The sequence below is a fragment of the Dryobates pubescens genome, chromosome 20 (genome assembly GCF_014839835.1).
Source record: "Dryobates pubescens isolate bDryPub1 chromosome 20, bDryPub1.pri, whole genome shotgun sequence".
NCBI classification, from domain to species: Eukaryota; Metazoa; Chordata; class Aves; order Piciformes; family Picidae; genus Dryobates; species Dryobates pubescens.
In genome coordinates this window covers 22,508,558-22,576,850 of record NC_071631.1, presented here as the reverse complement: position 1 = coordinate 22,576,850, position 68,293 = coordinate 22,508,558, and the positions used below count along the sequence as shown (strand labels likewise).

Genomic DNA, 68,293 nt, shown 5'->3' with positions numbered 1-68,293 from the left:
GGGGGGAAGGACAAATACAAGGCAGCAGGAGGCTGAACAGCAGAAAACTTTGTCAGAAGCCCTCAGTGGCTCTGTGTGGAAGCACTGGAGCATCAATGTGTGAACAGCAGAACAAGAAAGGAAACACAGCAACAGTGCAGGTGTGGAACTGGAGCTGGCAGAGCTGCCAGGCAGAAGCAGAGAGACTGATCCTGCAGAGCTATGGAACTGAGATGGCAACACAGCAGACTGCTGAGAAAACTCAGCTCTGGGGAGCAGCAGCTGCAGTGCTGTCCAGCTCTGGGGCCCTCAACACAGAAAGGAGATGGAACTGTTGGAGAGGGTCCAGGGAAAGCCACAAAGATGATCAGAGAGCTGGTGGAGAACCTCTGCCATGGTGACAGGTTGGGAGAGCTGGGGCTGTTCACCTGCAGAGGAGAAGGCTCCAGGGAGAGCTTCTGGTGGCCTTGCAGAGCTTCAAGGGCTGAGCAGAGAGCTGGGCACAGACTTTGGAGCAGGGCCTGTGGTGCCAGCAGCAGGGGCAATGGTTTGGAACTCAGAGAGGGAGCTTGAGAGTGGAGAGAAGGAGAAATGTTTGGTGCTGAAGGTGGGGAGAGCCTGGCCCAGGCTGGCCAGAGAGCTGGGAGCTGCCCCATGGCTGGCAGCAGTGCAGGGCAGGTTGTGTGGGGCTGTGAGCAGCCTGCTCTGGCTGGGGCTGTCCCTGCTGGCTTCAGGGGGTGGTTTGGATGAACTTTAATAGTCCCTCCCAACCTCAAGCATTTTGTGATTCTAACCTCCTGGCTGCCAGTCTGTGCCCACTGCCCCTTGTGCTGGCCCTGGGCACCACTCAGCAGAGCCTGGCCCCAGCCTCTTGCCCCCCACAGCTCCTTTAGCTCTTGCTGAGCATTGCTCAGCTGCCCTCTGGGGCTGCTCTCCTGCAGGCTCTCAGCCCCAGGGCTCTCAGCCTTTGCTGCTCCCAGAGCTGCTCCAGGCCCCTCAGCAGCTCTGCAGCCTGCCCTGGACTCTCTCCAGCAGTTCCCTGTCCCTCTGGAGCTGGGGAGCCCAGCACTGGCCCCAGGGCTCCAGCTGTGGTCTCACTGGGGCAGAGCAGAAGGGGAGGAGAGCCTCCCTTGTCCTGCTGGCCACACTCTTCTCTCCATACCCCAGCCAGAGCTGCCTGAATCCATGCCCTGGCTGACAAGAGGCCAAGTGGAATACTAAATGGCTGAGAGCTGCTTCCTCTTCTCTCAGTGGAGACACTCATTTGAATCTCTCTCATCTCAGCTGCCAAGCTTGGGCAGAACTTACAGAATCTCAGTTTCCATTGGTGCTTCTCCTGTCCCTTCAGGAGGAGTTCAGTCTGGCCTCTGGCTCTGGAAGCACTGCAGGAGAGGAAGGGGAGGACTGAAAGGCATTTTTGTGTTGGGTTTTTTTTCCTTGGGAAACCAAACTGAAAGAGATTGATCAGCAAGGTAGCACAGAATGGAGGTCAAGAGGGATGGAGCCCAGGGAGGAGCTGTCAAGTGTCAAAGTCAGTTATGTGTTAAACCAAAGAGAAAAGAACCCTTTGGCTGTGTGAATGAAAGGAGGATGAGGGAAGCATTAGAGAGGCTGCTGTGGTGAGTGGGATGCCAAATGAGAGCCCTGCTCAGGAAGACTCCAAAATAAAAGGAGGACTTGCCTTCCATCCTTAATGATGTGGATGTTGACCAGAATATCAGAGAGGCTGGCAACAGGACAGAGACAGACAAAGGGCCCCAAGCAGAGAGGACCTTCCTGGAGCTCAAGCACAGCTCCATGAGACACCAAACATTTCACTGCAGGTCCTGGCACTGGGGACTGCAGGGATTAAGCAGCTCCCACATCAGCCCAGCTGCTGCTGGCTGTTGGGTCCCTTCCTCATCCCTGGCTCTGAGGTGGATCTCCTCAGGTATTTGGCTTACAGGAGGCTGTCCAGACCAGAAAAACAGCATCCAGAGCATAGAATCAGAGAGTCACAGAACTGATTGGGTTGGAGAAGCCTTCTGAGCTCACCCAGTCCAACACCAACCCAGCCCCACCATGGCCACCAAACCCCAGGAGCCATGGCCACAGCTTGCTGCAACACCTCCTGCCATGGGGACTCCACCACCTCCCTGGGCAGCCTCTGCCACTCCCTGACCACTCCTCCAGCAAAGACATTTTTCCTCCTCTCCAACCTCAGCCTCCCCTGGCACAATCCCAGGGCATTTCCTCTCCTTCTGTCACCTGAGCCTAGGGAGCAGAGCCCAAGCCCCACCTGGCTGCAGCCTCCTCTCAGGGAGCTGCAGAGAGCAATGAGGTCTCCCTCAGCCTCCTCTGCCCCAGACTCAACACCCCCAGCTCCCTCAGCTGCTCCTCCCCAGCCCTGCTCTCCAGACCCTTCCCCAGCTCTGTTGCCCTTCTCTGGCCCTGCTCCAGCCCTCAATGTCCTTCTTGGAGTGAGAGGCCCAAAACTGACCAAGATTTGAGGAGTGGCCTCCCCAGTGCCCAGTCCAGGGGCACCATCTGCCCACCCCATTGCTGCTCCAGGCCAGGCTGCTGGGGGCCTTCTTGGCCCCCTGGGCACTGCTGAGCACAACTAACCCAGGTTTCATTTGAACTGCCACGGGGACATGCAGGCCAGACCTCTTCACTCCAGTGACAATCTGTACAGAGTGCCTCTGAGGGATCCTCCAAGGGACCCTTCCAGTCTCAGGCCTTGGTGCCACAGATGTGCTCTGTGAGCCCATTCCCAGCAGTCAGTCACTGCTACCAACCCCTCAGAAGCTTGCCTCGGATGTACCTCAGCAGCTCTCCCCTGATCCCAAGCCCCACAGAGCAGGAGCACATCCCTCTTGGAGCTGGCCTCGCTGGCAGCAGGTGAGAGCTGCCTGGGGCAAAGGGTCCCACTTGATATGGAGGACCTGGGCGGGGGGAACTTGATTTGGAGCCTGCAAGACTGGGGGAAACCCAGCTTGATGCAAGCCTTGCCCTGGGGTTGGGAGGCAGCAGTGGTGAAAGGGATCGGCAGGAAATGGGTGAGAAGGGAGCCTGGCTCTATCCAGAGGAGACTGTGGCAGCCTAAACAGATATCTTTCTCTGATAAGCTAATGGAGTTTGTAGACAAAGGAACCATGCCAGATACCATCACTGAGAGCTTGCAGGAAGCATTCAGGGCTGTGTCACATGAGGAGCTGATCAGTGAGGCTGCAGAGAAGTGAGGATTCCAGAAGGATGGAAAGAGATAGGAGGAACTGCATGGAAAGAGCAAAGGGCTTGAGGTGAAGGGAGGACTCCAGCTGGAGGGAGGTCACCAGAGCTCCCAAAGGGCAGGGAAGAAGGCATGAAGGTGATCAGAGGCTGCAGAGCTTCTGCTGTGGGGCCAGGCTGGGAGAGCTGGGGCTGTGCAGCCTGCAGAAGAGAAGGCTCCAGGGAGACCTCAGAGCAGCCTCCCAGGACCTGAATGGCTCCAGGAGAGCTGGGGAGGGACTCTGGACAAGGGCTGGGAGTGCCAGGCTGAGGAACAATGGCTTTGAGCTGGGAGAGGGGAGACTGAGAGTGGAGAGGAGGAAGGAATTGTTGGCAGTGAGGGTGGGGAGAGCCTGGCACAGGCTGCCCAGGGAGGCTGTGGCTGTGCCCTGCCTGGAGGTGTTCCAGGCCAGGCTGGATGAGGCCCTGAGCAAGCTGTGCTGGTGGGAGGGGTCCCTGCCCAGGGCAGGGGGTTGGGGCTGGCTGAGCTTTGAGGTCCCTTCCAACCCAACCCATTCTGTGAGTCTATGAACTGAGCACACAGCTGAAGGATCTGCTTCCCATGTCTCCTCCTGCCTGTCAGGGCAGGCAGAGTGGAGCAGCTCAGAGGGAGATGTCTGCATCAGAGGTGTCAAAAGCAGAGTCTGGGAAGTCAGGGTTCCCCAGCCTCCAAGTGTCATCATGCTGAGAGAGCCTGGCTGGGAAAGGTCACTCCCCTGATTCCTCATCCCACTATTATCTTTTCATAGCCATTTGACATCAGCTGTCTGAAAAGCTCTCAGTGCAGCAGGCTCAGTGGTGCCATGGAGGAAGAGCTCCTCTCCCCCCATGCTGTGACCTCTGTGAGGGCTGTGAACAGAACTAATGACAACAAATTACAGAGGTGTTGCTGGGCATTGCCAGGGGAGTGATGAGATGTGATGGCACTTAATAGAGCATGCAGGAGAGACAGGAGGCAACTGCTGCCTACCAAGAGACACCCAAATGCATTAGTGCCTTGCTGCTGCTCAGTGCTGGGGCACTCCCCAGCTGCCTCTGGCTTTTAGCTCTCCTCTCCTCCTAGGGCATCTGAGGGACAGCTCTGTGCTGCTCCTCACCCCAAAGCCTGCTAAAGCACATCTGGGCATGGACACATTGGGTATTAGGAACAATTTCTTGGGCTTCAGCAGTGGTCAGGGCCTGGCAGAGGCTGCCCAGGGAGGTGGTGGAGTCCCCATGCCCGGAGGTGCTGCAGCAAGCTGTGGCCATGGCTCCTGGGGCCATGGTGGGGCTGAGTTGGTGTTGGACTGGCTGAGCTCAGAGGCCTTCTCCAACCCAATCAGTTCTGTGATTCTGTGAGGAAGGCCACATCCTACTCCTCAACAGGAAGAGGAGCTCAGAAGGAGAGGCAAAGAAAGCCCAGCAGGTGCTCCTCTCCCACTGCAAACAGCAGCAGCCCAGGGGCTGGGGCTGCTAATTAAGCAGCATCTCCCATGTGGTGCAGGGGCTGAGGTGACATTTACCTCTCCCAGGCTATAAATACCCAGCCAGAAGCAAACATCTCTAATCAGTGCTTATGGAGGAGATGACTCTCCCTGGTGCTATGATTGTTTGTTTACCCAGAGTTAATGGGCAAGATCCTGCTGGAGGTGGTGGCCGAGGACTGAGCCAGAGCCTGCCCCAGGGCTTTGGCACCGTGCTGAACTGCATCTCCAGGCCTGGGAGGACATCCCAGACCCTCCAGCAGGAGCTGCCTCTGAGCCCTGCAGAGGTTGCTTTCGAGGTGGTTGAGGCAAAGAGCAGAGTGGTGATGGTTCCACTGCAAGGAGCTGCCCATGGCCTCCTTGCTTCAGAAGCTGCTTCCCAAGCCAGGTATCACAGAAACACAGAATGGGTTGGGAAGGGCCTGAAGGATCCCAACCCCCTGCCCTGGGCAGGGACACCTCCCACCAGCACAGGGCTCATCCAGCCTGAGCATTCCCAGGGTTGGACCTTTCAAAACCTCCCTGGGCAGCCTGTGCCAGGCTCTCCCCACCCTCACAGCAGAGAACTTCTTCCTAATGTCCAACCTAAATCTGCCCTGCTCTAGTTTCAATCCATTGTTCCTCATCCTGGCACCCCCAGCCCTTGTCCAGAGTCCCTCCCCAGCTCTCCTGGAGCCCTTTAGGTCCTGGCAGGCTGCTCTGAGGTCTCCCTGGAGCCTTCTCTTCCCCAGGCTGCACAGCCCCAGCTCTCCCAGCCTGTTCTCATAGCAGAGTTTCTCCAGCCCCCTGATCATCTCCGTGGCCTTCTCTGGACCTGCTCTAACAGTTCCATGTCCTCCTTCTGCTGAGGGCTCCAGAGCTGCCCCAGCACTGCAGGGCTGTGAGCAGAGCCCAGCAGAGGGGCAGAATCCTTCCCTGCCCCTGCTGCCCTCACTGCTGGGGCTCAGCCCAGGCTGGGGCTGGGCTGGCAGTGCTCACACTGAGCTTCTCCTCACCCAGCACCACCAAGTCCTTCTCCTCAGCACTGCTCTCTGTCCATTTTCCACCCAGCCTGGCTTTGTGCTTGGGATTGCCCCAAGCAAGGTGCAGAACCTTGCACTTGGCTTCCTGAGGTGCTGATGGAGAGGCTGTGCTCTTGCTGTGGAGCAGGCAGGTGTGGGGCATTGGCTGCTGCTCCAAGCTCATGCTGGGGAAGGCAGCTCTGAAGCACTTGGGAGAAACTGAGCTGGGGCTAACTGCTGACAGACAGGACAGGGGAGACCTTTGCCTACTCCAAGTTCAACCCTGCAGAGTCTGAGACCATCCCAGGGGGGCAAAGCTGCTCTCCTCCTGCTGGCCCCTTGGGGTGCCTCGGTTTGGGCTGTGAAGCCAGCGGGGCCAGCGACTGTGTCTGCACCAGCCCTCAGCCAGGGCCAGAGCCAGCTGGGGAAGCAGGGCAGCTGTGCACTGCACCAAGCTGTTCCACTCCAGCACACACCCCTGGGCTCCACACACCACCCAGCAGCTGTGGAGTGGCACAGGGCAGGGAAATCCAAAGGGTCTGCCCCAGTAAACTCAGAGAGAAGCAGTGGCCAGAGCCTGCAGGGGCTGCAGGCAGGCAGGGAGCTGTGCCTGCTGCAATGGGTTGTGACAGCTCCCAGTTCCTGCAGGCACTGGAGCACAGCAGGCTGTGGGGAGCAAGCTGGGGGGGCTGGGAGTGAGTGCAGCTGGGGGAACTCCTGTGCCAGCAGCAGCTTTCTGTACTGATGCATCTGCATCTTCTGCAGGGTGGGTTTCATCCTGGGACTGAGCAGAGGGCTGCAGAACCTCCCCTGTGGGGCCAGGCTGGGAGAGCTGGGGCTGTGCAGCCTGCAGAAGAGAAGGCTCCAGGGACACCTCAGAGCAGCCTGCCAGGACCTGAAGGGCTCCAGGAGAGCTGGGGAGGGACTCTGGCCAAGGGCTGGGAGTGCCAGGATGAGGAACAATGGCTTTGAGCTGGGAGAGGGGAGACTGAGAGTGGAGAGGAGGAAGAAATTGTTGGCAGTGAGGGTGGGGAGAGCCTGGCACAGGCTGCCCAGGGAGGCTGTGGCTGTGCCCTGCCTGGAGGTGTTCCAGGCCAGGCTGGATGAGGCCCTGAGCAAGCTGTGCTGGTGGGAGGGGTCCCTGCCCAGGGCAGGGGGCTGGGGCTGGATGGTCTTGAAGGTTCCTTCCCTGGAGCTCCCTCCCTTGCAGGTGAATGTGGGGCTGCAGTGAGTGTGAGGAAAGCTCTTCCACCTGCAGTGGTGTTTCCACACAGGACTTTCAGGCTTGCTTCTGTTGCCAGCCATTGTGCTTCTCTTGGAGACCTTTCATCTCACTTCTTTCTTGCAGGTCCCAATGGGGCCTCCAGCCCCATTTAGAAGGTGGCAGGGCATGGAGGGGGCTCCCAGAGTCCAGAATCCTCTAAAACATATCTGCTATAACACATAATAATGTCCTCAGGCTGACAGGAAGGCCAATGGCATCCTGGCCGGCATCAGTGCGAGTGTGGCCAGCAGGTCTGGGGATGGAAATGTCCTCTGCTCAGAACTGCTGAGGCCACACCTTGAATCCTGGCTTCAGTTTGGGCCTCTCACTTCCAAGCAGGACATTGAGGGCTGGAGCAGGGCCAGAGAAGGGCAACAGAGCTGGGGAAGGGTCTGGAGAACAGGGCTGGGGAGGAGCAGCTGAGGGAGCTGGGGGTGCTCAGCCTGGAGCAGAGGAGGCTGAGGGAGACCTCATTGCTCTCTGCAGCTCCTGAGAGGAGGCTGGAGCCAGGGGGGGTTGGGCTCTGCTCACATGCAGCAAGGGACAGGACCAGAGGAAATGGCCTCAAGCCAAGGGGAGGCTCAGGTTGGATGTTAGGAACAATTCCTTCCCAGCAAGGGCTCTCAGGCACTGGCCCAGGCTGCCCAGGGAGGTGGTGGAGTCCCCATCCCTGGAGGGGTCTCAGAGCTGTGTGGCTGTGGTGCTGAGGGCTGTGGTGCTGAGGGCTGTGGTGCAGTGGCAGTGGCTGAGCAGCAGGGGTGGCTTGGTGAGCTCTGGGGGAGGGCTGGGCTGGGTGAGCTCAGAGGTCTTTTCCAACCTCAGCAGTTCTCTGGCTCTGTGGTTCTAACCTATCTGCCTGTGGTTCTAGCTGGGCCTGATTTCAGATGAGCCCTTTTTTATGGTCTCTCTTTTTTTCTTCCCTTCCCTTCCCTTCCCTTCCCTTCCCTTCCCTTCCCTTCCCTTCCCTTCCCTTCCCTTCCCTTCCCTTCCCTTCCCTTCCCTTCCCTTCCCTTCCCTTCCCTTCCCTTCCCTTCCCTTCCCTTCCCTTCCCTTCCCTTCCCTTCCCTTCCCTTCCCTTCCCTTCCCTTCCCTTCCCTTCCCTTCCCTTCCCTTCCCTTCCCTTCCCTTCCCTTCCCTTCCCTTCCCTTCCCTCATGGTGACTTTGTACAAGGCAGAGAGAAATAGCTCTGAGTGTTTGTCCTGCAGCTCCTCAGGCTGTGCTGGGCACTGGCCACAGGAGCTCAGTGTTTCTCTTGCTGCACAGTGAGGTTCCTCAGTGCTTTATTTCCAGAGCCACTTCCCCATCTCCAGAGTTATTTTCCTGCTTCAGTCAGTGTCCAGCAGTGCTGTTGAAGGGGTAATGAGAAGATAAATTGTGTAAGGCAGCTGTAAGGCAGCTGGCAGCAAGAGCATGAAATGATGTCTCTGAGGCTTGCTGTCCTCAGGGAAAAGAGGCTCTGATCCCTGCTGCTGATTGCAAACCCAACTGGGTTGGTGGCAGTGCTGGGATTGTCCTCACAAGACCATTGCTCCACCTCCCACCAGGGCACTCTTGAGGCTGTGGGGAAGTATGGCAGGGACTGAGCCTTCTCCTCTTTGGAAGTGTTGATGAGCAGCTGGGGCTGTTCAGTCTGGACAGGGAAGGCTCAAAGGGAGACCTCAGAGCAGCCTGCCAGGGCCTGAAGGGTTCCAGGGGAGCTGGGGAGGGACTCTGGACAAGGGCTGGGAGTGACAGGATGAGGAACAATGGATTGAAACTAGAGCAGGGCAGATTTAGGTTGGACATTAGGAAGAAGTTCTTTACTGTGTGGGGAGGGCCTGGCACAGGCTGCCCAGGGAGGCTGTGGCTGTGCCCTGCCTGGAGCTGTTCCAGGCCAGGCTGGATGAGGCCCTGAGCAAGCTGTGCTGGTGGGAGGGGTCCCTGCCCAGGGATGACCTTGAAGGTCCCTTCCAAGCCATTGTGTGATTCTGTGAGCTGAGGACATGATGTGAGCAGAGGAGCAGGGGTGCCTGGGGGCTGCCTGGCTTTAGCTGTGGTGCTGCACTCCTACAAAGCAGCTGGGGCTGAGGAGTTGGTCACAGATTGCTCACACAGGACTCTGGGAAGTCCTGAGCAGAGAGCAAGGAAGGATTCTGTTAGACAGCTGAGTTCCTGGAGGAGCCCAAGTGATGTGGCTGGTCCCTGCCTGAGCCCTGCAGAGTCCTGTCTGGCTTCCCTGCTAATGATTCATCTGGCAAGAGGGATTCACAGGAGAGCAGCAGAGAGAGGTCATGGAGAGACTGCATTAGGAGCTCTGAAATATTGATGTCTCTGTGCTCTGCATAAGTGTCCCTCCTCCACCCCCAGAGCAGGGCAGAGTGGCTCTGGGGGTGTTTGTGAGCAGAGCTGCCTCGGCCCCGGGCCTGGCCCTCAGCAGAGGCAGGTCCAGGCTGCAGCCTGCAGAGAGGGATTCAATGCCCCAGTGCCTGGAGGGAGACAGGCAGGGGCAGGCCAAGGCTGGGGCTGACAGATGGGGGCTGTCATGGCTCTGTAACCTGCCCAAGGTCACGGGGGATCTGCTTCTCCAGCCCTGGGTGGTGAGGCAGAGACCACCCAGCTCAGGTGGGGGCAGCTGGCTCCTGGCAGCTCCGGGTGAGGGCTGGGCTGGGCGATCTCAAAGGGCCCTTCCAGCCTTAGCAGCTCGATGGCTCTGTGCCCCTGATCTGCAGGGGCAGACCCTCGTGCATGGAAAGCACCTTGCATGGGGAGGCCAGCACTGAGCCTGCCAGCAGAGGGGCTGGATACAAAAGGTTGTTCTGAGCCCCATGCAGTGTGAGCAGAGTTGGAAGGAGGAGGCACAGGACTGCTCTGATCCTGTGTGACCTGCTCTGGAGAGTCTCCATGCACACCCCTGGCACACAGCTGCCTTGGGCTCCCATCTGCAAGCCTCACCAAGCAGCCCTTGAGCTCCAGTTCAGACAGGCAGGGACAATGAGCTCTGTCAGAAGCTGCATGCTGGCTCAGTTCTGTACTCTGAGGCTGGGGAGGCACTGGAGCAGGCTGCCCAGGGAGGCTGTGGCTGTGCCCTGCCTGGAGGTGTTCCAGGCCAGGCTGGATGAGGCCCTGAGCAAGCTGTGCTGGTGGGAGGGGTCCCTGCCCAGGGCAGGGGGCTGGAGCTGGATGGTCTTTGAGGTCCCTTCCAACCCAACCCATGCTGTGATCCCTTCACAGCAGGAAGCTCCTTTCTGCAGAGGCTTCAGACTAAGGCACATAGCAGCAGAGCTGCTGCTCATCCCCTGCAGGAAGTGGTGGGACCCTCCCCTTGCAGACTGGATCAGGCCCAGAGCCCTTGCTGTGGATGCTCAGCATGTGCTGCAAGGAGCTTTGGGCCATGTCCCAGTCAGAGCAGGCTCAGCTGCAGGGAGAGCTTGCTGCTCTTCAGGAAGCCATCCCCTGAGACCTTCCCTGCCAGCCAGGGCTGCCTCTGTAGAGCAAGCACTCAGCAGAAGCTCTGGGGTGGGCACAGCCATCCTGGAATGTTCCCTGCAGACCAAGAGTGAGAAGGAGAGGCTCCAGGGCTGCCTGGGGTTTCTCTGGCCTTTTGGGAGCTGTTGGCACCCACCTGGGGCAGCTCTTCCATAGCCATTTTCCCTGCAGGTGGCTGCTGCTCTCCAGGGGAAGCTCCAGGTCCTATCCCATCAGTGCTGCCCCTCTGCACTCCTAGGCCACCCCAGAGGGGACCCCAGTGAATGAAGTCCCCTGTGCAGAGCCACCTGCCCAGTGCCTTGGCTGTGCTGCAGCAAAGGTCTGATCTTCCCAGGCACTGCTCTGAGCTCCAAAGGGAGGGTGAGAGAAGGTTCAGGAGGGTGTGCAGGAAGCAGCTGGGGCCAGAAAGCTGTTTGAAGCTCCCTCGGGGCAGGAGGGGACTCGACCTGCACCCAGGGGGTGCTGATGGTGGAGCCTGCCTGCTGCCTCTGCTCCTCATCACTGCTCCCCCAGCAGTGCTGAGCCTGCAGAGGTGCAGCCTTGGCTGTCCCCTGCTGCACTGCAGCAGACTCGATGCCACAGCCCCTGCTGGGGCCCTGTGCCAGAACCCTCCTGGGCTGGTAGCTGCACCCCCCTGGGGCTCCCAGAGTGCTCCCAGGACTGGGCTGTATTCAAGATTCCCTCAAGAGATTCCCTCTGCTGCCAGCTGTCACATCTGCCCTGCTGCAGGAGCTGCCAGAGCCCTGCTGCCCCCCACAAGCCGTTTCTGTGCCTGCTGGCATCTGGGTGGGGGCAGCTGGGCCTGGCAGCTGCAGTGCTCAGCTCCATCAGCTGGGTCAGCACAGCAGGGAGCAGCAGCCCCAAGGGCAGGCTGATGGCACTGGGGGGTGGCCCACGTGGAAGTGTCTGAGCCCACAGGCTGATGCAGCTCCAGCACCCAGGCAGCAGAGCTGGAGCGGGAAGGCAGCAGCTTCTGACCCCACAGCTGGAGTCTGGAGGGCCAGGGGGCAGGTGGGCTCTGAGCAGCGTGGGGAAGGGAGCTCTGGGGCTGGAGGGAAAGCAGTGTCCTCTCCCCAGGTCATTCCCCACTGCTGCTGAGGCTGGCTCAGGGATTTCCCACCTGTCCCCAGGCTGCACAGCCAAGGGCTGCCCAGGACACACTGGCACAGAGAGGCCACCTGGGCTCTCCACTAGGTACAGAGAAACTCAAGTTCAGGGCAACAGGACCCTTGAAGAAGGAGCCACAGCCTCTGTGACCCTCTGAGCTGGAAGGTCTTCAGCAGCCAGTCCAGCATGACCTTGGAGCAGCTGCCAGGACCTGAAGGGCTCCAGGAGAGCTGGGGAGGGACTCTGGCCAAGGGCTGGGAGTGCCAGGCTGAGGAACAATGGCTTTGAGCTGGGAGAGGGGAGACTGAGAGTGGAGAGGAGGAAGGAATTGTTGGCAGTGAGGGTGGGGAGAGCCTGGCACAGGCTGCCCAGGGAGGCTGTGGCTGTGCCCTGCCTGGAGGTGTTCCAGGCCAGGCTGGATGAGGCCCTGAGCAAGCTGTGCTGGTGGGAGGGGTCCCTGCCCAGGGCAGGGGGCTGGGGCTGGAGACTCCACCACCTCTCTGAGCAGCCTGCTCCAGGGCTCCAGCACCCTTCAGTTAAAGAGGTTCCTCCTCACATTCAGGTGGAACTTCTGATGTTCCAATTTATGCTCCTGACCCCTTGGCCTATCCCTGGGCACCACTGACAAGAGTCTGGCCTGTCCCTGGCCCCATCCTCTCTGCCCTCTGCTTCTCACTGCACAGGGCTGGGGAGATGGTGGAGAGGAGAGGATGAGTGCTGGCAGCTGCTGCGCCAGCCCTGATCTCAGCCCGCGCAGTGCTCCTCGGCCTGCGCCTGGCTGCTCTGCTGCCCACGGCCTGCAGGCCCTGGGGGGCTGGCAGAGGAGCTCCTCTGCAGTGCCATGAGAGCAGGCTGGGCAGAGACAGCCCAGGTGAACTCTTGCAGGCCTCCCCCCACAGCCAGCTTATGTTCCTGTCCCCAGCAGACAGACAAACGCTGCTCTCGGTCCGTGCCGCTGCCTCCCAAGGGCCTGGGGAGCTTCTGCCTGTGTAGCCCTCAGCAGTGGTGTGCTGGAGCAGACTGTGCCCGGGGTGGCTGTGACCCTACTCACACACTTTGAGCATGGTCATCCATTGGTGAAGGGCTGCAGCCTGCCCCCAGAGCGGCTGTCTCCGTGCTGCCTGCTCAAGATTGCCAGCAAGACTTCTCCAAGTGTGCTAAAAGCCTTCGTAAGCTGCCAGGTTCACTGCTCCCCAGCTCCCAGCATGCCAGCAGGGCTCAGCAGGGCTCAGCAGGGCTCAGCTGCTGCCCAGGGGTCCCTGCCCTGCTGCAGGGGCAGCCCAGCTCCAGCGCTGCAGGGCTACAGGCAGGGGGGAGCGTCCTGCCCCAGCGCTGCTGCTGCCTCCCCTGCTGCTGCTGCCAGCCCCAGGCTCTGCACTCTGCTCAGCAGCTGATGAATCACCATGCCCTGCTGCTGCTGCAGAATGCACAACAGCCAGGAGCAGAGAGAGGAAAAACCCCAGGTCTTGCTCCAGGCTCTGCCCTCAGCCTGACTCTGGTGAGCAGCACTGAGTGGTGTCAGCATCTGCCCTGTAAGCACTCTGTGTGCCAGGGGATGCTGCCTCTGTGGCAGGCACTGCAGCCTCAAAAGCATGCTCAGGAGGGCACTGGGGCCAGCACAGGTTGCTCTCACAGACAAGTCTCTTTTCACAGAATCCCAGACTGGAGGGGGGTTGGAAGGGACCCCTGGAGATCACCCCTGGAGATCCAAGCACCTACCAGAGCAGGGTCACCCAGGGCAGGTCACCCAGGAACACAATGCCCATGGGGGTTGGAAGCTCTCCACACCAGGAGACTCCACAGCCTCTCTGGGCAGCCTGCTCCAGGCCTCCAGCACCCTCCCAACAAACAACTTTCTCCTCCTGCTCAGATCCAACCTCCTGGCTGCCAGTCTGTGCCCACTGCCCCTTGTGCTGGCCCTGGGCACCACTCAGCAGAGCCTGGCCCCAGCCTCTTGCCCCCCACAGCTCCTTTAGCTCTTGCTGAGCATTGCTCAGCTGCCCTCTGGGGCTGCTCTTCTGCAGGCTCTCAGCCCCAGGGCTCTCAGCCTTTGCTGCTCCCAGAGCTGCTCCAGGCCCCTCAGCAGCTCTGCAGCCTGCCCTGGACTCTCTCCAGCAGTTCCCTGTCCCTCTGGAGCTGGGGAGCCCAGAACTGGCCCCAGGGCTCCAGCTGTGGCCTCACTGTGACAGAGTAGAGGCAGAGGAGAGCCTCCCTTGCCCTGCTGGCCACACTCTTCTTCATGCCTCCCAGGACCCCTTCCTGGCCACCAGGGCACATTGCTGGCCCATGGGGAACTTGCTGCCCCCCAGCACTCCCAGCTCCTTCTCCACAGAGCTCTTCCCTGCAGGTCTCCCCTCAGCTGTCCTGGAGCAGGAGGTTGTTCCTCCCCAGGGGCAGGACCCTACCCTTGCCCTTGCTGAGGTTGCTCTGCCCAGCTCTCAGCCTGGCCAGGTCTGGCTGGGTGGCAGCACAGCCTGAGGGGTGCCAGCCCCTGCTCCCAGTTTGGTACCATCAGTACAAACCCTCACACAGGTCAGGTGTTCTGGCAGAGAGGTGTTGCCTTGCCAAGGGGATGCTGGCAAAGGGATGTTCTCCCAGTCCCTGTCTTCTCCTCCCTCCTGCCTCAGTGCTTGGTGGGCAGCAGGAAAGCACTGGCAAAGCTGAGAGCAGCAGCAGGAGCAGGGGTGGTGACAGTAGTGCTCCTCATTAGCTGGCTGTGCAGGGGGGGGCAATGGCAGGAGAGATTCCCAGCTCCCAGTGAGTCTCTGCCAGAGCCCTTTGGAGCCAAAAAGCCTGAGCAAAATATCCTCCTGCAAGCAAAGCCAGAGGCATTTCAAGCAGGAAGAACTGGAAGCCACAAAGTGTCTGGCTGCAGAGGGTAGTCTGTGAGCCCCTACTCTTACCTTCATAGAATCATGGAAGGGTAGAGGTTGGAAGGGCCTCCAGAGATCACCAAGCCCCCTGCCAGAGCAGGAGCAGCCAGGGCAGGTCCCACAGGAACACATCCAGATGGGGCTTGAAACTCCCCAGAGGAGACTCCACAGCCTCTCTGGGCTCCAGGTCTCCAGCACCCTCATACCTGTCAGCTTCTCCTCATGCTGAGGTGGAACCTCCTGGGCTCCAGTTTGTGCCCACTGCCCCTTGTCCTATCACAGGGGACCACTGAGAAGAGCCTGGCCCCTTCAGTTGTTCATAGACATGGCTAGGATCCCCTCTTGGGCTGCTCTTCTCCAGGCTGTCTCAGAATCTCTCCTTGCAGCCTCTGCAAGGCAGCAGCAGTGCAGGAGCAGCCTGCAGGTCCCCAGGCTAAACCTGCACCTTGACAGAGCAAGTCAGGGGGGTCCAGGACCACTGTGGGGAAACCACCATGGGAACCACCCTGGAAACCATGTTCCAGAATCACCAGTGTGCAGCCTGACCTCTTTGGTCTGGCCACCAGCTCCAGGCAGAAGCTTCCCCCCACTCCTGCCACAGAGTGCTCAAGGGCCTGGTGCTCAGGCTGTGAGCAGGGGCTGTGCAGAGCCTCTCTGGGTGGGGCTTGATGTGGAGGCACCTCACGATGCTTGGGGCTCCTGACCCTGGGTGTCAGAGCTGCAGATGCCCCTCCTGGGAAAGGGCTGGGAGGAGGAGGGAGGGATGAGGTCAGACTTCCCATGAACTTTCCCTGGTGGGCAGGCAAGGCAGCCACAGGAGCCCTTTGGAATTGTCCTGCTGCTCTCCAGCACTCAGGGACTCCTCTCCCCAGTGCAGATGGAAGCACTGCCTGGTGCCTTCCCTGGGGGGGTTTCAGTGTGGTTGAAGGTGGTGAGGAAAGAGCTGTCCTCAGAGTCTCCTCTCCAGCTTTCTGCAGCCTGGCAGAGCGTCCTCTTGGCTTTGGGGGTCCAGCAGATAACCCAGTGTGGAGCTGCTCTTCTTGGAGAGCAGCTGGGCAACAGTTGTGCTCAGGGCCCTGCAGTGCTGGGACCCACCAGAGATGTGCCACTGGGCTTCTGACCCTGTGCTGAGCTCAGGTGACAGCTGGTTTGCTTTGCAAAGCCCTCTGGGCTCTGTGGGGATGGATCTGAAGATCACTGAGATGGTCCCTGAGATGCCAAGGCAGGATCACCGAGGGCAGGGATGTCCCAGCAGAGGTAGCCCAGGCCAGGAGTGCGCTGAAGGTGCCAAAGGCTTTGCTCTGGATGTCAGATGCCCCAGGCAGGACATGTCACCTGCAGGGGGTGGGCAGGGCTGCTGGCAGTGGCAGCAGGGAGCCCTTGCTGAGTAGAGCTGGCAGGACCTGGAGCAGCCCAGGGGGTTGCAGGGAAGCTGCTCTCAGCCATCAGAGCTCGGCTGAAAGCCTGCAGCAGAAGTGAGCAGGGGAGCTGAGAGCAGATGGGGAGAGCACAGCCCCTGCTCTGCAGCAGCTGCTGGCTGGGGTCTGGGGCAGCTCCTTGCCTTCAGAGAGGCTGATTTGCCATCTCTGGGGCAGCTCCTTGCCTTCAGAGAGGCTGATTTGCCATCTCTGGGCAGCTCCTTGCCTTCAGAGAGGCTGATTTGCCATCTCTGGGCAGCTCCTTGCCTTCAGAGAGGCTGATTTGCCATCTCTGGGGCAGCTCCTTGCCTTCAGAGAGGCTGATTTGCCATCTCTGGGGCAGCTCCTTGCCTTCAGAGAGGCTGATTTGCCATCTCTGGGGCAGCTCCTTGCCTTCAGAGAGGCTGATTTGCCATCTCTGGGCAGCTCCTTGCCTTCAGAGAGGCTGATCTGCCATCTCTGGGGCAGCTCCTTGCCTTCAGAGAGGCTGATTTGCCATCTCTGGGCAGCTCCTTGCCTTCAGAGAGGCTGATTTGCCATCTCTGGGCAGCTCCTTGCCTTCAGAGAGGCTGATTTGCCATCTCTGGGCAGCTCCTTGCCTTCAGAGAGGCTGATTTGCCATCTCTGGGGCAGCTCCTTGCCTTCAGAGAGGCTGATTTGCCATCTCTGGGCAGCTCCTTGCCTTCAGAGAGGCTGATTTGCCATCTCTGGGGCAGCTCCTTGCCTTCAGAGAGGCTGATTTGCCGTCTCTGGGGCAGCTCCTTGCCTTCAGAGAGGCTGATTTGCCGTCTCTGGGCAGCTCCTTGCCTTCAGAGAGGCTGATCTGCCATCTCTGGGCAGCTCCTTGCCTTCAGAGAGGCTGATCTGCCATCTCTGGGGCAGCTCCTTGCCTTCAGAGAGGCTGATCTGCCATCTCTGGGCAGCTCCTTGCCTTCAGAGAGGCTGATTTGCCATCTCTGGGCAGCTCCTTGCCTTCAGAGAGGCTGATCTGCCATCTCTGGGCAGCTCCTTGCCTTCAGAGAGGCTGATCTGCCATCTCTGGGCAGCTCCTTGCCTTCAGAGAGGCTGATTTGCCATCTCTGGGGCAGCTCCTTGCCTTCAGAGAGGCTGATTTGCCATCTCTGGGCAGCTCCTTGCCTTCAGAGAGGCTGATCTGCCATCTCTGGGGCAGCTCCTTGCCTTCAGAGAGGCTGATTTGCCATCTCTGGGCAGCTCCTTGCCTTCAGAGAGGCTGATTTGCCATCTCTGGGCAGCTCCTTGCCTTCAGAGAGGCTGATTTGCCATCTCTGTGCTCAGCTGCAGCAGAAGCCTTGGACGTGTGCAGGGGCTGCCGTGCCACACCTACTGCCTGGCCCTGCCAGCCTGCTCTCCCCTGGCACAAGCCCTAGGGCAGGCAGATGGGCACAGACACATGGCTGCAGCTCAGCACAGGGCAGGGAGGAGCTTGGCATCTCATGGACACCTCTCTGCTGTGCATCTGCAGCTGGGCCAGGGCTGCTCTACACTGCGAACCAGACCTCAGCCATGCCGAGACCCTGGCCCAGGAGCCCCAGGACAGGACCACAGCTGAGATGTTTGTGATGGTTATGGAATCACAGAACCACAGAATCATTTGGGTTGGCAAAGCCCTCTGAGCTCACCCAGTCCAGCACCAACCCAGCCCCACCATGGCCACCAAACCCTGGCCCCAGGAGCCATGGCCACAGCTTGCTGCAACACCTCCAGGCATGGGGACTCCACCACCTCCCTGGGCAGCCTCTGCCAGGCCCTGACCACTCTGGCAGCAAAGAAATTTTCCCTCCTCTCCAACCTCAGCCTCCCCTGGCACAATTTCAGGCCATTTCCTCTCCTCTCACCTGAGCCTAGGGAGCAGAGCCCAAGCCCCACCTGGCTGCAGCCTCCTCTCAGGGAGCTGCAGAGAGCAATGAGGTCTCCCTCAGCCTCCTCTGCTCCAGGCTGCACACCCCCAGCTCCCTCAGCTGCTCCTCCCCAGCCCTGCTCTCCAGACCCTTCCCCAGCTCTGTTGCCCTTCTCTGGCCCTGCTCCAGCCCTCAATGTCCTTCTTGGAGTGAGAGGATTAAAAATGAACCCAGGATTCAGGTAGGAAGAAGTTCTTACCAGAGAGGCCTTGGAGCAGGCTGCCCAGAGGGGTTGTGAAGTCTCCTCTGGAGAGATTCCAAACCCTCCTGGACATTGCAACCCTGGCAAGCTGCTGTGGGTGCCCTGCTTTAGCAGGTGGGGGTGGACTGGATGCTCTCTAGAGGTCCCTTCCAACCCCCACCTTTCTGTGTCTGGCAGGCACTCAACACCTTGCTGGGCTCAGGTACAAACCACTTTCAGCATCTGATTGGTGTCACAACCCACAAGGTGTGAGGCAGTCAGGGTCTCCTCAGGTGAGGAGACAGCAGCCACCAGCACTCTGAATTCCACATGGTCTGCAGAAGGAAAGAAGCTGGAGAGAGCTGCTGGGACAGCACAGGCTCTGCCAGCTCTGAGACAGTGCTGGCCCATGGGAACTGAGGGGATCCTGCAGGAAGGCTGCAGAGAGACTCTTGCTGAGGGTGTCTGAGGCAGGCCAAGGGAATGGTTTGGAGCTGAGGCAGAGCAGGGTTAGAGTGGAGCTGAGGAAGAAGTTCTGCAGCAGGAGGGTGGTGAGGCTCTGGCACAGGCTGCCCAGGGAGGCTGTGGCTGTCCCCTGCCTGGGGGTGTCCAAGGCCAGGCTGGATGAGGCCTTGAGCAGCTGTGTCTAGCTGAGAGGTGTCCCTGCCCATGGCAGAGAGGTTGGAGGAGATGAGCTCTGAGGTCCCTTCCAACCTGAGCCAACCTATGGGTCTGTGATTTAGGGGATGGGAGAAGGGTCTCAGAGGGACTTGACAGTAGGTGTGCTGGACCTATGGCTCCATCATGAGTTGTGTCAGTGCCCTGCTGAGACCTCCCTCAGCAAGCAGATCATGGACAGGAGTGCTGAGGAGAGGCCAGGGTCACCCTGGCTGTGCTGGAGCACTCCACAGGTGCTGTGTGGTACATGGGATGGCATCAAGGAGCTGTCCTCTCCTGCTGCTTCCACTGAGCACCTCATGCCTTCCCCAGGAGTCAAGGGCTTCACACCCTCCTGGCTCCCATGGCCTGCAGGTCTTTGACACAGTGCTGGGGTGGCCACAGGGTTTGAATTGTTTCCAGGTGGTTGGAGATGCTGTGCAGGGATTTTAGCTCTCAGCACCCCCTGCTCCTCCCTGGCTGCCCAGGAGTGAGGTCTTCTCTTCCAGAAGTGCCTCCTCAGTAAATTTTGCAGCTCACCTCATGGTGCTGAGGGAGTCACCTTCCCCAGGGGACCTGCTCTGCATCTGGACTGCATAGACTGCAGTGTGTCAGCACCATCTGGACAGGAGCTTTACACAGCACTGAAGGGGCAGAGCAGATGGAGAGTAAACCAGGGAGAAGGGAAAAGACCTTCCCTGCATTAGGAATGTGGCCTGCAAGAACCACTTTGCTATTCAGAGAACCTCTCACCTTCCTTCTCCCAGTTTCTTGGGTTGAAAAGCAGGTGGGGGCTTGCCCCAAGCTGTGGAGGCCTTCTAGGGGCAGGAGGGAGAAAGAGAGAGGTCCTTGTGCCTGCAGCTTGACCTGCTGACCTGCTCTGGATCTCAGGTCACAGAATCTGAATTGCTGCAGCTGGAAAAGGCCTCTGAGATCAACCAGTCCAAGCCTCAGCCCAACCCCCATGGCCCCAGGTGCCATGGCCAGGGATGGGGACTGCACCACCTCCCTGGGCAGCCTCTGCCAGTCCCTGGCCAATCTTTCCTGGCACACCATGGCTGACTCCATCTGGAGTGCAGATTTCTTTGTCTTCTCTCTCACACCTTGGCTGTCCTCTCTCTGCAGGGGAGGCTCAGGCCAGCAGCAGTGTAGGTGGGTCAGAGGGACACTTGCCCCACAGGCTACAAACAGGACTGCTGGCCTCCTGCAGAAGGATGCTCTTAGACTGCTTTGGTCCACCTGGGCATGGATTGTCCTCCAGTTACAGGCTGGTCCTCGAGCAGCTGCTGACCCAGAGGCTTTTGCAGGCTTTAAGAGAACAGGATTGGAAAGCTGGAGGAAACTGCTCAGCCTGGACAAACCTCCTGCTGCTCACTGCAGCCAGAGAATATGGCTTGAGGTGGAAGGGACCTCAAAGCTCAGCCAGCCCCAGCCCCCTGCCATGGGACAGGACACCTCCCACCAGCACAGCTTGCTCAGGGCCTCATCCAGCCTGGCCTGGAACACCTCCAGGGAGAGGGCAGCCACAGCCTCCCTGGGCAGCCTGTGCCAGGCTCTCCCCAGCCTTGTGGAGGAGAACTTCCTAAACGTCCAAACTAAATCTGCCCTGATCTAATTTCAAAGCCATTGTTCCTCATCCTGGCACTCCCAGCCCTTGGCCAGAGTCCCTCCCCAGCTCTTCTGGAGCCCTTCAGCTACTGGGAGGCTGCTCTGAGGTCTCCCTGGAGAATTCTCTTCTGCAGGCTGCACAGCCCCAGCTCTCCCAGCCTGGCCCCACAGGGGAGGTTCTGCAGCCTCTGCTCATCTTGGTGGCCTCCTCTGGAGCCTCTCCAGCAGCTCCAGGTCCTTCTTGTGTTGAGGGCCCCACAGCTGGTGAGGCTGCAGGTGAGGTCTGCCCAGAGCAGAGCAGAGGGGCAGGATCCTCTCTCTCCAGCTCTGGCCACACTGCTTTGGCTGCAGCCCAGGCTGCCCTTGGCCTCCTGTGCTGCCAGTGCCCATTGCTGGCTCCTGCCCAGCTCCTGCCCCCCAGCACCCCCAAGGCCTTTCCCTCAAGGCTGCTCTCAGTCTCCTCACCCAGCCTGGATTTGTTCTTGGGGTTGCTCCAACCCAGCTGCAGGACCTTGCACTTTGTCCTGCTGAACTTCTCGAGTCCAGCACGGGCTCAGCTCTCCACTATGTCCTCTGGATGGCATCTAGAGGGCCCCTGCCAGGCTGCAGATGTGGAGTTGTGGTCATTACTCCAAAGACACAGGCCAGGAGCTCAGGGAAATTCGTTCCTGCAGCAGCTTCACCTGTGGGTCAGAATCCCAGCAGCTGGGTCCCTTCCAGCTGACAGACATCACTCACCTCTGCAAGAGGCAGCTGCAGCCTTGCTCTATCTCCCTCTGCTCACCCAGCCTCTCATCTCTGCCAAGTATGAGCCAGCAGTGCGCTCAGGTGGGCAAGAAGGCCAATGGCATCCTGGCTGGCATCAGGATTAGTGTGGCCAGCAGGTCTGGGAAACTGATTGTTCCTCTCAGCACTCCTGAGGCTGCACTTCCAGCACTGGCTTCAGTTTTGGGCTTCTCCCTACAAGGACCCTGAGGGACTGCAGCAGGTCCAGAGAAGGGCAACAGAGCTGGGGAAGGGTCTGCAGAACAGGGCTGGGGAGGAGCAGCTGAGGGAGCTGGGGGTGTGCAGCCTGGAGCAGAGGAGGCTGAGGGAGACCTCATTGCTCTCTGCAGCTCCCTGAGAGGAGGCTGGAGCCAGGGGGGGGCTGGGCTGTTCTCACATGCAACAAGAGACAGGACCAGAGGAGATGGCCTCAAGCTGTGCCAGGGGAGGCTCAGGTTGGATGTTAGGAACAATTCCTTCCCAGCAAGGGCTCTCAGGCACGGGCCCAGGCTGCCCAGGGAGGTGGTGGAGTCCCCAGCCCTGGAGGGGTCTCAGAGCTGTGTGGCTGTGGTGCTAAGGGCTGTGGTGCTGAGGGCTGTGGTGCAGTGGCAGTGGCTCAGCAGCAGGGCTGGCTTGGTGAGCTCTGGGGCTGGATGAGCTCAGAAGGCTCTTCCCAGCTCAGCAGTGCTGTGATTCCATGGCTCAACAGGGCAGGTACAAGAAAGGCAGAGGAGTCTCATGGCTGAGGAGGGAGCAAGGCATCACCACTTCCATCCAGCTCTAGTGGCCCCAGAACTGCTTTGCTTGGCCCTGGTGAGCCTGCTGCAGAAAGAGTTTGGGGTTTGTTTGGGGTTTTTCTAAAGCCAAGGAAGAAAAGGCAATTTCCCATCAAGTTCTGCTGAGCACCACCTTTGCTAAGCCAAGCATTGCCAAGGAAGGCAGGGAGTGAGTAAATAAATAGCAGCTGCTTTTACCTCCAGGGCAGCAGCTCATCCTGCTATAAATGTTGTCCCCCTGCCATACTGCCAGGCTTCCATACAGCAAATATTGCATCAGTTACCAGGGGAGCTCCAAAATTGCCAACCCCACGTGGTGCAGAAGCCACAAATGAGACCTGAAAGCGAATCTGAGGTTGGATGAAAGCCCACAGCTTCAAAATGCAGAAATGTCGATGCCTTCTCTTTGCCTTTTGCCCTCAGGGCCTGAGGGTGCAAAGTGCTGCTGCTGCTGCTGCTGCTTCACACAAAAGGAGGCAGGGGTCTGCCTTTCATCAAGAGACAGGAGAAATTCCTCCCCACTCAAAGGGGTCAGGAAGCTGGGGCTGTAAAGACTGAGGATCACATCCTGCACTGCTGCTAAAACTGGGGAAGCAGAAAGGTTTCATTGGCCAGGGAGGAGCCCCCAGGAGGCTCCAGCTTGTGGCACTGCTTTTATTGGTGCAGGATTGCCCAACACGTGGCCATGGCACCCGAGGCCATGGTTCAGTCTCCATGGTGGGGTTGGGCTGATGGTTGGGCTGGATGGTCTTTGGTCTTTGGTCTTTTCCACCCCAAACAACTGCAGGTTTCTATGATTCTGTGGCAAACCAACAGCTGTTTGAGCACACTATGGCTGTGACACATCATGGCACCATGACATGGCCTGGGTTGGAAGGGACCTTCAAAAGCATCCAGTTCCAAGCCCCTGCCCTGGGCAGGGACCCCTCCCACCAGCACAGCTTGCTCAGGGCCTCATCCAGCCTGGCCTGGAACACCTCCAGGCAGGGCACAGCCACAGCCTCCCTGGGCAGCCTGTGCCAGGCTCTGCCCAGCTCTCCTGGAGCCCTTTCAGGTGCTGGAAGGCTGCAGAGGTTCTGCAGCCTCTGCTCATCTCTGTGGCCTCCTCTGGAGCCTCTCCAGCAGCTCCAGGTCCTTCTTGTGCTGGGGGCCCAGAGCTGGAGGCAGTGCTGCAGGTGGGGGCTGAGCAGAGCAGAGCAGAGGGGCAGAATCCCCTCCCTGTGCTGCTCTCTCCCTGCTCTGGCTGCAGCTCAGCACTCAGCTGGCTCTGGGCTGCCAGGGACCACTGCTGGCTCCTGGGGAGTTTGTCACCCCCTGACACCCCCAAGGCCTTCTCCTGCAGGCTGCTCTCAGCCACTCCTCACCCAGCCTGGCCCTGTGCTTGGGATTGCCCTGCCCCAGCTGCAGGACCTTGCCCTTGGCCTTGTTGAACCTCCTGAGGTTGGCTTGGGCCCAGCCCTGCAGCCTGTCCTGTACAGTCAGTACAGAGAGGAGCACAGGATCAGGTCTCTGGAGCCCATTCAGGGAGCCAAGCAATTTGGTGACTGAAATGAAGGAAGGGTTTATTGGAGTCTGAAGCCTGTGTAGAGTTCACAGCAGACAGAGCTCACACTCAGCCTCTGCTTGTGTCGACCTGCACCCAGGATTCTCCGAAAGGAAAAGCTCCTGAGCACATCCAGGCTTTCTCACTTTAAATGGTTTTCTTTTCTCCTTTAGCAGTAATCCAATTTCCAGCACCTGAGTTGCCTTGAGACTCACAAACAGCCCAGGAAAGAGAAAAGCATTAAAAACCACTAGCAGTTTATCATTTCAGATGGCTCTGAACTGGCCAGGCAGAAAATTCCCAATTGCAATTATCTGCCAAAGGACTCTTAAAAGTAATTTAGTTTGAGTTGAATTCCTTTTTTTTAAGTTAAAATAATAACCATGGGTATGACACCCACAGGCCTGTGTCCTGGGTGGGGAACAGTGTACTGCTGCTGGTCACCAGCAGCCTTGCTCATAGATACAGAGAGCCACAGCATGGGCTGGGTTGGAAGGGACCTCAAAGCTCAGCCAGCTCCAGCCCCCTGCCCTGGGCAGGGACCCCTCCCACCAGCACAGCTTGCTCAGGGCCTCATCCAGCCTGGCCTGGAACACCTCCAGGCAGGGCACAGCCACAGCCTCCCTGGGCAGCCTGTGCCAGGCTCTCCCCACCCTCACTGCCAACAATCTCTTCCTCCTCTCCACTCTCAGTCTCCCCTCTCCCAGCTCAAAGCCATTGTTCCTCAGCCTGGCACTCCCAGCCCTTGGCCAGAGTCCCTCCCCAGCTCCTTCAGGTACTGCTCAGGCCCACAAAAATGATGCAGGAGTGAAACATCTTCCTTATGAGAAGAGGCTGAGGGAGCTGAGGAGCCTGAGGGTGACCTCACTGCTGTTGCTAAAGCTGTGCAGGGTGATGCCCAGAGGCTGGAGCCAGGCTCTGCTGGGGGATGCCCAGTGCCAGCACAAGGGGCAGTGCTGGAAGCTGAGGCAGAGGAAGTGCCATGGGAACAGGAGGGAAAGATTTTTCCCTGTGAGGGTGACAGAGCCCTGGAGCAGGCTGCCCAGGGGGGTTGTGGAGTCTCCCTCTCTGGAGAGATTCAACACCCACCTGGAGGTGTTCCTGTGTGACATGACACAGATGGCCCTGCTCTGGCAGGGGGTTGGACTGGATGATCTCCAGAGGTCCCCTCCAGCCCCTAACAGTCTGTGAGTCTGTGATACTGGAGGCCTCCTTCAGGTCCAACCTTGTTGGAGGCCAGGAAAGGTAATGACTATTGAACAAGTGGATTCTGCCCCTGTCCTGTTCAGGTATCCCTGCAGCAGTGCTTGTTTGAAAGCCACTGTTGAAGGTGGCTTCAGCTGGACTTAAGCAGATGCTGAAGTCAGCCATCTGCTTAACTGCTGGTAGGATTAGGGATGGATGTACTCAGAGGGCTTAATTCTTCCTTTCCATGGCAAGGAACAGGCTGCCCAGGGAAGTGGTGGGTCCCCATCCCTGGAGGTGCTCTAGCCCTGTGCAGACTTGGCACCTGGGACATGGTTTGGTGGGTTGGTTTACTCTGCCCTGCTGAGTCCTCCTCTGCAGAACTGGGCCCAGTTCTGGGCTCCCCAGCTCAAGAGGGACAGGGAACTGCTGGAGAGGTACAGCAAAGGCCTACGAAGATGCTGAGGGGGTTGGGACATCTCTCTTATGGGGAAGGCTGAGGGACTTGGGGTTTAGCCTAGAGAAGACCTCAGTCTCTCAAGGGCATCAATACTTATCAATATTAAAGGGTGGGTGTCAGCAGGATGGGGACAGTCTTTCCTCAGTGGTGCCTGCTGACAGGAGAAGAGGTGATTTGAACATCTAAACACGAGGAGAAACCTCTTTACTTCGAGGGAGGTGGAGCCCAGCAGCAGGCTGCCCAGAGGTGGTGGAGTCTCCTTCTCTGGAGTCATTCAAAACCCACCCTGCTGCTGCCTCTGCAGCCTGCCCTGCGTGACCCTGCTCTGGCACAGGGCTGGACTGGATGGTCCTGGGAGGTCCCTTTCGAACCCTACCTTGCTGAGACTCAGTGAGTGGTGGTGCTGGGTTGACATTTGGTCTCCATGATCTTAGAGGTCTTTTCCAGGCACAGTGGTTTGGTGATTCTGGGACAGTGCCACTTCCTTTTTGCCCTGCTCTGGGCCTTGTGGCCATGGTCCAGTTTAAGTGCTTGGTTAGTGCTGGTGCCTTCACTTACAAGCTGAGAGTGCAGAGCATGGTCAGGGCTACATTGCCTCTGGACCTTCAGTCCATGGACTTTGGGGCACCAGCCCAAAGCCACCTGTAGGAGTTGCAAGCATGCAAATGAGTCCTGCATCTAGGAACAGAAAATGCTTGAAAGCAGCAAAGGGATAAAAATAAACTTCACAGAATGAATCACTTTGGAAGGGACCTTCAGGGGCATCCTGTCCAACCCCTGCAGGCAGCAGGGAGAGCTCCAGCCAGAGCAGGCTGCACAGGGACACAGCCAGGCTGAGCTTGGATGGCTCCAGGGCTGGGGCTCCACCACCTCCCTGGGCAGCCTGTGCCAGTGTCTCCCCAGCCTCCCCGTGCAGAACTTCCTCCTGAGCTCCAACCTAACTCTGCCCTGCTCCAGTCCCAAACCATTGCCCCTGGGCCTATCCCCACAGCCCTTCTGCACTGTTCCTGCCCAGCTGCCTGCAGCTCCCCTGCAGATACTGAAAGGTTGCCCTGGAGCCTTCTCTTCTCCAGGCTGCACAGACCAAACTCCTTCAGCCTGGCTTCAACCAATTGTAGGTCAGATGCTCCTGCTCCTGGCCCCTAGCAGGGAGCTTGTTTCTCTGTCCAGCTGCCTTGAGGCAAGCCATGTCTTGCTGGCAGACTAAGAGCCAGTGATTTCTGTGACTTGAGAGTGATTTAAAATCAGTTCACAAGTTCAGAGTCTGTTTATCTTGATCATCATGTTGGTTATGATGTGGCACATTCATCACTCCCAAGGCAGAGCACAGGCTGGAAAAGCCCTGCTGGCCTCTGGGCTGCTCCATGCAAGCCAGCAGCTCCCTGTGGTCTCTGAGCATCCTCCTGCAATCACAGAATGGTAGGGGTTGGAAGGGACCTCCAGAGGCCATCCAGTCCAACCCCCCTGCCAGAGCAGGGTCCCAGAGGAGACTCCAGAGCCTCTCTGGGCAGCCTGCCCCAGGCCCCCACCACCCTCACACCAAAGAAGTTTCTCCTCCTGCTCAGATCCAACCTCCTGGCTTCCAGCCTGTACCTCTATCACTGGGCACCACCACTAAGAGCCTGGCAGCTTCATCTTGTCCTACCCCTCAGGTATTTACAGACATTGTTCAGGGCCCTTCTCAGCCTTCTCTGCTGCAGGCTGAACAGCCCCAGGGCTCTCAGCCTTTCCTCACAGAAGGGAAGGATTTGTGTGGCAGGGGCTGCTGGCTCCTCTTCAGTCCCTTTCCCTGGCCTGTTGGCTGTGGCTTTCAGAGCAGTTCCCAGGCTTGAATGAGCATTGTAGGACTCCTGCAGATGCTGGTGTGGCTGCCAGTGCTGCCATGCCTTAAAGCACCCTTGCTTTGCAGTCTTCCTGAGGAGCTTGAATAGGCAAAGCAGGCTGGAGAACACGGGAGTCTGGGTGCACAAGCTCACAAGTGCATCCCACCACAGGCTCCTCTCTCCCAGCTCAGCACTTCCATTTCCAGAGCAGTGGAAGCACAGAGCCTGGACCCTTCTTCTTGACACCCACCCCTCAGATATTGGTAGAGGTTGAGCAGATCTCTTCTCAGCCTTCTCTTCTCCTGACTCAGCAGCTCCAGGTCTCTCAGTAAAGCCCTGGGTGACCTGACAGCCACCAGTCCTGAGCCATTTGGTTCCATGGGGCTCCAAACAGGATGTTGGGGGTTTTGTTATTATATCCTGTGAGTAATGCTTTGAGTGTAGCAATCACAGAATGGGGTGGGTTGGAAGGGCTCTTTAAAGGTCATCTGGCCAAGCAAGGAGACTTCTGCTTTCAGCTTTCTGCTAATCCTGTGTCTAAAAAGAGAATGCTGGGACAGCCAGCCAGCCTTGGCTCTTTCTTCTGGTCTCCTGGTGGGAGGCTAGAACAGGCTGCCCAGGGAGGCTGTGGCTGTCCCCTGCCTGCAAGTGCTCAAGGCCAGGCTGGATGAGGCCCTGAGCAAGCTGTGCTGGTGGGAGGTGTCCCTGCCCAGGGCAGGGGGCTGGAGCTGGATGGTCTTTGAGGTCACTTCAACTCAAGCCATGCTGTGAATCATTCTGCAGCACTTGTGCTCTCCAAGTGGAAGCACAGCACAGCCCCACTGGAGGTTGTGGAGTCTCCCTCTCTGGAGACTTCCCAGACCCAGCTGGCTGTGCTCCTGCGTGACCTGCCCTGGGTGCTCCTGCTCTGCCAGTGGGGCTGGACTTGAAGATCTGCAGAGGTCCCTTCCAACCCTTCCCATCCTGTGATCCTGTGACTCACTTGCTGTGATTTCATCCTTTTATTTTGTTTCTCTCCCTGCTTCATGAAGGAGGCAGAAGCAAGAGGAGGACTTTGTGTTCCCTTGCCTTCCCCTTCCTGCCAACACCATGGGGTTAAACCTCACCATGTGTTCCTTCCAAAGGTATTAGCATAATTATCTCTTCCACTCTGAATGTGCACTGGCTGGCTGTGTTCCACCCAAGACTGCTTTTAATCCTGCTTTAGCAGCCCCACACTATTTATATTTGCTGAAATCAACTTCATCTTCAGCAGTGCCCTTTAAAGGACACACACACTCTGTTCTGCCTGGCCATATGTTTGCCCGGTGAGCTGCTGAGCTCTGCCTTCCCAGCGTGCTTCCAAAGGGTGGCACCCAGGCCTGCTGCCCCAGCTGCAGCCTGTGCTCTGCTCTCTGACATCAGTCATGCAGCCTGCTCAGCTGCTTGGGGCTGGAGCAGAGCAGCCCCTCCTCAGCTAATTGCTGGCTGTGTGGGAAGGCAGTGGGAAGTGCTCAGACACAGAGGGGATCCCAGGCACTGACTGCCAGCACCAGTCTGTCCTGCTGGATTTGCCACCAGCTGTGCACAGCTTTTGCTCCCAGAAAGTTCTTCTTCTTTCTCTTGACTTCAGCTGGAGAGGAGAATGCTGTGGGGAGACCTGCACACCACAGACAGAATCCTGTGGGATGCAACCTTCTGTGCTGGCCTCACTAAGCAAACTCAGTTCCTGCAGCAGGCACCCTGAAGCCCTTAGCTCTCTGCACCTGGGGCTGTGCAGCCTGGGGAAGAGAAGGCTCCAGGCAGACCTCAGAGCTGCCTGCCAGGACCTGAAGGGCTCCAGGAGAGCTGGGGAGGGACTCTGGACAAGGACTGGGAGTGCCAGGATGAGGAACAATGGCTTCAGACTGGAAGAAACTGGATTTGGATTGGACATGAGGAAGAAATTCTTCCCTGTGAGGGTGGTGAGGCACAGGAACAGGTTGCTCAGAGAAGTTGTGGAGGTTCCAACCCCAGAATTGTTCAAGGCCAGGCTGGATGAGGCCTTGAGCAAGCTGGGCTGCTGGGAAGTGTCCCTGCCCATGGCAGAGAGGTTGGAACTAGGTGATTCCTAAGGTCCCTTCCAACCCAAACCATTCTCTGACTACTTCTGCTCATTTCACCACTCCTGGGTTGTGCTGGAACACGTGAGCAAGGGCAGCACCAGGGAGCCAGAGAGGATCAGAGCAAAGAATCTGAAACTCCTTGGAGAGATTTTGATCTGCAGCTCACAAAGGGATTCAATTGTCCCCATCTGAGGGGGTGGAGGTCCTTGGAGCACTCCCAGGTCCTCCTCCACAGAGCTGTTTTCCCCCTCAGCAGTCCTGCTGTTCCTCCCCAGGCACAGGATCCTACACTTGGCCTTATTGACCTTCAGGAGGTTTCCTTTCTCAGGGCTCACTAAAAGCAGATCACTGAAAAATGCCCAGGCAGGAGATGTCTCTTTTCCAGAGCATCCCAGTGGTGAGTCCTGCAAGGCTCTGCTGACTGCTGCCCTTCTGCTGCCTAATGCTCTGCATGGAGGTAAAACATTCCTTCACCAAGAGCCCTTCCAAAGATGCTGCCGACTCTGTCAGCTCCCTCGGGGAGAGCAGCAGCTCTGTGCAGCCTGTATCTCCCCTGCAGTGCTGCTCCTTTCACAGAGCTTTTGAGCCAGGCTTGGGGAACATTTTTCTCCTGGTTTTGGCTTTCTGTCAGTGCACTTTTTAGCTGCAGTTGCTTTGCAAAAGTTGCATTTCCCTCATACTAAGCTTCCCAGGCAGTTTGCTTTTGCTTTTCCTGAAAGTCACAGAACCACAGAATTGCTGAGGTTGGAAGAGCCTTTAGGGAAGATCAAGTCCCACCCCTCCCCCAGAGCTCACAATCCCTCCACTGCTGCTGAAAGGGTCCCACCAGAGCAGCCCCTCAGCACCACAGCCTTTGACATACCCTGGAGTCTTTGAAACCCCTCCAGGGATGGGGACTCCACCACCCCCTGGGCATCCTGGGACAGTGCCTGAGAGCCCTTGCTGGGAAGGAATTGTTCCTAACATCCAACCTGAGCCTCCCCTGGCACAGCTTGAGGCCATTTCCTCTGGTCCTGTCCCTTGCTGCATGTGAGAAGAGCCCAACCTCCACCTGGCTCCAGCCTCCTCTGCTCCAGGCTGCACACCCCCAGCTCCCTCAGCTGCTCCTCCCCAGCCCTCTTCTCCAGACCCTTCCCCAGCTCTGTTGCTCTTCTCTGGACCTGCTCCAGCCTCTTCTTGGAGTGAAAGGCCCAAAACTGAACCCAGGATTTGAGGTGTGACCTCCCCAGTGCCCAGTCCAGGGGCAGAGTCCCATCCCTGGCCTCTCTCAGTGAGGTTAGGGGGTTCAGGAGTGGACAAGGTTGACATGGTGCTGGTGCCATTACTGGATATGAGGTGAGGGGTGGTGAGGAAGAGAATCCACAGGGAATGAGGGTGTGAGCCTGGGCAGGGTTTCAGCAGAGCAGAAACAGCTTTGTGACTGAACCTGAAGTGTGGTCATGCACAGAGGTCCTCCCCCTGCCACCCATTTTTACTCAGAGGTCTGGGGGAGAAGGATTATTTTCCACCTTGTGCTTTGCATGACTCAGAGAGCCACTGGCTTCCTCAGGTGCTCACAGGTAACCTCCAGAGCTGTGGAGCCCATTGCAGCTGAGGCCTCTCCACCTGCAGCTGTACAGTCACCTCCTGCTTGACTCCTTACTCTTCATTTAAGCTTCCATCTCCTATAGCCTTACAACAACACAGAAAGAGACTTCTGGGGATCATTCAGTCCAACTCCCTACCAGAGCAGGGTCACCTAGGGCAGGTCACACAGGAACACAATGCCCATGGGGGTTGGAAGCTCTCCACACCAGGAGACTCCACAACCTCTCTGGGCAGCCTGCTCCAGGCCTCCAGCACCCTCCCAACAAACAACTTTCTCCTCCTGCTCAGATCCAACCTCCTGGCTGCCAGTCTGTGCCCACTGCCCCTTGTGCTGGCCCTGGGCACCACTCAGCAGAGCCTGGCCCCAGCCTCTTGCCCCCACAGCTCCTTTAGCTCTTGCTGAGCATTGCTCAGCTGCCCTCTGGGGCTGCTCTTCTGCAGGCTCTCAGCCCCAGGGCTCTCAGCCTTTGCTGCTCCCAGAGCTGCTCCAGGCCCCTCAGCAGCTTTGCAGCCTGCCCTGGGCTCTCTCCAGCAGTTCCCTGTCCCTCTGGAGCTGGGGAGCCAGAACTGGCCCCAGGGCTCCAGATGTGGCCTCACTGTGACAGAGTAGAGGCAGAGGAGAGCCTCCCTTGCCCTGCTGGCCACACTCTTCTTCATGCCTCCCAGGACCCCATTGCCCTCCCTGGCCACCAGGGCACATTTCTGGCTCATGGGGAACTTGCTGCCCCCCAGCACTCCCAGCTCCTTCTCCACAGAGCTCTTCCCTGCAGCTCCCCCCTCAGCTGTCCTGGAGCAGGAGGTTGTTCCTCCCCAGGGGCAGGACCCTACCCTTGCCCTGGTTGACCTTCCTGAGGTTCCCCTCCGCATGACCAATAGCCACTGCTGTGCAGCAGTGACAGCTGCCCTGCCCACACCTACCTGTTGCAGAGTCACAAAGATAAAGACAGGACAGGATGCCTGCCCCATTCTCCTGCCAGGAGGAGCAGGTGGTACCCACAAGGCCACATCAGCATCCTGGTGCACACAGCATGTGCCCTACTGTGCTCCCTGCCTGTGGGTGTGCAGACACAGCCCCATAGAGGAATCCTCTGATAACAGCCACTGCCTGGAGCAAGGCCACATTAAAATCACAGTTCTCCATCAGAAAAACTTCATTCAGGGAAGGCTTCTGCTAGTTCCTTCTGTTTCTGGGTAGAATAAGCTATGGACAGAATAAACCCTGCCTGTAAGGATGAGCCAGCACTGTCCTCTTGGAAAGACTTCCATGGCACTGTAAAAACCAGAGGTCAAAAAAAAGTAGCAAATGACTGAGTTGGAGGTTCCTGGGAACTGTTAACTCATCCAGTTTAGAGCTTCCTGCTGGAAGGTCTCCAAGTGAAAGATCTGCCTTGAGCACCACTTGGCCAGAGGAGCTCTGGGCATGACTCACTGCTCTGTGGTGCTGGAGGCAGTCCCACGATGTGAGAAGCATGCAGCAGCAAATGGCAGCTCCAGGAGGTGGGCAGGAAAAGCACTCGAAGGCTGTCCAGGTGAGCCAGGATCTTCTCTTGCCACTGCCAGGGAGTTCCACAATGCAAATCCTGCTGAGCAATTTGCAGTGTCCCCAGGTGGGAGAAGCATCAGGCTCCTGCCTGAGCTTGCCATGAGAGCAAAGCAGAGCATCCCCACAACTGTGCTGGTGCTGACAGCTTTGGCTGCCCTCAGGGATGCTGCTCAGGAGGATGGGCAGGAGAAGATCTTCCAGGGAAGGATGCTGAGGCGCTCCTGGGAGGCTCTGCTGATGTGGGTGAGACAGCAGGGAGGAAAGGTCTGGCCCTGCTGTCACTGTCCACATTTAGCCCATATCTGGGGCTAAACTCCAGCAGTTGCTCCATCAGCCAGTGCCCCTCCCCAGCAGAGAAGAGGGATGAGGAAAGGAGGACAAGGCCCATGGGTTAAAATGGAAATGGGTTTAACGAAGCAGCCAGCCCAATACCAGTAAAGAGGCACTGCCCAGCAAAGGTATGGCAGGCACAACTGAAGGGAAACCAATCCTCAAGATAAGGAAGAGGAGCAGGGTCAGGAGAAGCTCAAACAAGAGCAGAAACCAAAGCAAGAAGGCCTCTGGTGCTCAGCAAACTTCCCCCTCTGTACTGAGCAGGACATCTCTGGGCTGGCACTCCCTGGAGCCAGCTCAGCTCTCCTGGCTGACTGCAGACTGCTGCTGGCCTGGGATTGTCCCAGCACACCCACACAGGCACTTTGCTTTCTCCTCCCTTAACTTTCCAACACCTTTGTGCCCATTGTGCCCAGGTGGCCCAGAAGGGCACCAGCACCCTGGCCTGGATCAGCAATGCTGTGGCCAGCAGGAGCAGGGCAGGGACTGTCCCCTGGGCTGAGCACTGGGGAGGCTGCCCCTCGAGTCCTGGGTTTGGTTTGGGCCTCTCACTCTCAGAAGGACATTGAGGAGCTGGAGCAGGTCCAGAGAAAGGCTGGGGAAGGGTCTGGAGAAGAGGGCTGGGGAGGAGCAGCTGAGGGAGCTGGGGGTGTTCAGTGTGGAGGAGGCTGAGGGAGACCTCATTGCTCTCTGCAGCTCCCTGAGAGGAGGCTGGAGCCAGGTGGGGGCTGGGCTCTGCTCCCTCATCTCAGGTGATCTCTGGAGGTGTTCCAGTAATGTGTGGCCATGGCACCTGGGGCCATGGGTTGGTGGCCATGGTGGTGGGGGGGGGGTTGCTGGTTGCACTCAGTCTCAGAGGGGTTTTCCAGGCAAAACGATTCTCTGAGTCTGTAAATCATTTGCAGGGGTGTTGAGCTCCAGTGAGCTGCCACAGCCCTGCTCAGGCAGGGTGAGCTGTGGCTGGCAGGGCTGCGATGGAGTAACAACCCCGGGACTGAGCTGGGGGCAGAGTTTCCAGCCCTCCTCCTGCTACCGTGTGGCCGCAGGGAAGCGACTGCAGCTGCCTGCATCCCCACTCCTAAGCCAGGAACAGCTGCACCTGCTCTGCCTTCCCCACACAAGGGCTATGATTAATTAGCATCTGATTTATGCTCGCAAAATCCTATTACGGATGCCCTGTGGGATCTGCAGCTTCTGTCCCGAGCGTTCCGCGGCTGTTCCTCAAGAGCGGCAGAGCCTGGCCGGCGCCGGCAGCGCAGCGCAGCGGCAGCCCGGGGCCGGCGGCCCCCAGCCCGCCTGCAGCGGGAGCCGGGAAGCTGCTGGTGTGAGGCAGAGATGGGCTGCAGGCAGAGCCCGCGTGGAAAATCACAGTTCTGTGAGCAGAGCAGGGCTTGGCTGGCGTGGGATCCCGCAGAACAGGGCCATTCACCGCTTAATGAGGATTAAAATAACTCCTGAATAGCTGCCTTATTCCCCGAGCATCCTGCTCAATGGATGAGTCACAGGATTACAGCTGAGAAATAGGGCTGGAACAAACCCCTGACATCAGGAGAGCAGAGGAAGGCTTGTGGGGGGGCAGCCTTTCGGCTGCCGTTTCCAGCCCTTGCCATGTCTGACCTCCTGACTCGGAGCTTCACCTGGGTGGCTTTGCCTTGGGCGCCCCCCGGCACTGCCCCTTGCCGGGGGATCGCTGGGCAGGTGCAGAGCACTCTGCGAGCTGGAAATGCACAGCACAGAGTGGAAAGCAATTAGTGATTGGCTAAAGCACACCCAGGACAGCTGGGATGTAGCCACCTATTAGGCTAATTACTCAGATGCTCATCACCTCTGATAAGCAATGGCAGAGCCCTGCCTGGCTGGGCAGGCCGTGGGGAGCTGAGTCTCCCCACTGCTACCCCATCCCCCTCCACCCCGGGATGGCCTCCAGTGCTGGGAGCTGTCTGCCACCATCTGTCTCATGCGAGCTGATGCCAAAGGCTTTGGCTAGCAGAGGTTTGATTCCTGCTTCGCTCACCCAGGCAGCCTGCTCAGCTTTGCTTGACCAGCACAGCAGCAGTTAAAGGAGGTTTTGCTCAAGGGTTCTCCTCTGGACTGCAAATTGTGACCAGGAAATGCCAGCGAGGGGCAGGCAGATGACAAATGAGTAGCTTTATGCCAAAAGTATTTACATCCTCATCCTCAATTCTGGGTCTGCTTTCCTCCTTGCCTTCGGGGGCTGCATTGCTCTCAGTTCCTGAAGCCAGAAGTCTTTTGTTGTACTTAAGGACTGTGGGAGATTAGCCTTGAAAGGGATTGGGTTCTTTGTTCTCTCTCTCTCTTCATTAGTGCAGATGCCAAACTCTTATCTTGTCATCAGAAAAATAAACTGCTGCTTACCTCCTCCTCTGGAGAGCTCAGCTGGGGAGCAAGGCTGAAGCAAATGCTGAGGCTGCTGCAAAGACCAGGGGGCAGAACCATGGAATGGTAGGGGTTGGAAGGGACCTCCAGAGGCCATCCAGTCCAACCCCCCTGCCAGAGCAGGGTCCCAGAGGAGACTCCAGAGCCTCTCTGGGCAGCCTGCCCCAGGCCCCCACCACCCTCACACCAAAGAAGTTTCTCCTCCTGCTCAGATCCAACCTCCTGGCTTCCAGCCTGTACCTCTATCACTGGGCACCACCACTAAGAGCCTGGCAGCTTCATCTTGTCCTACCCCTCAGGTATTTACAGACATTGTTCAGGGCCCTTCTCAGCCTTCTCTGCTGCAGGCTGAACAGCCCCAGGGCTCTCAGCCTTTCCTCACAGAAGGGAAGGATTTGTGTGGCAGGGGCTGCTGGCTCCTCTTCAGTCCCTTTCCCTGGCCTGTTGGCTATGGCTTTCAGAGCAGTGCCCAGGCTTGAATGAGCATTGTAGGACTCCTGCAGATGCTGGTGTGGCTGCCAGTGCTGCCATGCCTTAAAGCACCCTTGCTTTGCAGTCTTCCTGAGGAGCTTGAATAGGCAAAGCAGGCTGGAGAACACGGGAGTCTGGGTGCACAAGCTCACAAGTGCATCCCACCACAGGCTCCTCTCTCTCAGCTCAGCACTTCCATTTCCAGAGCAGTGGATCCTGGGTCCACCTGCACACCACAGACAGAATCTTGTGGTATGCAACCTCTTGTCCTGTCCTCACTAAGCAAACTCATTTCCTGCAGCAAGCACCCTGAAGCTCTTAGAACAGCTCTCTGTCCATAAGCAGTCCCTGGGGTTGTTCAGCCTGGAGAAGAGAAGGCTCCAGGGAGACCTCAGAGCAGCTTCCAGTGCCTGAAGTGGCTCCAGGAGAGCTGGGGAGGGACTTGGGACAAGGGCTGGGAGTGCCAGGCTGAGGAACAATGGCTTTGAGCTGGGAGAGGAGAGACTGAGAGTGGAGAGGAGGAAGAAATTGTTGGCAGTGAGGGTGGGGAGAGCCTGGCACAGGCTGCCCAGGCAGGCTGTGGCTGTGCCCTGCCTGGAGGTGTTCCAGGCCAGGCTGGATGAGGCCTTGAGCAGCCTGGGCTGGGGGAGGTGTCCCTGCCCAGGGCAGGGGGCTGGGGCTGGGTGGTGTTGAAGGTCCCTTCCAGCCCAACCCATGCTGTGATTCCCCAGCTGGCAGAGGGCCTGGCAGCAGTGGTTTCCCTTCTTCCTGTGAGGTGCCTGATGCTTTCTGCTGGTTCTGGTGTCTGACCCCTCCTCCAGCTCTGCTCCATAGTCCTGACTCGGGGTCTGGCAATTCCAAGCACTGGGAGTCCTTTCTTTGCCTGCTGGAGCTTCCTAGGCAATGGCTCCAAGCTCAGCCCCTGGCCTGCAGCACAGCCACTGCTGCCTGCCCGGCAGGTAACAGCCACAGCTCCTGGAACTGGAGAGGTGCAGGAGGCTCAGCCACCAGCTCAGAGCATTCCCCTTGCTGGGGAGGGGGCTGCAGGGGCTGCAGCCCTGGAAGGTGGAGCCCAGAGCTGTGTTTGGCTGCAGGATCAGCTCAGGCATGGGGAATGGTTCAGTGCTGGACTGGTTTGGATGCTGCTTCTAAAACATTTGGGAGTGTCAGAGGGAAGGGTTAGGGAAAGGATAAAAGGCAAAAGGGGAAAAAAGGGAAAGGAAAGGAAGAGGAAGAGGAAGGAGGAGGAGGGGAAGAGAGAGGGGGAAGGAGAAGGGAAGAGGAAGGAGGGGGGAAGAGAGAGAGAAGGAGAAGGGGAGAGGAAGGAGAGGGGAAGGGTAAGGGAAAGAGGAGAGGGGAAAGGAAAGGGAAAAGGGGAAAAAAGGAAAGAAAGGGAAAGGAAAGGGGAAAGGGGAAAAAAGGAAAGAAAGGGAAAGGGAAGGAAAAAGAAAGGGGAAATAAGAACCATTTGAGGTGAGATGGGAAGCTGATCAGGACCAGCAGACACTTGTGATCCTCTTCAGGTGCAATTGTGCTCAGAGGAGACAAGGGCAGCGCAGAGGCAGGCTGCGAGGCAGCGGCTGGAGCAGCGCTTTCAGGAGGCAGAACGCTCTGTCGTTAGCCCTCGGGACCAATTAAGGTGCTTGAGCTCCGTGGCCGCTGTTAAACGCTTTCCTCTCTGGCCGGCGAGCGTCTCCCTGTAACCTTTCCTCTGTCAGCTCCTGCCGCCCCTGAGCAGCCTTAGCTGAGGAGAGGACAAACAGTTTCGATCTGTGGATGTTTTCTGTGATCTGATTTGTAAATGAGCTTTGTGGCTGCAGCTCCTCGCTGTCCATCCCTACCTTGTGTGCCTGCAGCAGGCTGAAGCCCAGCGGCAGAGGAAGCAGAGGCTCCCTGCAAGGCGGGGGGAAGGTTGGAGACCTCCCGGGGCAAGATCTCCCTCGCTGGGGCTCACAGGAGAGAAGTAGCCGTGGAGCAATTCAGTGATGCTCAGCTGCAAACGGCAAGGAGAGGTCATGGGCAAGCAGAGGAGGCTCATTACTCACAGCCTAGTTTGCAAGTGGCAAACCCAGATTTAATTGCTTATAAATAAGGTAATAAATGGTGGGGAAAGCAGCAGTGGGACAGGCGCCGACACCAAGTGCAACACGAGCCAGCAATGCGCCCTGGCGGCAGGGAAGGCCTCCAGCAGCCTGGGCTGCTCTGGGAGCAGTGTTGCCAGCAAGTCAAGGCAGCTGAGCCTCCTCCCCTGGCACTGCTGAGAAACACAGAACCAGAGAATGAGAGAAGAGTTTGGGTTGGAAAAGGCCTCTGAGCTCATCCAGTCCCACACCAAACCAACCCCATCATGGCCACCAAACCCTGGCCCCAGGAGCCATGGCCACAGCTTGCTGCAACACCTTCCACACCTCTCTTCAACACCTGGTGCTGGAACCCAGTACAGGAGAGACCTGGAGAAACTGCAGTGGGTCCAGCAAAGGATCAGGAGGATGCTTAAGGGAGAGGAGCATCTGTTGCAATGGGAGAAGCTGAGACCTGGGTCTGCTCAGCCTGGGGAGGAGAGGGCTTGGGGGGATCTCAGCAATGCATGGAAGTAACTGGTGAGTGAGTAGAGAAGGCTGAGCCAGGCTCTTCTGGAGAGGAGGAGGCTGAGGGAGACCTCATTGCTCTCTGCAGCTCCCTGAGAGGAGGCTGGAGCCAGGTGGGGCTTGGGCTCTGCTCCCTAGGCTCAGGTGAGAGAAGGAGAGGAACTGGCCTGAAATTGTGCCAGGGGAGGCTGAGGTTGGAGAGGAGGAAAAATTGCTTTGCTGCCAGAGTGGTCAGGGAGTGGCAGAGGCTGCCCAGGGAGGTGGTGGAGTCCCCATGGCTGGAGGTGTTGCAGCAAGCTGTGGCCATGGTGGGGCTGGGTTGGTGTTGGGCTGGGTGCTCTCAGTGGGCTTCTCCTACCAGAGCTGTGGTTCCATGCTGGTAACCAGGCTGATGGCATAGGCTCAGAGAATGGTGGGGTTGGGAAGGGACCTCTGGAGGACATCCACACCAGCCCCCTGCCAGAGCAGGAGCACCCAGGGCAGGTCACACAAGGACACAGCCAGGTGGGGCTGGAAAGGCTCCAGAGAAGGAGGCTCCACAGCCTCTCTGGGCAGCTGCTCCAGGCCTCCAGCACCTCCAGGTTCTTCCTCATGCTGGGGTGGAACTTCCTGGGTTCCAGTGTGTCCATTGCCCCTTGTCCTTTCACAGGACACCACTGGCCCCTCCTTCTTGCCCCCCACCCTTCAGATACCTATAAACATTGATCAAATCCCCTCTCAGTCTTCTCTTCTCCAGGCTCAACAGCCCCAGGTCTCAGCCTTTCCTCCTCACACTGATGTTCCAGGCTCTTCATCATCCTCAGAGCTTCCACTGGACTCTCCCCAGTAGTTCCCTGTGCCTCTTGGACTGGAGGGCACACCCCTGGACCCAGGACTCCAGATATGGTCTCACCAGGAGAGAACAGAGTGGGAGGAGAACTTGCCCTGCCCTGCTGGCAGTCACACTGCTGTGAGGGCAGCCCAGGAGACCGCTGGCTGCCTTGGCCGCGAGGGCACATTGCTGCCCCACGGACAGTGTCTGCTCTGTGGCACAGCTGTGTGCACAACGAGTCCCTGGCTCCTGGCTGCAGCAGTGGACAGGGGGAGGTGTCCCTGCAGTCGTGATCCAAACCAGTAACCTCTGCTCTTGCTCCTGGCTGCACACAGCCAGCAGGCTCTGCAGGGAGATGAGCTTCCAGGGGGGGGAGCAGAGCCAGCGTGGGCTTCTCAGCAGATCACAGCCAGCTCCCCTTGGGTCTGTTTTACACTGGAGAAACAGCTTCTGCTGAGGATCATGGCCTTGCAGCAGTTCCTGAAGAGCTGATGGGAGGCTGATGGGAGACTGATGGGAGAGCCATGTTCCTAGTGAGCCCCCCTGGGGAGGTGCCATGACCACAGAAGGGAGCTACAAGTCAGTAGGAGGATGAGCTCTGTGTTTGGTTTGGGTGGTAGTGGTGGGGAGAGAGAGCTGCTTGTTAGCTTTGCAGGTGAAGCTTGGGTGACCAGGGGGCTGCCAGGGGTTGGGTGACCAGGGGGCTGCCAGGGGTGGGTGACCAGGGGGCTGCCAGGGGTGGGTGACCAGGGGGCTGCCAGGGGTGGGTGACCAGCAGGCTGCCAGGGGTTGGGTGATCAGGAGGCTGCCAGGGGTTGGGTGACCAGGGGGCTGCCAGGGGTGGGTGACCAGGGGGCTGCCAGGGCCAGGGGGCTGCCAGGGGTGGGTGACCAGGAGGCTGCCAGGACCAGGGGGCTGCCAGGGCTGGGTGACCAGGGGGCTGCCAGGGGTGGGTGACCAGGAGGCTGCCAGGACCAGGGGGCTGCCAGGGCTGGGTGACCAGGAGGCTGCCAGGACCAGGGGGCTGCCAGGGGTGGGTGACCAGGGGGCTGCCAGGGCCAGGGGGCTGCCAGGGCTGGGTGACCAGGGGGCTGCCAGGGGTGGGTGACCAGGAGGCTGCCAGGACCAGGGGGCTGCCAGGGCTGGGTGACCAGGGGGCTGCCAGGGCTGGGTGACCAGCAGGCTGCCAGGGGTTGGGTGATCAGGAGGCTGCCAGGGGTTGGGTGACCAGGGGGCTGCCAGGGCCAGGATGCTGCCAGGGGTTGGGTGACCAGGGGGCTGCCAGGGCCAGGATGCTGCCAGGGAGTGGCATTAGAATTTAAAATGGTTCTGGACAAATTTGAGAAATAGGCTGAGGAGAAATTGCTGAACTGGAGAAAAGTGCTGTGCCTTGGGCTGAGCCAGGGACGTGAGCACCCCTCCTGCAGGGGCAAGGACAGCTGACCAGGCAGCAGCTCTCTGGAAGAGCTGTCAGGGGAGCAGAAAGGAGCAGAACATTGCCATGAACCAGGGAAAGAGCAGACCATGGGAGCTGGAGCTGACAGCAGTAGATGACTTGAGTAAAGCCTGTGGTTTCCTAGGGCATGCTGCTGCAGGCACTGGCTGCTCAGGGCTTGCCTGGGGGCCTGGGTTACAAGTGGCAGGGCCCACAGAGGGCTGGGGAATGGAGGCAAGTCCAGCTGGCAGCCAGCCACGAGCAGCAGTCCCCAGGGCTGGGGCCACTTCTCTTTGTGAATTTTATCAGTGATCTGGATGAGGGAATTGAGGGCACCCTCGGGAAGTTTGCAGGTGACACTGAACTGGGTGGCAGTGCTAATCTGCTTGAGAGAAGGAAGGCTCTGCAGAGGGACCTGGAGAGGCTGGATCCATGGCTGAGCTCACTTGGGTGAGGTTTAAGAAAACCAAGTGCTGGGTCACTGCAACCCCAGGCAGTGCTACAGGCTGGGGACAGAGTGGCTGGAAGGCTGCCTGGCAGAAAAGGATCTGGGGGTGCTGACTGGCAGCAGCTGAACATGAGCCAGCAGTGTGCCCAGGTGGCCAAGGCCAATGGCATCCTGGCCTGGATCAGGAACAGTGTGGCCAGCAGCAGTGGAGAAGTGATGGTGCCCCTGGACTGGGCACTGGTGGATACTGTGTTCAGTTTTGAGTTGCTGGAACAGGTCCAGAGAAGGGCAACAGAGCTGGGGAAGGGTCAGGAGAATTCTTAGAAGGAGCAGCTGAGGGAGCTGGGATTGTTCAGCCTGGAGCAGAGGAGGCTGAGGGAGACCTCATTGCTCTCTGCAGCTCCCTGAGAGGAGGCTGCAGCCAGGGGGGGACTGAGCCCTTCACAGTCTCACAGCCTCACAGTATCACCAAGGTTGGAAGAGACCCCAAGGATCATCAAGTCCAGCCTGTCTCCACAGACCTCATGACCAGACCATGGCACCAAGTGCCACATCCAATCCCCTCTGGAACACCTCCAGGGCTGGGGACTCCACCACCTCCCTGGGCAGCACATCCCAATGCCGAACGACTCGCTCAGTGAAGAACTTTCTCCTCACCTCCAGCCTAAACCTCCCCTGGCACAACTTGAGACTGTGTCCTCTTGTTCTGCTGCTGGTTGCCTGGGAGAAGAGACCAACCCCCACCTGGCTACAACCACCTTTCAGGTAGTTGTAGAGGGCAATGAGGTCAGCCCTGAGCCTCCTCTTCTCCAGGCTAAGCAACCCCAGCTCCCTCAGCCTCTCCTCACAGGGCTGTGCTCAAGGCCTCTCCCCAGCCTTGTTGCCCTTCTCTGGACACCTTCAAGTCTCTCAATGTCCTTCTTGAGCTGAGGGGCCCAGAACTGGACACAGGACTCAAGGTGTGGCCTAACCAGTGCAGAGTCCAGGGGCACAATGACCTCCCTGCTCCTGCTGGCCACACTGCTCCTGATGCAGGCCAGGATGCCATTGGCCCTCTTGGCCCCCTGGGCACACTGCTGGCTCATGTTCAGGCAGCTGTCAATCAGCACCCCCAGGTCCCTCTCTGTTTGGCAGCTCTCAGCCACTCTGCCCCCAGCCTGTAGCTCTGCATGGGGTTGCTGTGGCCAAAGTGGACTTGTTGAATGCCATCCTGTTGGCCTCTGCCCATCTGTCCAGTCGGTCGAGGTCCCTCTGCAGAGCCCTTCTGGCCTCTAACTGACCAACATCTGCTCCCAGCTTGGTGTCATCTGCAAACCTGCTGCTGACTGACTCAATGCCCTCATCCATATCATCAATGAAGATGTTAAAGAGGACAGGGCCCAGCACTGATCCCTGGGGGGGCATCCTTCTCTTCTCCCTAGGTGATAGGACAAGAGGAAATGGCAGGGAATTGATCCAGGGCAAGGTGAGATTGGGATATTAGGAAAAATTTCTTCACTCTCAGAGTGGTCAGGGCCTGGCAGAGGCTGCCCAGGGAGGTGGTGGAGTCCCCATGGCTGGAGGTGTTGCAGCAAGCTGCGGCCATGGCTCCTGGAGCCATGGTTTGGGGCCATGCTGGGGTTGGGTTGGTGTTGGACTGGATGAGCTCAGAGGGCTTTGCCAACCCAAACAACTCCATGATTCTATGAGACTATGATTCAGTGACTGGGAAGTGTACTTCCACTTCACTCTGTATTAGAATCAGAGAGTCACTGGGGTTGGAAAAGACCTCTAAGATCATCCAGTCCAACCATCAACCCAACTGCCATCACCAGTAAGCTGTGTTGTGAAGCACCACATCTTGCACACCTCCAGGCAGGGGACTCCACCACCTCCCTGGGCAGCCTCTGCCTCTGGCCACTCTGGCAGCAAGAGATTTTTCCTCATCTCCAACCTGAGCCCCCCAGGGGCACAGCTGAATCCTGGCCTCTTCTCAGCCATGCCCCAGTCTGTATGCCAGGCTTGAGAAGGACTTAGGTCAGCTGGAGAGAGCACAGGATGCCAGAAGGACAATTAGCAAAGGCAAAGCAAGTTTCGTAGAGGAGCAGAAAGGAAATGGCTTTGATTAACTTGAATAAAGGGAACACAGTCATAGCTTTGTCAGAAAGAGCCACTGCAGACAGAAGGGGAATGGTCTCTGTGTCCCTGGTAGACAGGAGAGAAGCAATTAACCTAACAAAGCAGCAAGGAGGACCTGATGAAACAATCTGCTGGGGGGAAAGTGCCATATCACAGGCAGGTCTCTAAGACCAGCAGAGCAGACCTCAGGCCAGGCCATGCTGCCCCAGGAGGGCACTAGAGCTTGAACAGGAGCCACTTGAACACAGGCATGAGGAGTTCTGCAATGAGCAGCTGAGGGAGCTGGGGGTGTAGAGCCTGCAGCAGAGGAGGCTGAGGGAGACCTCATTGCTCTCTGCAGCTCCTGAGAGGAGGCTGCAGCCAGGTGGGGGTTGGGCTCTGCTCACATGCAGCAAGTGACAGGACCAGAGGAAATGGCCTCAGGTTGTGCCAGGGGAGGCTCAGGTTGGATGTTAGGAACAATTCCTTCCCAGCAAGGGCTCTCAGGCACTGTCCCAGGCTGCCCAGGGAGGTGGTGGAGTCCCCATCCCTGGAGGGGTCTGAGGGCTGTGGTGCTGAGGGCTGTGGTGCAGTGGCAGTGGCTCAGCAGCAGGGCTGGCTTGGTGGGCTCTAGGGGAGGGCTGGGCTGCATGAGCTCAGAGGGCTCTCCCAGCCTCAGCAGTTGAACTGTTCTGTGACTCTGTGATGTTGTTGTTGTGGCTCTGGTCAGAGTGGCAGAGTCTGTTGTGTGGTTTGGGCTGAAGCCTCCCCACTGCTTGGCGATGGATCAGTGGGGCAGGGGCTGTGGGGTTCCAGCAGCTCCCAAGGACCCCCCCCCCCGGTGCTGAAACACCAGCTGTGGTTTGCTCCTGCCTGGACCTGCTTCATTTGCAGCTTCATTTGCAGGCTCAGCAGAGGGGCAGCCCTTTCCCGTTCCGGAGTCCTTGCACCTGGAGCCGCAGTGGACGAGCAGCATCTCCTGCTCTCGGCGGCGCCCTCCTGTGCTTTGCTGGCTCAGCTGAGCTCGCCCGGGAGTGCTGGGAGCTGTGATGAGCACTGCAGGGCCGGGGGCTGCTGAGCTCTTTCTCACAGCTTTCTTTTGTTGTTGTTTGTTTGTTTCTGTGAATTGCAGATGACCAGGAACAAAATTATAACCACCTGATACTAGACAGTGCCACCCAGACACCTACACATGGTAAGAGACCCCGAATGACACACTGCTGTAACTTCCCTCTGCCAGCCAGTGCCCGCTGCTGGCCTGCAGGCGAGCTCAGTGCTGAGAGGGAGGCTGTGCTGGTGGGGGGCAGGAGGCATGGCCTGCACTAGCACTGAGCATGGAGCAGGGGTGTGCACAGAGCAGTGTGCCTCCCCTCACCATCTGACCTCCCAGCCCTCTGTGTCCCCGTGTCTGGCTGTCCCTCTCTCCCCTCCGTGCCAGCAAAGTGCTCTCAGCTTTAACCAGCTGGGGGTGGCCCTGCTGGCTGCAGGGGGCTGGGCTCTGCTGACCTCCCAGGGTCCCTTCCAACCCAGCCTGTGGGGCTGTGAAAACACAGCAAATGATGGCCAAAGACAAGTCCATCACAGCACCACAGAAGGGGTTGGAAGGGACCTTAAAGATCATCCAGTTTCACCCCCTGGCCATGGGCCTTGAGCCCCTCCAGGGAGGGCACATCCACAGCCTCCCTGGACGCCCTCGTGTCAGCCAGTGCTGCCTGTGTGTGTCTCTGAGCCAGGCTGGAAGGACAATGGGCATCAGGCTCCTGAGCTCTGTGGCCAGAGCTGCAGCTCACAGCTCAGCCCAAGCTGTCCAGCCGTACTTGTGTGGTCTGGCTGGGGTAGGCTGCTGCTGTCCCTCACCCACTGCATGATGTCTCTCTGGCTTCCGTAGTGCAGCACAGGCAAAGCCCTTGCAGAGATTCAGGCCTCCCCCTGCCCCCCTTCATAAACAGAGCTTCCTCTTCCCCAAGCACTCCCAGGGGCTGCTTTCACACCTGCCAAACCCTCTTTAACCTGTTGTGGAACCAGGCCATTGTCTGTGGGCCCAGGAACTTCAGAAACCCAGAGCACCTTCTGGGGTCTGTGGCCTGTGCCATGGACTAGCACTGACCTGCCCCAGTGGCCTCAGGAGATGTCTGGGGCAGCCTACCCCCACCTGGCCATGCCTCTAAAGGGTCAGGGCAGCCCTTCCAGAGCTCCTCCAAAGCTTCCCTTGGTTTGGTCTTTGTCCCCAAAGAGCTTCCTCTGTGTTCATGCCTCTCTGACAGGGCTCCAGCAAGCTCTGAGAGCCTGGATGGCCATTGCTCCCAGCCCTGCAGGTGGCTCAGCACATTTATTGTCACCTCTGACCCTCATAACCCTGGGGATGCCTCATGGCATCCTTTAGCCAGTTCTTGCTATTCAAAGGCACTCCTTTGGTTTCCCCTTCCTTTCCACCATCTCATCCCAGCCTGGAGATGTTTCTTCACTTCTTCCCTGGCCAGAAACCCTGCCCCTCTCTGCTCAGCCCTTCTGCCTCCTCTGGCTTAGCTCCCCCCTCCTCTTGATCTTCCTTGGCCCAGGCCAGCAGCTGAGTGGGCACACATCCCTCCCTGCACCTCAGCCAAATCAGCTGCAGCTTGCTGGTTGCACCCAAAAGCAGAGCACTCACTGCTGCCCAGGGCAGTGCTTCCCCCTGGCTGTGCCACCAACCAAACCTCAGCCCCAGCTCCTCTCTGCTTCCTTCCCTCTTCTGCTGCTACCTTGTCTTGGCCTTGTCGTTGTTCTCCCCTCCACCCTTTGCCTGTGATGAGCTCCTCCAGCATCTGCAGCTGGAACCTCCCTTCTGCTGGGGAGCCACAAGTGTTGGGGCAGTCTCACCCCTCCCACACTCCCTGCAGCCCTGGATCTGTCACCCTTTTGGTTCAGCCTTCTGTTTGTAATGCAGAAACTTCATCTTGATAACTACCCTGGACCTGGTTTATGGTGAGTTTTGTCTTCCAGTACAGAATTGGCCAAGCTGCTTTCCTGCAACAAAATGGCTTGGAGGACAAAGGCCTTGGGGAGGCTGGGGGGCAGGAGCTGGGCAGGAGCCAGCAATGGGCACTGGCAGCACAGGAGGCCAAGGGCAGCCTGGGCTGCAGCCAAAGCAGTGTGGCCAGAGCTGGAGAGAGAGGATCCTGCCCCTCTGCTCTGCTCTGGGCAGACCTCACCTGCAGGGCTGGGGCCAGCTGTGGGGCACCCAGCACAGGAGAGACCTGGAGCTGCTGGAGAGGCTCCAGAGGAGGGCACAGAGATGAGCAGAGGCTGCAGAGCCTCCCCTGTGGGGCCAGGCTGGGAGAGCTGGGGCTGTGCAGCCTGCAGAAGAGAAGGCTCCAGGGAGACCTCAGAGCAGCTGCCAGGACCTGAAGGGCTCCAGGAGAGCTGGGGAGGGACTCTGGCCAAGGGCTGGGAGTGCCAGGCTGAGGAACAATGGCTTTGAGCTGGGAGAGGAGAGGAGGAACAAATTCTTTACTGGACACAGCTGGCTCTGGGCTGCCAGGGCCCAGTGCTGGCTCCCTGGAACTTTGTCACCCACTGCCACCCCCATGGCCTTCTCCTCCAGGCTGTCCTTGAGCCACTCCTCACCCAGCCTGCATTTGTGCCTGGGACTGCCCTGGCCCAGGTGCAGGACCTTGTACTTTGACATGCAAAGGCACAAATGAAACAGGATGAGCAGAGGCTGTGCTGCAGGGGGCAGGAAGCCAGGGAAAGCCAGGCTGGGCCTTGGCTCTCTGGGCTGTTCAGCTTCCACTTCAGGTTCCTAGAGTAAAAAAACCAGACCCTGGCTTGGTGGTTGCCTGTCTTGTGTGGCCATGAGATCACTGATGTGATTACACTGAACTCCTCTGATGCAGGAAGGAATAGCTGCTAATTAGTGCTGGGATCTCATGTAATCTGTGCTGTCAGGCTGCTGGAACCTAATTAGCACAGAGCTGCTCACAGCACAGCTAACTGAGGGAGAAGAAAAGCTCCCTTTGCTCCCTGCCTGGTAGCACAGAGGGTTTGTGGAGGGGTAAACCTTGGAACCCCAGCATGGTGGGGCTGGAAGGGACCTCTGAAGGTCATCCAGTCCAACCCCCTGCTCAAGCACACAGCAGCTTGCCCAGGATCACAATGCCCAGGATCAGCTCTTCTGCAGGCTCTCAGCCCCAGGGCTCTCAGCCTTTGCTGCTCCCAGAGCTGCTCCAGGCCCCTCAGCAGCTCTGCAGCCTGCCCTGGACTCTCTCCAGCAGTTCCCTGTGCCTCTGGAGCTGGGGAGCCAGCACTGAAATGTTTTCCTGTTCTGTGTTTGGAAAACCTGGCATGTTGGGCAGAGGTCAAGAGGAGGCCACAAAGCTGGTTCAAGGACACCTCTGCTATGAGGGTGTTCAGCCTGGAGAAGTCTCCAGGGGGACCCTAGAGCTGCCTCCCAGGAAGGCTGCAGAGAGACTTCCTGAGGGTGTCTGGAGACAGGACAAGGGGAATCATAGACTCATAGGAAGGGAGCTCAAGGCTCATCCAGTCCCAGCCCCCTGCCATGGGCAGGGACACCTCACACCACAGCAGGTTGCTCACAGCCACCTCCAGCCTGGCTGCAAACACCTCCAGGCAGGAGGCTTCCACCACCTCCCTGGGCAGCCTGTGCCAGGCTCTCACCACCCTCCTGGGCAACAACTTCTTCCTCACAGCCAATCTCAATCTCCCCACTTCTAGTTTTGCTCCATCCCCCCCAGTCCTATCCCTCCCTGACACCCTCCAAAGTCCCTCCTCAGCTTGCCTGCAGCCCCCTGCAGATCCTGGAAGGCCACCAGAAGGTCTCCTGGGAGCCTTCTCCTCTCCAGCCTGCACAACCCCAACTCCCTCAGGCTGTGCTCACAGCAGAGCAGCTCCAGCCCTCTGCTCCTCCTCTGTCCTCCTCTGGACACCTTCCAGCCCCTCCAGATCCTTCCTGGCACAGAGGCTCCAGAGCTGGCCCCAGAGCTCCAGCTGTGGTCTCAGCAGAGTGGAGCAGAGGGGCAGAATCCCCTCCCTGCCCTGCTGGCCACACTTCTCTTGCTGCAGCCCAGGCTCTGCTTGGCTCTCTGGGCTGCAAGTGCTCCCTGCTGGCTCCTGCTGAGCTTCTCCTCCCCCAGCACCCCCAAGGCCTTTTCTTCAGGGCTGCTCTGCAGCCAGTCCCTGCCCAGCCTGGATCAGTGCCTGGGATTGCCCTGATTGTTTTGGAGCTGAGGCAGAGCAGGGTTAGAGTGGAGCTGAGGAAGAAGTTCCTCAGTAGGAGGCTGGTGAGGCTCTGGCACAGGCTGCCCAGGGAGGCTGTGGCTGCCTCCCACCTGGGGGTGTCCAAGGCCAGGCTGGATGAGGCCTTGAGCAACCTGAGCTAGCTGAGAGGTGTCCCTGCCCATGGCAGAGAGGTTGGAGGAGATGAGCTCTGAGGTCCCTTCCAGCCTAAACCCTTCTCCAAGTCGATGATTTTGTGTGGGAAAGGTGGAGCTGAGTGCTCTGGTGCTGGTTTCTAAATACAGCTCAGTTCTGCCAGTGAATTTCAGCTCAGCCCTTCAATGCCTGGCTGTATCCTGCTCAGCTCTCCAGTCTTTGTGCACACCAGGCACATGCAATTATTTTCCTATAAAACCATTCCAATGTGACTCAAAAGAAGGAGCTGGAGGCAGCGTGGCAGCAGCTGTAACTGAAATGTAGATTGACTGCCTGGGCTCAGAGGCTGTAAAGCTTAACACTTGATTTTGTCACTGCTGCTGCAATCTAATCTCATTCTATTTAGTGCATATTTAATTATGCTCCCCCAAAGAGTCAGGTAGAGCAGTTGTTACATCCACCCAGACAGGAAGCACAGCGCTGAAGGATGGAGCGAGCAGGGAGCGCTCAGCATCGCGTTCCTGGCAGCTCACAGCAGCTGCAGATCAGCTCTGAAAGCACAGCCCCTGGAAAACCACCAGGAGCAAGGAGTGGCTTCAGGAGCTTCATCTGGCCAAGTGCTTTTCCAGAGGAGATGGCAGGGTCTGCCCTGATGGAGGCAGACTCCATTTTAGAGCTGCAGTTGTGAACCTGAAACAGATTCCTATGGATGAGTTTGTGTTTACCCTCTCCGAACCTCTCCTCTCCGAACCTCTCCCAACCTCACCTCTCCTCTCCTCTCCTCTCCCAACCTCTCCTCTCCTCTCCCAACCTCTCCTCTCCTCTCCCAACCTCTCCTTTCCTCTCCTCTCCCAACCTCTCCTCTCCTCTCCTCTCCCAACCTCTCCTCTCCTCTCCTCTCCGAACCTCTCCCAACCTCTCCTCTCCTCTCCTCTCCTCTCCTCTCCTCTCCTCTCCTCTCCTCTCCTCTCCTCTCCTCTCCTCTCCTCTCCTCTCCTCTCCTCTCCTCTCCTCTCCTCTCCTCTCCTCTCCTCTCCTCTCCTCTCCTCTCCTCTCCTCTCCTCTCCTCTCCTCTCCTCTCCTCTCCTCTCCTCTCCTCTCCTCTCCTCTCCTCTCCTCTCCTCTCCTCTCCTCTCCTCTCCTCTCCTCTCCTCTCCTCTCCTCTCCTCTCCTCTCCTCTCCTCTCCTCTCCTCTCCTCTCCTCTCCTCTCCTCTCCTCTCCTCTCCTCTCCTCTCCTCTCCTCTCCTCTCCTCTCCCAACCTCTCCTCTCCTCTCCTCTCCCAACCTCTCCTCTCCTCTCCTCTCCCAACCTCTCCTCTCCTCTCCTCTCCTCTCCTCTCCTCTCCCAACCTCTCCCAACCTCTCCTCTCCCAACCTCTCCCAACCTCTCCTCTCCCAACCTCTCCCAACCTCTCCTCTCCCAACCTCTCCCAACCTCTCCTCTCCCAACCTCACCTCTCCTCTCCCAACCTCTCCTCTCCTCTCCTCTCCTCTCCCAACCTCTCCCAACCTCTCCTCTCCTCTCCCAACCTCTCCTCTCCCAACCTCTCCTCTCCCAACCTCTCCTCTCCTCTCCTCTCCTCTCCCAACCTCTCCTCTCCTCTCCTCTCTGAACCTCTCCTCTCTGAACCTCTCCTCTCTGAACCTCTCCTCTCCCCTCCTCTCCCAACCTCTCCTTCTTTCCCATATTGTTTCCACCTCCTCCCTTTCTCCTTCCCACCTCCTTTCCATCCTCCTCCCATCTCCTTCCCTGCTCCCCTCAGTTCTCAATCCAGGCCATCTCGCTTCCCACTCACTAACAAGGCTTTGGGGGATAAATTGCTGAAGTAATTCTCACATCAATTTTCTCACATCAGCCCAGAAGCTTCAGCTTGGGAGGATCCCAGCAGACATGGAAATGATTCCCCCTCCTGTCACATCTCCTCCAGCAATTTGTTGAGGGTTTTGTGCCTATTGTGTTTAAGATGCTGTTTACAAAATCATAACAATTAAGGGCTGTTGAAATGAGATTGATCCCCAGTAGAAATAGCTGTGAGGCAATGAGAAGGTAATCAGATCTCTAGAAGTGAACCTGCAGACCCAACAGCCAGATGTGAGCTGCTCTCCCTGCCGAGCAGCAGGGCTTCCAGGGAGGGGTGAGAGGGAGGCAGCAGCTGGCCTGACAGCGCTGGGCAAGGACAGGGCCAAAGCAAATTGCCTCGGGTTGCACCGTGGGATGCTGAGGTTGGGTATTAGGAAGCATTTCTTCCCCAACAGGATCATCAGGCAGAGAAAAAGGCTGCCCAGGGAGGTGGTGGAGTCCCCGTCCCTGGAGGGGTTTGGATGAGCTGGTTAGGAACGTCACAGATTGCAGCAGGCTGGAAGGGGCTCTCCAAGGTCATTTTGCTCAACCCCCCTGCAGCCAGCAGGGACTCCTCCAGCTAGAGCAGGCTGCTCAGGCCCCCACTCAACCACCTCCCTGGGCAGCCTGTGCCAGTGTCTCCCCAGCCTCCCTGTGCAGAACTCCCTCCTGAGCTCCAACCTGACTCTGCCCTGCTCCAGTTCCAAGCCATTGCCCCTGGGCCTATCCCCACAGCCCTTCTGCACAGTCCCTGCCCAGCTGCCTGCAGCTCCCCTGCAGGTCCTGGAAGGCTGCTCTGAGGTCTCCCTGGAGCCTTCTCTTCTCCAGGCTGAGCAGCCCCAACTCTCCCAGCCTGTCCCCACAGCAGAAGTCCTCCAGCCCTCTGATCATCCAGAGAGACCTTAGGGCAGCCTTCCAGTATCTGAAGGGGACCTAGAGAAAGGCTGGGGAGGGACTGCTCAGAAGGGCTGTGGGGATAGGACCAGAGGCAATGGTTTGGAACTGGAGCAGGGCAGAGTTAGGTTGGATCTCAGGGAGGGAGTTCTGCAGAGGGAGGCTGGGGAGACACTGGCACAGGCTGCCCAGGGAGGTGGTGGAGGCTCCATCCCTGCAGACATTGAAGCTCAGCCTGGCTGTGTCCCTGGGCAGCCTGCTCTGGCTGGAGCTGTCCCTGCTGCCTGCAGGGGGTAGGACAGGATATCCTTGGAGGGTCCCTTCCCAGCTGATGTCTGTGCTGTGTGATTCTCTGCAGCACTGAAGGACATCTTCTTGCCATGTGCTGCTGCACCTCCTGCTTTTGGCATCTTACCCCTTCAGATTGCTGCTCAGATCTCAGCCCTGCCAGCCCTAATCCTAGCACCATCCTGATGCACAGAGGCCTTTAATCACTGACTGAATTTGCAGTCCCACATCTCCAGCTCCTCTAAATGAGGGCAGCTATTCACTGGAGAGCTGCTGGTTTACACCACGGAGAATCTGACCTGGAAATGTAGAAACCTCTTTGAGATTCTTCCTGAGAGCTGCAAAGGACTATTAATAACAGTGTTTGTAGCAGGAGACAGAAGGGGTGTGAAAACACAGAGCCCTCCCTGCAAACACTGAGGAGCTGTGCTAGGATCTGAAACTCCAGGCTGTGAACATCAGTCCTGTGCCTGCTCTAACAGGATGTCAGCTCCAGCATGGCTCAGGAGGTGCTGAGCCTTGGCACAGCAGCCACTACCAGAGGAACGTGGGAAGGTCCTTTGGAAGAGCCTGCAGCAGAGCTGGGGAAGGCTTTGCTGTCAGAGCCTTCAAGTGGCTGAGCAGAAGGCAGTGCTGGGGGAGCTTTCTGCTTTGACAGAGGGCCCAAGCTCTGCTGAGCTGAAGCTGAGCAGCAGAAGGCTTGGTTGTAGCAGCTCCTCCTAGGTGACATTGTTTGCTTTCCCTGGGTGAATGCTTTAAAAGGCATCTGCTGAAATGTCTTGCAAAATTCACACAACATATGTGCAGGCTCAGAGCAAATATGGAGCACATCCCTGCTGCCTCCTGGGCTCCCTGCAAAACTTGCCCAGAAAGTCACTTCTGATTGTCTTGGCTGTCAGCTGCTGCTGTCCCTGCACATGAAGGGCTCTGCACCTTCTGTAAACAGACTTTGAAACACAAACTGCCTTCCAAGAACAGGGGCAGAGCAACACTGCAAGAAGGCCTCAGGTCTGATCCCCACACCACAAATCCCCAGTGTTAGACATCCTGAAGCAGCTTCTGAGCCCTGTGCCTGCAGGAAGCACCATGAGGCTCTCCTGCAGCCTCGAGGGACTCCTTCCCTTCCTAGGCTACCAAGCAGCTGGGCACAAGCATAAAGCAGAGGCTGAATCCATGTCCTGTCCACTCACACCAGCTGTAGCTGCAGAGAGGGAACCTAAGCACCCTCTGGGTGCCATAGCAAACACTGCCCTTAGCCTCTCCAGCACACAGGATGCAGCAGCACAAATGTTCCTCTGTGCCAAGGGCCAGGGCTGGGCTGGCCACCAGAGCAGTGCCAGAGGCTCTCCATGAAGCCTCTGCTTGCCAAAGGGAAGAGAAAGGGAAGCAGGGAGAGAGCCTGAGGGGGTGGGAAAGGAACTGACCCAGCTGGGGTGGAGAGAAGAACAATGCCAGGGGACAGAGACACAGAGACACAAAGCAGTGTGGAACCCAAGCCCTGAAGGCACCACTGGCACCACTGCTGCTGGGGGCAGGCACTGGGCAAGTCCCAGCCTGGACTCAGCAGCAGATGGGAACCAGATCCAGGAGCTGGGTTCTGGCAGTGGATTGAGGATCCCAGGGATGGGGATGGAAGGCAGAAGGGACAGAGTCCTGCTGGGCCAGCAGCCAGGGAAGAAGAGGCTTGGCCCTGGGGATCCCTCAGCTTGCTCCTGAGGATGCCATCCATGGGCTGCACTCCCCTGGGGGGCAGCTGAGGGTGCCCTGTGCTGTCTGCTCCTCCCCACAGGAGCCACCTCTGCCTTCCTGCCCCCAAGGTGTGGTACCAGCTGTGGCAGTGCCCTTGGTGTGCAGAGCTCTCTGCCAGTCTGCCCCTGGGCAGCACTTTCTCTTCTTTCTGTGCAAGAGCCAGGTCCAAGGGGAGCAGGGGAGCCTTGCTGAGCCTGCCCCATGTGTCCTTTGGCTTTCCCAGAAGCACCACAGGGTCTGAACTCACCCAGCAGTTCTGGGCCACCAAGCAGAAGAAATGCTGAGTGCTGCTCAGTGTCCAAGAGGGACAGAGCTGCAAAGGGAGAGCTTCCCCACAGAGCTGCCTGCTCCCTTCCTGCTCTCTGTGCCAGCTCCCTGCAGCCCAGGGAGTCTCTGGTGATGCCCTGCCATGGTGCCAGCCCTGCCAGTGGCTGGAGCAGCACAGCTCTCTGGTCAGAGCACTGAGCCCACAGATCTCAGTAGATGAGGCAATGCTGCAGAGCTGAGACCTCTCCTGCTGAATTCATCAGAGGCACACTGGCAGAATTTTAAGCTGCTTTAGGATCTGTGGCTGCTTTGAGGCTGCAGCACAGAGAATTTGTAACCCAAGAGAGATGCCACTGCTGGGCAATGTCCCCACTCTGCTGGGTGTGCTCTGAGCTGGGGGGCTTGGCTCCCTCCAGGTTCCCCTGCAAATCACTTTGCAGGTTGTGCCCAGAGTGCACAATGTGTCTGAGAGCTATCAGATGGAGTGGCTGCAGGGTGGTGCTGAGGGACATGGGGATGCATTCTGACTTTCAAAGGTAACCCCAGGGCACGTGATCCATCTTCCAGGGTCAGCTCCCACTGCTGCACTGGGATGAGTGGGAGTGCTGGGGAACAGAGCAGCAGACAAGCTCCAGCTCTGGGGTCCCCAATATAGGAAGGACCTGAAACTGTTGGAGCAGGTCCAGAGGAGGCCACCAAGATGAGCAGAGGCTGCAGAACCTTCCCTGTGGGGCCAGGCTGGGAGAGCTGGGGCTGTGCAGCCTGCAGAAGAGAAGCTCCAGGGAGACCTCAGAGCAGCTGCCAGGACCTGAAGGGCTCCAGGAGAGCTGGGGAGGGACTCTGGACAAGGGCTGGGAGTGCCAGGCTGAGGAACAATGGCTTTGAGCTGGGAGAGGGGAGACTGAGAGTGGAGAGGAGGAAGGAATTGTTGGCAGTGAGGGTGGGGAGAGCCTGGCACAGGCTGCCCAGGCAGGCTGTGGCTGTGCCCTGCCTGGAGGTGTTCCAGGCCAGGCTGGATGAGGCCCTGAGCAAGCTGTGCTGGTGGGAGGGGTCCCTGCCCAGGGCAGGGGGCTGGAGCTGGCTGAGCTTGGAGGTCCCTTCCAGCCCAAGCCCTCTATGACTCTGTGCTGTAGGAGTGAAGACCACTAAGCAAACTCTGCTGAGCTGGTCCCAGCACATCAGTCACAGGAGCTGCTTCTCCTTACCGGAGCCTCCCATCCTCTGCTCCTGCCCTCAAACTCCATTATGCAAAAGACATCTGGGATTAGCTTTGGTCCTTTCACCTGATCCCTGAGTGTGCTGAAGGCTGGGCAGTGGATTTCAAGGTGACTTCTCATTTGCCAGAATCATGACAGTGTGTGGCTGAGTGACTGGAAGGGCAAAGCAGGAGAGGAGATGTCCTCATTCTGCCCAAGCCCCTCAGCTAAGCGTGTGGCACTTAATTTCACACACCTCATGCAAGCAGACAACTAATGCTCCTCCCTGGCACTGAACACAGATCCCAGCCTTATGCCTGGGCTGCTTTCAGCATGTCCAAGCCTCCATGCAAATGGAGATTAGACACAGGTTGTGGCTGGGAGATCTGCAAAGAGACATTGCCCCAGGGCCCTGCCGCACGCAGGGAGCTGGGAGTGGGGACAGAGTTTCACTGCTGATAGAGTCTCTGTTTGCTGGATAACATCTAATCAATTGTTTCCAGTGCCCTGATGGGTGTGATGCAGTTCCTAATCCTGCAGTCAGTCTATTAGACATGGATGGAAGTCATCAGCAAGAAAATGATGTTCTCAGAGAGATGACACATTGGCTGTATGCTCACTTGGGGCTATGTTCTTTTCACCAGGCAATAACCTCACTCCAGGAGTGCAGAGATGAACATCAGCAACAGGGAAGAGCAGTTTATTAACCAAGATGGTTATTGCACTGTGCAGAGGAAATCTGCTCCACTGCTAAGTTTCTATAGGGAACTGATTTGTAATGTCCCAGAAGTGGGAGCAAAGTGGTGCTCTGGCAGGGAGCTGGAAGCTCCTTACCTGTGGGGTGGAGTTTTGGTTGCTGAACACAGAGGACAGGCTGGGAGAGCTGGGGCTGTGCAGCCTGCAGAAGAGAAGGCTCCAGGGACACCTCAGAGCAGCTGCCAGGACCTGAAGGGCTCCAGGAGAGCTGGGGAGGGACTCTGGACAAGGGCTGGGAGTGCCAGGATGAGGAACAATGGCTTTGAGCTGGGAGAGGGGAGACTGAGAGTGGAGAGGAGGAAGAAATTGTTGGCAGTGAGGGTGGGGAGAGCCTGGCACAGGCTGCCCAGGGAGGCTGTGGCTGTGCCCTGCCTGGAGGTGTTCCAGGCCAGGCTGGATGAGGCCCTGAGCAAGCTGTGCTGGTGGGAGGGGTCCCTGCCCAGGGCAGGGGCTGGGGCTGGCTGATCTCTGAGGTCCCTTTCAGCCCAACCCATTCTATGTTTCTGTACTTGTACAGAGTAAGCCCCAGAGCCTCTCTGCCCTGTCCCTGGGGGTGGGGAGAGCACAGCTTGCAGGGCTGAGGGCGCTGATGCTGCCTGAGCTCGGGCAGGCCGCTGTGGGGTCACTGCACAGCACCATGCCGCAGCTCTCCACAGCAGTGAGGGGACTGACAGCCCCCCAGCCCCACTGCCTGCTGTGAGCAGAGCTGGCTGCTGCAGCTGCTTTCCAGGCAGCAGTTTGCTTCTCTCCACAGTCGCTGTGGACAAGGAGCCAAAGCCACAGGGTCCCTTCCTCGCCGCTCTGCCGCCGCCAGCTTGAACCACCTCCAACAGCCTGCCCCAGCAGCCGGCTCAGCACCTGCTGGAGCCCGGCCCCGGCTCTCAGCTGGTTTGCTGCACACTGTGGACCTGAGTCTCTCTGTTGTCTTCCCTCTGCAGACAAACCTCGGACGAACAACATCCTCACCTCCGCCACCGAGCCCTACGACCTGTCCTTCTCCCGCTCCTTCCAGAACCTCTCGCACCTGCCCCCCTCCTACGAGTCTGCTGTCAAGACAAACCCAAGTAAATATTCTTCTCTGAAGAGGCTAAGTAGGTGTCAGCTCCTTTCATTTTCTTTGTACCTCACTGGCTTGCAGGCCGTGGTGGGCAGGGCGCTCGGGCGATGGCCTCGGCGGCTGCGCTGCCCACGTCGCCTCCGCAGTAATGACTCCCCCGGCTGTCGCTCCCCACCGAGGGACAGCACAGGGACAGAGTCACCTCATTACTGCTGGAGCACATGTGGTGCCTGCTTACTGACCTCCTTGCTCTGCTGCCTCCCTCTACCTGCCTGCTCTCTGCTCCTGAGGGAGCCACCTGAGAGTCCTTGTCCTTCCTGCTGGGGCTGGGACAAGCCCAGCTGGCTGCCTCACCCCAGCTGAGCTCTCAGCATTCCCAGGGCAGCTGTTGCACCACCCACAGGGGAGCTGGAAGCAGATGCCAAGCAGGCCAAGGGGAAGCTGCTGAAATCGTTGGCAGCATCTATCCTGCCTTGAGCAGAGATGTGGTCTGCTGTGTTCCATACTGTGCCTGTCTGGAGCTGGTCCTGCCCTGTGTTGTGCACTCCGATGTCTCAGCATGCTGCTCGCTGCTCTGCTCAGGCCAGTCAGGCTCTGCTGAGGCCAGTCAGGCTCTGCTCAGGCCAGTCAGGCTCTGCTCAGACCAGTCAGGCTCTGCTGAGGCCAGTCAGGCTCTGCTGAGGCCAGTCAGGCTCTGCTCAGGCCAGTCAGGCTCTGCTCAGGCCAGTCAGGCTCTGCTCAGGCCAGTCAGGCTCTGCTCAGACCAGTCAGGCTCTGCTCAGGCCAGTCAGGCTCTGCTCAGGCCAGTCAGGCTTTGCTCAGGCCAATCAGGCTCTGCTCAGACCAGTCAGGCTCTGCTCAGGCCAGTCAGGCTCTGCTCAGGCCAATCAGGCTTTGCTCAGACCAGTCAGGCTCTGCTCAGGCCAATCAGGCTCTGCTCAGACCAGTCAGGCTCTGCTCAGGCCAGTCAGGCTCTGCTCAGGCCAGTCAGGCTCTGCTCAGGCCAGTCAGGCTTTGCTCAGGCCAGTCAGGCTCTGCTCAGGCCAATCAGGCTCTGCTCAGACCAGTCAGGCTTTGCTCAGGCCAGTCAGGCTCTGCTCAGGCCAGTCAGGCTCTGCTCAGGCCAGTCAGGCTTTGCTCAGGCCAATCAGGCTCTGCTCAGACCAGTCAGGCTCTGCTCAGGCCAGTCAGGCTCTGCTCAGTCCAGTCAGGCTCTGCTCAGGCCAGTCAGGCTTTGCTCAGGCCAGTCAGGCTTTGCTCAGGCCAATCAGGCTCTGCTCAGACCAGTCAGGCTCTGCTCAGGCCAGTCAGGCTCTGCTCAGGCCAGTCAGGCTCTGCTCAGGCCAGTCAGGCTTTGCTCAGGCCAGTCAGGCTTTGCTCAGGCCAATCAGGCTCTGCTCAGACCAGTCAGGCTCTGCTCAGGCCAGTTAGGCTCTGCTCTTTCTGCCTGTTGTGTTGCACTGTTCTTCCAGCCTTCCTGTAATGCTCCTGATGGCAAAGCCTTCAGCTCTGGTGGGGTGATGATGATGAGCTCAGTGCTGTCTGTGTGGGCAGAAGCTCTCTCCACACTGCCTCTGGGTTTGTGGCTTCCCTGTCTGCATGAGTGGAATCATAGAATTGTTTTGGGTGGAAGAGGCTTTTCAGATTGAGTCCAACCTTCAGCCTAAGATACCAAGGCCACTAAACCATGGCCCAAAGTGTCCTGTGTTTTCTGGGTGTACCCACCCTGCCTCACCTAGAGCAATAACTTAGGTGTTTATCCTTGGTGGAAGGTAGGGGATAATCAAAGGATCAATAATGAGGAGGAGCAGATCCTGCCTCCTTAATGCCTATAGACTCTGCATTCCTAAGCCAGCCAGCTGAACAGGACACAGCACCACAGTGTTAAGGAAGCCCTTGGACTGTCCATCAGCAATGTCTGCAGAAGATTTTTTCACCAGAGAGAGTGGAAGGGAAATGTAGCCCACACAAATCTCAGCACTGCTTGGCACTGCAGCCTGGGACTTGATCTGGGTGTTCAACACTGAGGAAACTCCCTCTGATGTGCTTGAGAGGAGCCTGTGCTTAGCCAGGAGATCAACAAGGCCAAGTGCCAGGTCCTGCCTGCACTTGGGTCACAACAGCCCCAAGCAATGCTACAGGCTTGGGGCAGTGTGGCTGGAACCTCCCCTGGCACAGCTTGAGGCCATTTCCTCTGGTCCTGTCCCTTGCTGCATGTGAGAAGAGCCCAGCCCCCACCTGGCTGCAGCCTCCTCTCAGGAGCTGCAGAGAGCAATGAGGTCTCCCTCAGCCTCCTCTGCTCCAGGCTCAACTCCCCCAGCTCCCTCAGCTGCTCCTCCCCAGCCCTGTTCTCCAGACCCTTCCCCAGCTCTGTTGCCCTTCTCTGGCTCCAGCCCTCCCTGCTCCAGCCCTCAATGTCCTTCTTGGAGTGAGAGGCCCAAACTGAAGCCGGTCCAGGAGCACCATCTCTGCCCTGCTCCTGCTGGCCATGGCATTGCTGATCCAGCCCAGGCTGCCTGTGGCCTTCTTGGCCACCTGGGCACTGCTGGCTGATGTTCACCTGGCTCTGACTCAGATCCCTCTCTGCCAAGCTATTTTCCAGCCTGGAGCATTCATGGGGTTACTGTGACCCAAGAGCAGGACCTGGCACTTGGCCTTTTAGAATGCCATCCCCCTGGCCTTGGCCCACTGCCCCAGCTGCCTCTGCAGAGCCTCCTTCCTTCCATCTGATCAATGCCTGCCTGACAAAATGGGTGCAAAAAACCAGCTCCTGCTGAAGCCAGGGCAGGTGAAGCACTCAGAGACTCCCCAGTGTTCCAGGAGCTGCCAAAGGAAGAAAGGCAGAGCCAAAACCAATTAAAAGAAAAATTGCCAAATGTTGTTCAGAAAAAAAGCTAATTTTCAGTACTTCTACTCCAAGTCATAGAACTCTTGAGGCTGGAAGAGAGCTTGGAGGTGCTGAAGTCCAACGCCTCCCCCAGAGCTCACCAAGCCACCTCTGCTGCTCAGCCACTGCCACTGCACCACAGCCCTCAGCACCACAGCCCTCAGCACCACAGCCACACAGCTCTGAGACCCCTCCAGGGCTGGGGACTCCACCACCTCCCTGTGCAGCCTGGGACAGTGCCTGAGAGCCCTTGCTGGGAAGGAATTTCTCTTCATGTCCAACCCAAATGTCTGAGGGCCTTGAGTGAAGCCTGGGCAGGGAGAGGCTGCCTTGAAGAGAGAGCCCTTGCCCCAGTCAGTGCCCAGCACTTTCCTCCTGTCTGCTCATCCATTTTGGCCTTTTGCAGTCCCCTCAGGGCAGGTTGTTGAACGTGCTAGCAGATCCCTGAGGGGAAGCATATTGGGTTGCAGTTTCATCTTGGCTAAATGAGAAATGTCAGCTGTCAGGGGAGCAGCCCTGAGTGATGCAGGGGAGCAGCCCTGAGTGATGCAGGGGAGCAGCTCCACAGCCTCCCCAGCCCACAGAGCTGCTGCTGCCCGAGGGGGAGCCGACTCCGGCTGGGGGGGCTCAGGTCCTGGGGGCATCCTGATTTCAGTAAACTACTCAGCTAGTTGTCCACAGCTCAGCCCCAGCCCCTGCTGCCTCCGGCGTGCAGCGCCTGCCGCTGTGTCCCTGGCAGTGTGTTCCCTGGTGCCAGGCTGTGGTCACAGAGCTGGGCGGCAGAGCGCTCGGCCTCTCCCCCCCGGCAGCCTTCTCCATGGCTGCTTCAGCAGCACTCAGGAGCTGCCACCACCTTTCAGAGGCACCACCCTCTGAAATGTCTGTCTGGAGCCTGCTTCAGCCAGCTTGTTGGTCACGGGAAGCTGCTGCTCCAGCCCTTGGAGCTGGGGATGTGAGCTCTGCCCCCGCCTGGAAGCGTTCCTGGAGTGGCTGTGCCAACCTGGCTGCAAAGCTCCCAGGAGCTGCTTTAGCTGCTGCTGGCAATTACCACAGCCAGGTGTGAGCATCCAAGCACAGCTCCATTTGGGATGTTCTATGCTTTAATTACATCTATTTAGAGGCACTTGGGCAAATCCAGTGGCACTTCTCTCATCCAGAAGAGAGGCCAAGTGCCAGATTGCTAATTGCTAAGCTCCTCTTCTGCACCCAGCCTCCAGCAGCATTATCAAGCCTCTGCACACCAAGTGTGGGCAAGACTACCTGGGGCCATGCTATGGAATGGAAATGGCTGAAATTCCAGTGTGGAATTGCACCAGTTTTTCTCAAGGTTCCTAGAAGGTGATTTTAAAGGCAAGAGTTTGAGGCAAGCAGAGCTGCTGCACTGTGTCCAAAGAAGGACAAGCAAGCTGGGGAAGGGTCTGGAGAACAGGGCTGGGGAGGAGCAGCTGAGGGAGCTGGGGGTGCTCAGCCTGGAGAGGAGGAGGCTGAGGGAGACCTCATTGCTCTCTGCAGCTCCCTGAGAGGAGGCTGGAGCCAGGTGGGGGCTGGGATCTGCTCCCTAGGCTCAGATGAGAGAAGGAGAGGAATTGGCCTGAAACTGTGCCAGGGGAGGATGAGGTTGGAGAGGAAGAAAAATGTGTTTGCTGCCTGACCTCACTGCTCTCTGCAGCTCCCTGAGAGGAGGATGGAGGGAGCCTGGTGTTGGCCTCTTCTCCCAGGTGACTAATGACAGGGCAAGAGAAATGGCCTGAAATTGTGGCAGGGGAGGCTGAGGTTAGAGAGGAGGAGAAATGTCTCTGCTTCCAGAGCGGTCAGGGCCTGGCAGAGGCTGCCCAGGGAGGTGGTGGAGTCCCCATGCCTGGAGGTGTTGCAGCAAGCTGTGGCCATGGCTCCTGGGGCCAGGGTTTGGTGGCCATGGTGGGGCTGGGTGAGTTTCAGAGAATTCTTTGATTGAAAGAAGACTTTACTGCTCCAACATACACCCTGGAGAGCCAACCCCAGCAGCAGCATGATGCCAGCATGGGAGAGCTCTGGGGAGTCCTCACCCCTTGGCAGTGTGCAGGCTGTCAAGAAGAGGCACCAGCAGAGGTGCCAACAGGCCACACACCTCAGCACAGGCACTCAGCCTCTACTCTGGGGTGTTGAGACAGAGGGATCAGCCATCCTTCCCCCACATCCTCTGTGTTATGTGGACTGTTCACAGGACCATGAGGAGCAGAATCCAGGGAGCACTGAAGAGAGCTGAAAGTGTAGGAAAGAAGATGGAGAAATTAGAGTGAGATGCACCTGGGTCAGGGCAGTCCTTGGTACTAGTCTGGGCTTAGGGCTGAGGAGACTGAGAGCAGCCCTGCAGGGAAGGCCTTGGGGGTGCTGGGGGGGAGGAGCTGGGCAGGAGCCAGCAATGGGCACTGGCAGCACAGGAGGCCAAGGGCAGCCTGGGCTGCAGCCAAAGCAGTGTGGCCAGAGCTGGAGAGAGAGGATCCTTCCCCTCTGCTCTGCTCTGGGCAGACCTCACCTGCAGGGCTGGGGCCAGCTGTGGGGCAACCAGCACAGGAGAGACCTGGAGCTGCTGGAGAGGCTCCAGAGGAGGCCACAAAAATGATCAGATGCTGCAGAACCTCCCCTGTGGGGCCAGGCTGAGAGAGGTGGGACTGTTCAGCCTGGAGAAGAGAAGGCTCCAGGGAGACCTCAGAGCAGCCTGCCAGTACCTGAAGGGGCTCCAGGAGAGCTGGGGAGGGACTGCTCAGTTGGGCTGTGGGGATAGGACCAGGAACAATGGTTTGGAACTGGAGCAGAGCAGAGTTAGTTTGGACATTTAGGAGGAAGTTCTGCACAATGAGGGTGGGAAGACACTGGAAACTCTGCCCAGGGAGGTGGTTGAGGCTCCAGCCCTGGAGCCATTCAAAACCAGGTTGGTTGTGGCCTTGAACAGCCTGCTGCAGGTGGAAGTTTCCCTGCTGAGTGCAGGGGGGTTGGCTAAGATGACCTTGCAGTGTCCCTTCCAACCTGATGCCGCCTGTGTTTCTGTGAGGTCATCCAGCACAGGATGCTGCAGCACTCCAAGGTCTGGCTGAAGGCCTTAAGGCTCCAATGTGCAACTGCTGTCCTGTGAGCAAGCTTCTGGGCCGCTGTCAGCACTCATCATGGAGCAGAATGCATTGGTGTTTCCCTGGAGAGCACTCTGCCTGCTGGGACACCCAGCCAAGTGTCGGCATGCCTCTGCCCATGTGGCACATAGAACCTGTGGGTTTATGTCTGTGTCAGAGCAAAGAGGAAATTTCCACACCATCTTTATCTGCTGGGGCTGCTGAATGCCTGCAGAGCATTGGATGTGCAACCTCACTCACACTGTGACTGCCCACACTGTCTTGCAGCAGAGTTTTGCTCTTTTTAGCACTCAAACATCCTCAGAAACTCCATGCATGAGAAATTTTCATCTTCCACCATCTGATACTTTCTCCTCTTATATCACCTACTACCACATGAAATCCTGGAGCTGAGGAGATAGTGGTCTTCAGTGCCTGAAGAGGCTCCAGGGGAGCTGGGGAGGGACTCTGGACAAGGGCTGGGAGTGCCAGGCTGAGGAACAATGGCTTTGAGCTGGGAGAGGGGAGACTGAGAGTGGAGAGGAGGAAGAAATTGTTGGCAGTGAGGCTGGGGAGAGCCTGGCACAGGCTGCCCAGGGAGGCTGTGGCTGTGCCCTGCCTGGAGGTGTTCCAGGCCAGGCTGGATGAGGCCCTGAGCAAGCTGTGCTGGTGGGAGGGGTCCCTGCCCAGGGCAGGGGGCTGGGGCTGGATGCTCTCTGAGGTCCCTTCCAACCCAACCCATGCTGTGATGCTGTGAGCTGATCTCTCTAGCAATAGCTCTGTCAGGAAGCAGCCAGCACTTGTGCTGAGCTCTTGCACAGCTGATGGGTCGGCTGAGGTCCCTTCCAACCCATCCCACCCCACTGTGTGATTCTGTGTAAGAAGAGTGCCTGCTGGGTATTTGGATGGATCTCACTCTTGTGTCTCCTGAGTGGCCAGAAAGTATGGGAGATGCTTTTGCACACCCCAGGAAAACCTCAGACAAGGAAGTGAGGAGGAAAGCTCAGACAGGTGGTCAGAGCTGAGCATTAAACGTGCCTCCATCCTTGCTCCAGGGAGGCCATTTCTCCCCACTTCTCTCCTTCTGGTAAGGGACTTCACACCTCTGCAGCCTCAGGCACATGGTGACAGCTCACAAACTGCTCTGGGCCTGAAGCCCAAGGCCTGCTGGGGCTCCTCCCAGCTGGAGGATCAGGTGGATTCCCCAGAAACTTCTTGTGTGTCTGCTGGGCTTTTACAAACAGCTGGAAGCCCTGGGGGCTCTTTTGCCAAGGACAGGTTGGGTGAAGGAGTTGATGCCAGCTGCTGTGGCAGGGGACAGCTGCAGTAGCAAATCAGCACTGAGCTGCAGGCATTCATCTGAAAGCCAGAAGCAGGAGGGGAGGTGGGGGTGGGGGTGGGGATGCATGGGGGGCCGTGGGGGGGGGTAGGGTTGGTGCACTGAGTTTCTGAGCAACAAAGATGTGATTTAAGACACACAAGAAGCAAACTAAGCAACAAATGTTCTGAGGGATACATTTGATTATCACAGAATCCCAGCATGGTAGGGACTGGAAGGGACCTCTGGAGATCATCCAGTCCAACCCCCTCCTACAGCAGGGACACCCAGGGCAGCTCACACAGGAACACAGCCACACCAGGAGACTCCACAGCCTCTCAGGGCAGCCTGCTCCAGCCCTCCAGCACCCTCACCACAAACAACTTTCTCCTCCTGCTCAGATCCAACCTCCTGGCTGTCAGTCTGTGCCCACTGCCCCTTGTGCTGGCCCTGGGCAGCATTGTGAGAGGCACTGCTGTCCTGGCCCCTTCCTGACACCTACCCTTCAGATATTTACAGACATTAATAAGGTGCCCTCTGAGGACAGGAATGAGTGTGGGCTTCTTTCAGTGGGGAACCTGCTCCAGCTCACCCTCCCTGGGCTGTCTCTCCGAGTCTCTTGTGAGGGTGATGTGTGATGGCTTCTCCCTGGCGTGCTGAGTGCGCCAAGGTCAGGACGTGACAGCACGTGGAGCCTGTTGTGCCATGCTGTGAGCTCTGAGCGCTGCCCAGGGTCCTGTCTGCCTCAGTCCTCACTGCCTGTGTCCGCTATCAGCCCGTGGCGACACAGGCCTGGGGTCTGTCTGAGGCGGATGGGTGCACAGCCATCTCCAGCTGCCGGTGGACGGTGCCCCGGGGCTCCGCAGGCGGATGGGTGCACAGCCATCTCCCGCTGCCGGTGGACGGTGCCCCGGGGCTCCGCAGGCGGATGGGTGCACAGCCATCTCCCGCTGCCGGTGGACGGTGCCCCGGGGCTCCGCAGGCGGATGGGTGCACAGCCATCTCCCGCTGCCGGCGGACGGTGCCCCGGGGCTCCGCAGGCGGATGGGTGCACAGCCATCTCCCGCTGCCGGCGGACGGTGCCCCGGGGCTCCGCAGGCGGATGGGTGCACAGCCATCTCCCGCTGCCGGCGGACGGTGCCCCGGGGCTCCGCAGGCGGATGGGTGCACAGCCATCTCCCGCTGCCGGTGGACGGTGCCCCGGGGCTCCGCAGGCGGATGGGTGCACAGCCATCTCCCGCTGCCGGTGGACGGTGCCCCGGGGGTCCGCAGGCGGCTGCCGCAAGGCTGCGCGCTGCCCGCGGCCTCTCCTCCGCCCGTGGGACAGCTCTGCCCTGGCTAACCGTCTGCTTCCCTCCCCGCAGCTGACAAAGAGGCTGACGAATACTACATGAGGAGGAGGCACCTGCCCGACCTGGCGGCCCGGGGCACGCTGCCCATCAACGTGATCAAGCTGTCTCAGCAGGGCACCCCGCGGGAGCGGCCGCGGCGCCCCATCCGCGCCATGTCTCAGGACCGGGTGCTGTCCCCGGAGCGGCTGCTGCCCGAGGACTTCAGCCTGTCCTACGAGCGCGTCCTGTCCGACGAGCAGCTGCTGTCGGCCGAGCGCCTGCACTCGCAGGACCCGCTGCTGTCCCCGGAGCGCTCCGCCTACCCCGAGCAGTCCCTGGCGCGGGCGCTGTCCCACACGGACGTCTTCGTCTCCACGCCCGTCCTGGATCGCTACCGGATGGCCAAACTGCAGCCCCATCCCAGTGCCTCTAATAACTTGTACAACACCCTGGGCATGACCCCCACCTCCGCCAAGCGCCAGGCCTTCGCCTCCCGGCGCCACAACACCGTGGAGCAGCTGCACTACATCCCCGGCCACCACCACCACTACCGCACGGCCAGCAAAACCGAGGTGACGGTTTGACGGCGCCCCCTGCCTCCCGCGGACTCCCCACGGGCCGGGGGGGCCGCAGCACCCCCTCCCGCGGCAGCCTTACAGGCCCCGACGACCTCTGGTAACTCAGCGTCTGGAAGGACTCCTCTGGCAGCCCCCCCGCGGCGGCGTTGTTAAAGCCTCCCCTTCGTCCAGGGACGAGAGAAGGACTCGAGCAAGCGAGCAGACGGTAGTGAGGGACAGTGGAGGATGTTCCCCTGACCTGCATCAGTTTCTGTCAAAGAAAGCCATAGTAGTAGATGGCTCCTTCCAAGGGCTCAGCTGCATCATCTCACCCTTTCTGTGAACTCAGAACTCCTCAGCTGCTACAAGCAGAAGCAGTCTCATGCAGCCCAAGACAGGGAGAAGGAAAGGCAGCAGCCCACCCTGGTGGGAAGGGGCCTTGTTCTCTCTCCTCCTGCCAGCCTTCACCTTTGGCCTTTCTGTAGCAAGTAGCTAAGCTTCTGGCTGCTGGAGCTCGCTTCCAGACCACCTGATACCAGCCAGCACCCACACATCTCTTCTTCTTCATCCTTGGAGCAAATTCAGGGGCAGACTTTCCTTGGGGACTGGCAGATCAAGGGCCAAGAACAACCTGGCTGAGAAATGAAGTTTTAGTTTCTATCAAATATACTGATAAGATACCAATATCCTAGTGCCTACAAACCGCCTGCTCAGTGTAGGAAGTAGTGGGGTTGATGTGATCAATAAGCACAACTGCGCTGAAACGCTTGTTAGAGCCTTTTCTCCACTCATCCTGCTACCCTGGTGTCTCCCACATGTAAATAGGAAGGGGGAGCAGGGTTCTCTTCCTCCAGCTTCTTGCCACTGCTGGACCTACAGCATCAGAACTGGTTCAGCTCTGCTCTGCTGGCCTGTGCTGGGGAGCTCCTGGCTCCACCGAGCCCCCCAGCAAGGCAAAGCAAGGCTGGCACACCTTTCCCCAAGCCTGGCACACCTTGCCCCAAGCCTGGCACACCTTGCCCCATGCCTGGCACACCTTGCCCCAAGCCTGGCACACCTTGCCCCAAGCCTGGAGCTCAGAGAACTGTGGAACTGTTGAGGTTGGAAGAGACCTTTGAGATCATCCAGCCCAGCCCCTCACCCAGAGCTCACTGCTGCCAAGCTGCCCCCACATCCCTCAGCTCCACACCCACTCCTCTTTGAAACCCCCCCAAGGGATGGGGACTCCACCATCTCTCTGGGAGGTGAATTCCTCCCAAGTCTGTTTCCCTGGCAGCATTTCCCACTGGTCCAGTTCCCCTCTTTCCAAACATATTTCCTCCTCTGGGTTACAGCCCTGGTCTCCATATGTAGCAAACCTTCTCTCCGCAGCCCTCAGCGGAGGCACACAGCTGAGGCTGTCTCTCCACCTCCCCAAAAGCAGGTCAGTGATTTTCCATCCTTTCCTCTCCATGTAATGCCCCCCAAGAAAACCTTCCAAATTCCAAGTACCAGTCCTACCCTGCCTGGCACACCAGTGCTGTAGCCAGCAGTTATCCTAGCTGGGCATGCTGTAGAGCTGCTGTATGCTACCTAGATGCTGTACAGTTGTGAAATCTTCCAGTCAGAGACTCGTGGGTCCAGAGTTTGTGAGGGTTTTATCTTTGGCTTTCTAACCAGATTTGGCTTAGCTTTCTTTTCTGCTGGCTTTGGGTTTGTTTCCTGGGTTTTGGAGTTTTCCTTCCCTTTCTTTATGTTGCTGTCAAACCCTGCAGAATTAACTCACACCAGAACAGATTTATGTGGCCAGGAAATGGCCTCAGAGGATTTGAAGGCCATCTAGACCCAGTGCTGTAAGTGATGGTCCTGGGCACTCTCCAACATTCACCATCCATGGTGAGCACTCAAAGCCTCACCACATGTACCCAGCCAACAGCAATGCCCCCTCCTCGAGGGGGAAGGATGGCTGACATTCATGGATTCATGGAAGGGTTTAGGTTGGAAGGTCCCACACAGCACTTCCCTCTCCATGTCCTACATTCCTGCACTGAGTCATCTCCATGGCTCTTCACAGAAATTCATTCAGATTAGCTCTGCCCTTCTCCCTCCCCTGGGATGCCTCCCACCTCCTGGCCCTAGCGGTGTTCCAGCTCAGCAGGTTGCTGCAATGAATGCAGGTCGTTGGGAGCTGGAGTCCCGTGCGGAGGTGCAGCGCCAGGCTTGGCCGGTGCAGGGCAGGCGGGAGGAGCCTGCTGGCTGCTCCTGGTGTATGTGGAAGCAGACCTCAGTGGCGTGGCCATGTGGCCTTCCTCTTTCCCAGACTGTCCTGGGGCTGCTGGTTCTAGTTCATGAGCTTTGTTTTGTTCCCTCTGATGGAAACTGCCCAAAAGGACTCCGTCTGTGAGGAGCTCGGAGGCTTTGTTTGATGGAAACTGAGCTGGGAAGGAGCAAAGAGTCTCTGTGCTTCAGGTGCTCATTGCCATGCAAAAGCATTCTGGGCAACAACCAGAGTTGTTTATGGACCAGGGTGGCAGCTCATGGCATGAGAGGGGCGAGAGAGAAAAGGCTCACACCTCATCTGCTCCCTCCCCTGACGGACACTTCTCTCCCCTGACTACCTCGGGGCTCCTCAGCTCAGTCACCAGACATCTCTTCACAGCAGGCAGTCCCTGGTGACCTTCCTGCAGCCTGAAGTTTGTGACTCCTTTGAAGAGAAGAGAAGAGAAACGCACAAGGCTGAGGACAGGCAATCCCTGAGGAGGTTCTGGGGTTCTTCTGTTCCCTCTTGGCCCAAGCAAAGTCAGGACCTTGCCCCCTGCGAACAGGGAGCTATGAACAGGGAGAGGCGAGCCCACCCTAGAGCCTCCAGAAGTTGAGGTGGCAGAGCCAAAGGAGCACAGGTGACCGTGTGAGGCCGTGGGGGGTGGACACTCATCTCTTTCCATTTTCATAGCTGCATGTCTCAAGCTCTAGTTTTCATCTCAGTGTCCCACTGGGGAACTAAGAAGCTGCTGGCCCAGAGGCAGATATGGAAATCCTTCAGTCAGGTAGCCCCTGCAGATGCTGTGCTGTGCTCCAGGCCCTTTGGCCTCAGAGCCTTCTCAGATTCTGACTGAGAAACACCACAGGGCCCCTGTGCTACCTGGGCAATAATCCTCCAAAGACCTGTAGCCCATTTCCTCCTCTCTT

At 58.3% G+C, this 68,293-nt stretch overlaps 1 protein-coding gene across 1 annotated transcript; it reads left to right on the top strand.

Moving 5' to 3' along the window:
- Positions 1-33,455: 33,455 nt before the first annotated feature.
- LOC128898249 (protein shisa-6-like) lies at positions 33,456-66,142 on the top strand. The gene is made up of 3 exons (XM_054171116.1): positions 33,456-33,606; positions 55,828-55,953; positions 64,602-66,142. Exons 1-3 carry the CDS (start codon positions 33,456-33,458, stop codon positions 65,150-65,152), a joined length of 828 nt encoding a protein of 275 aa, XP_054027091.1. The 3' UTR covers positions 65,153-66,142.
- Positions 66,143-68,293: the final 2,151 nt, after the last annotated feature.

What these genes read in the sequence shown, in the direction of transcription:
- LOC128898249 (XM_054171116.1), top strand. Translation starts at nt 33,456, where the DNA reads ATGCCCTGTGGGATCTGCAGCTTCTGTCCCGAGCGTTCCGCGGCTGTT. An exon ending in CGGGAGCCGGGAAGCTGCTG is followed by an intron (nt 33,607 to 55,827) that starts GTGTGAGGCAGA and finishes TTCCCTCTGCAG; the next exon opens with ACAAACCTCGGACGAACAAC. An exon ending in TGCTGTCAAGACAAACCCAA is followed by an intron (nt 55,954 to 64,601) that starts GTAAATATTCTT and finishes CCCTCCCCGCAG; the next exon opens with CTGACAAAGAGGCTGACGAA.